This window comes from Zingiber officinale, chromosome 9A (genome assembly GCF_018446385.1).
Source record: "Zingiber officinale cultivar Zhangliang chromosome 9A, Zo_v1.1, whole genome shotgun sequence".
NCBI classification, from domain to species: domain Eukaryota; kingdom Viridiplantae; phylum Streptophyta; class Magnoliopsida; order Zingiberales; family Zingiberaceae; genus Zingiber; species Zingiber officinale.
Window position 1 is genome coordinate 48,843,434 of NC_056002.1, and position 72,089 is coordinate 48,915,522.

Consider the following 72,089-nt stretch of genomic DNA (forward strand, 5'->3'; position numbering starts at 1 on the left):
CAAAAGCATTTTAAAAATATTTTAAAAGCCAATATCTAACCATGTTCTTTGGGCTCAATGCACATGACTTGTACATTAGCTTTCCCAATGATTGGAAAACGCATAACTATGTGTTTTGATGAACCTAAAACTCAACAAGATGCACTAAATCAACATCTTGAGTTTTGTTCACCATCCTAACATCTCACTTGTATCTAATGTGTACTAAAACACACACAAGTCGCCTTATGATTCTTTGTGAGATGTATATTTGGTTTTGTCCTAAACTAAAGGATCGTGCATAACTATCTAGGTATTATGAAACTTATGATCATCCACCTAGGATGTCACTTGGTGTCATCCCACTTGTTGAGATATTTACCATTCATGATAAATGTCTTTTGTCCTTAATTATAAGGAATTAAACATGATGCATGATATGTTATGACATACATCAAAAAGAAATAATTTTCAAAAGAAAATTTCCTATAACTACATGATGTATGTATGACATGACATGATATTTTTTTATATTTTTCATAATAATCATGAATGCAAAAATAAATATGATGTCATGACATATGATGGACAATCAATCATGGCACTTTAGCATAGATAAAATATATCTAGATAGAATATCTAAGTATCCTTAATCCCTTAGCTAAGCCTTTAAATTCTAATCCTAGATTGCCTATTGAAGAAATGCCACAACTCAACTTGGCATGTCTTTTATCCTTTCCTATTTGTGCCAATTAAGATTAAGAATTAAATCCTCAAAATTTTGTTTGCCACATGTTACTCTTTCCAATGAGTAATCGATCCGATTAAGGCTTAGATTTCCCTTAACGCATTAAGAGAACACCAAAATCTCAACTTAGTATCTCTTATGGTTTTCCTTTAAATGTGCCAATTTAACCTAATTAAAATCCTCAAAACTTGGCACCTTTTTGCTCTTCAAGGCTTAATCACATTTGATTAAAGCATGAGTTTTCTCTTAATTCCTTAAGAAAGTATCAAAATTCTAACTTGATTTTTCTTATACTTTTCTTAAGTGTGTCAATTTAGACTAAGTTTAACTCTTCAAATTTTGACACATTTTACTCTTTCAAAGAGTAACGCTAATAATCCTTTTCATTTTCAAAGGTTAGTGGAACCTTGAAAATGCTCTCCAAGTGCCAACTTCATCAAGGTTGGGTTCACTACCCTTCTAAATAGAGTTGACACTCTCTAGACCCATCTAGGGTGTAGAGAATATGCTCCTAGGAATCCAAAACCTATTGGTGTTCCTTGGATGCTTTAGGTACTCACTAGGGATAACTTCCCTAGTCACCTTCCTAAGTACCTTTCTAAGTTTCTTAGAAGCCTTGGTCACTTCTACTAGGTCAACTCTAGGGATTGCTTCCCTTGTGACCTTCTTTGTAACTTTGTTTGACATCTTAGAAGTCTTAGTCACATTGGTCTTGACAAACGTACTCTTAGGGATGACTTCCCTAGTATTTTTGGCTTGACCTCTAAACTTAGGGTCGGTCTCATAGCTATATGGAACCCTATGGTATTGAGTCTCACTCTTCTCGGCTTTGGGTTTGTATCCCAAACCTTTATGACCATTGAATGACTCTTGCCTAGTTCTCCCTAGAGTTTGCTCATTTTGACCCTTAAGAATATTTTCCATTCTTGCTAGGATCCTTTCTAAGTTATCAAGTCTTGACCTCAAGACTTGGTTCTCCGTCATTAAATCCATATATTTGGATTTTTCTTGACCCCTATGAGCATTTCTATATTTTAGCATATATTTATAATCCTTAGAGTTATTGCCTAAGTTACTATCTACCTTCCTAAACTTAGGTGTGGTAGTTCTAGCATGAGGAGGAATGTATTTTCCCTTAACGCTATCATGCTTCCTACTTTCATGATAATTTGCATTAAGATGGTAAGAATTATTTCTAGCATGCTTTTTATCATGTGTCAAAGGAACAGATTCATTAAATGATACCTCGGTTTTTACCTTGGAAGCTCCCCCTAGACTTGTGCTTCCTCCTTTGACTTTGGTTGTTTTCTTCCCCTTTGGACAATGGCTTCGATAATGTCCATTTTGGTTGCACAAGAAACACACAATGTGTTCCTTGCTCTTCTTTGTTGTGGGGATTGTCTCTTTGGGCTTCTCCTTGCCCTTAGGTACTACTTGGCTCTTCTTCTTAGCCAACTTTGGGCACTTGCTCTTATAGTGTCCATGTTCCCTACACTCAAAGTAAATGATATGATTTTTATTATTTACAATCGAAATTTCTATACCTTTGCTTGTAGGGGTGACACTTGATCCTCCATTTAATTTATCTTGCATTGTGGAGGTTGCATCATCTTCTTCTTCTTCTCTTGAGGGTGTGGGTGCTTCCACCTCTTCAACTCTTGAGGATGTGGATACTTCCACCTCTTCCTCTCTTAAAGATGTAGAAGATCTCTCTTCTTCTTCTTTCTCCTCTTCTTCCTTCTTCTCCTCGAATGTTGACCTTATATCAACATCGGATTGGTCCTTCTCTTCTTGGACAAATGAGCCCTTCTCCTTAAACTCATCCACTCCTTGAAATTGAGTGGGGTTCTCATGATAAGCAATAACCTTTTTTCAAAGATCACTTGCACTCGTGCATTCACCTACACTCAAAATATGTTAGAGGGTAATAGATTTAACAAAATTTTTGTTACCTCCTTATCCATCTCCGCTTGCTCCCTTTGTTCCTCGGTCCAATGTCGAGGTCGGAGGCGCTTACCCTTCTTGTCCATTGGAGCTACAAATGGGTCCTCCAAAATAACCCATTGGTTCCAATCCATTTGGAACCATGTCTCCAACTGAGTTCTCCAAGAATTGAAGTCCTCTTTGTCATACGTAGGTGGAATCCGGATGTCCCATCGGAGCGGTTCTTCGGACTCCATCTTCTTCCTCTAGCTTCTTGCTCTCTTGGCGGTTAGTCCGTAGAAGAGTGGCCTCTCTCTGATACCAATTGTTGGGACTGATGTGCCCGCTAGAGGGGGTTGAATAGCGTTTCATCGTGCTTGCGTCGGTTTGCTTCGTCTTGTTGTTGTGCGGCGGAATACTCGAAGATAAACACTCATAATGCTAACACCTAGGATTTACTTGGTATCCACCTCAAGAAGAGGTGACTAATCCAAGGATCCACACACGACATGCTATCTCCATTAATGAAAACCTCCTTCTCGGTCGCAACCGGAGGTGGAGAAGCCTCGTACAAACTCAGACACAACACAAACACAAATACAAGAAGCAACTATGAGAATACAAGTAAATACACCTTTCTTCTTGCTACTTGTTGTTTCCTCTTGAACCTTGGAGATGCTCTCCAAGTGCCTTCAAGAACTGGCATGAATGCTGGAGAAATCGTTGTTGGTGTGGGAAGCATCCGACGATCGAACTCGTGTTTTGATAACGGCAAAGAATTCAAAGTTAAGATGTTTTGTAGTCTAACAAGTCTACTTGAGGATTTCAGGAAAGTCCTAGCTGCGGTTAGGCAAAAGGAAAACCCTAGGGGGCGGTAACCCTAGGTCATAGGGGGTGGTAACCCTATGCGGAAAGTCTTGGCAGGTCGATGGCTTCAGGCAAAAGTCCTAGGGGGTGGTAACCCTAGGTGGAAAGTCCTAGTGTCGCAAACCAGGTGAAAGACTGGACTAGCCGGGAAGCGGATGTCCAGCAGAAAGTCCGGAAGCATCGAGTGCTGAGCAAAATTCCAGTCGATCTGGAGGATCGACTAGCAACAGGTAAATCTCCAAAGTGGAGTAGGTGAGGACGCGTTCCCCGTAGAGGGAACAGTAGGCGAAACCCGAAGTCAGACTCGGACAGTCTGGAGATTGTCTATACTTCATTTAATATGTTTATTGTGCTAACTTTGTGTTGCAGGATATTGTTTGGGACTAACGTATCTTGCAGGTGCAAAGGAGCAACCTAAAGCCTCGGATGAACAGTGTCCGAGGCGCCTCCATGGAGCTTGGAGGCGCCTCGGGTGCAAAAGCTGAGCTGGCTGCGAAAGTTCATCGAAGGGAGTATAAGGCGCCTTGGAAGGGGCCTTGAGCAGGGTATAAGGCGCCTCCAAGGGATGAAGTTCGACCAGTTCAGATCTGATCCACGCGGAAGACTAGGCAGCATGGAGGCGCCTTGAACAGCCTTCAAGGCGCCTTGAACACCCTTTATAAGTAGGTTTCGACCAGCACTTCAAGAAATCAAGTTTGAGACTTTCCTTCTTCACCGTACTGCTGACAAAATCATTCCGAAGTGCTGCTACAACATTCCGACAACCTGGAGCTCCGCTTTCTTCTTCTTTAAGTTGTCGGTATAACTTTATTATAATACTTTCTTTGTAAGAAGTTTGTAATTCTTATCGAGATTATAGTTGTTGCCCACCGGAAGCGATCAAGGATCGCGGGCCTTCGAGTATGAGTCGCCTTAGGCTCCGAACGAAGTAATTCCCTGTGTCTCTGTGGTTGATTGTTTTATTCCGCTGCTTATTACTCCGATAATTCGATAGATTTCCGATAATCGTACAAAATAGCCACGAGCGCTATTCACCCCCCCCTCTAGCGCGATCTCGATCCAACAATCGCCGTGAGGATTGGAGAAGAATCGTAGGAAAAATCTCGTAAAGAACTAGTGAAGCAAACGCTCCGCCCAAGCTATATATTGTACCTCCAATCGATTGAAATCAACCCCAATCGATTGCCACGTCGGCACCGCTCCATCGCAGCCATCCATCACCTGCATCCTGTCCAACGGTCACTTCCCAATCGATCGACCGATCGATTGGGATTGCCTGAATCGATCGCCCGATCGATTCAGCACCTTTCTGTGCTCTCGCATCCGCGTGAGAGCTTCTGCTGCCCAATCGATCGACTGATCGATTGGCAACTCCCAATCGATTGTCCGATCAATTGGGAAAGCCTCTGTGCTCACGATTTCATATCCTAATCGATCGGACGATCAATTGGGCCTTCCCACAATCACAGCACAGTCCAAATCGATCGACCGATTGATTTGGACCCTGTTCAATCGATCGATTGAACACTCTGAACTTGACTCAAACTCAAGTTTAAAGTCTCAAACCCAACTTCTGGTCAACCGTGACCTGTTGGGTCTCCATGCCTAGCATTTGGCCACACCCGACCAACCTCGAACTAGCCTTCTAGCCTCCTCCATCAGCCTTGCGTCCCTCGGATATCTCCCCATCCTTCACACCTTGCCTTCAGGAGCTTCCTTCAGCCTCATCCTAGTTGTCGGGTCTTCCTTGCCAAGTCATACCAGGACTTACCTTGCCAAGACCACATGCTTGGACTTTCCAACTGTCATGCTCCTCACCAGGACTTTCTCCTGCCTAGCTCCTCACTAGGACTTTCCAAATGCCTAACATCCAGTTAGGGCTTTCCCAGTCAAGTCTCCTGTCAACCTTGACATACTTGACTTGTATTCTCATCAACCTGGTCAACCCTTTGACCATCTCCCTAACCGGACGATTGCTCCAACAATCTCCTTATATTGTCAAACATCAAAACTCAAATCCTGACTCAAGTTTGACTCAACTCAAGCTTAGTCAAACTGTTCAACCTTGACCTAGGGAAATTGCCCCAACACATACTAGATTTTTATAATTAATCATTGGATTTTGACCGAAATCCACTGATGAACCTATGATATTTGCATTTCTATAAACTCACAACTGATAGGAAGTGTTGAGCAATGAGAAGGTAAATATGGCGTCAAACCAAAATTGTGATCAATGATCAAAGTGTGTTGTCTAATATGATCCTATATCAGGTCCACGTTGGGCCTGATATGAACCCATATCATGCCCACATTCAAGCTGAAACTTATAGTAATGTTTTTGATATAAACTCATATCAGGCTCACATTCAAGCTGAAACTTATAGTAATGTTGGAGCATTTCTGAAGAGACCTAAATAAGCAATGGATGATACCATCGAAGTCCTTGCAACAATAGAAACTCACAAGATTTGAAATGGGTGCAATCAGACCTTCTAGATTTATGAATGGATTTTGACCAAAATTCAATGATAGACCTAGGGTGTAACGACCCGCCTCCTCAACTAACTAAGCTGTAAGGCCGGATCGTCACATTTTACTGTTGCTAACTATTCTTAATGTGCGGAAAAACTGATCTGATTTAAAATTTTGCTAACTACTACTATTTCTTCTGCTAATTGCTATTAGATCTGAAATTCATGTTTAAACTACATCTTGAATGTTGTTCCTATGCTAAAGGAAGTAATCTAGACTTCACATATGAACAAGGACTGAAATAAGGGGTTTCCAGCTGTTATCAGGCCTCCCAATCGATCGGTGGATCGATTGGAGTGGTCTGATCGATCCACTGATCGATTCAGCTTGCTACTATACCGGGGTAAATCGGATCGATCGGCTGATCGATCCAAACTTGTCAATCGATCCAAGGATCGATTCCAGAGCTCTCTGTTCGCGACAGAACGCGACCGGATCGATCAGCTGATCGATCCAGGAGCTTACTGTTCGCAAGGAAAACTCCCCAATCGATCAGCTGATCGATTGAGGGCCTCCAATCGATCTGTGGATCGATTGGGGTTTCTGATTTCGCAGCTAAGCTCTGATTTCAGCACTGTTTCATGCCAAGATCACATACATAAGTTCTAAAATAACTGGAAAACATTCTAATAGCAACAACTAGTGCTCTAAGCATATCCACTAACCATCTAAGCATATCTTGCATAATTCGGACACTTAAATATCTAGAAATGCAGAAAAGTAATACTATAAGAAAGTACAATGTTCTAAAGGTTGCTAGTTTCTCCAAGGATCTTTATTCCAAGTTCCTGTCCACACATATCTTCATCGCATTGTCCTCCAGCCTCCGCTAGTCCATCTTTCCTTTACCTTTATCTGCAGTATAAGGAAAAGAAGTTTCTGTAAGCTTACGCTTAGTAAGAAACCATCTACCTCACAAAACATGCATACAATGCAATTTATGCCTTGAAAACATGGTATTTGAAACGTGTGCTGAACATGCTAAAACATGGCATTCTAGCATATAAAACATAGGAACCAAAAACTGATCATGTCTATAACTGAAATGTCAATAAGCAAAGACTAAAGTGAAACATACTGAGCTAAACTAAAGTTGAGCTAGAACTGATTTTTAAAATGTAATCACCTAACTGATTGTGAATTTGAAAGCTATTATCATACTAGATGAAAATACATAATCATACTGCTGATGGGTCCGACGACTGTACTTGATATGCGCGCATCTCTAACTAGACCCGGGGTTGCAAGTCCCGAATTTAGTAGAGTTACTAGGTTATCTAAACCTAGGGACGACTATGGGAGCCCAACCCAATGGACATCTAGTCCAGTACAGTGCCACTGCTGAAAATAAAATACTGGTTATAACTGAATTTTTTTTCCCTTATCTTGCTATTTCTAGGTTATCTGAACCTAGAGCTAGGTTGTCTGAACATAGAGCTAGGTTGTCTGAACCTAGAGGCGACTGTGGGAGCCCACCCATTGGACCGTAGTCCCATATAAGCTGTAATAAACTGCATATACTAAATAAATGCCTCTATTGCATTTAGCTAAGCTGTTAAAGCATCTAAGTTGCCCTTTTTCCTGCGCTGAACATATTCTCGAACACTTGGTGTGCGCTATTGCGCAACCTATGTGTCACAAGTTCATATGCTACTAAACTAAAGCATGAAATCACACGAAAACTACTTATACTGCAGGTGAGGGGTTTCTTACTTCCTGCGCTAGTTTTTCTTACAATCTAATCGCTAGGTTTCCGGTGGAGAAGATCCCTTCGTCGATCTCCTCGCGTCTACGTGCTCTTCTCGCGGAGAGGAGCGTCCTCGTGCCGGAGTTGTCGCCGGAAGGTGCCCTTACGTCTCTAGGAGTGAAACCCTAGGTCTCTCGGGGCCTTGGTGTGCCGTGAGGTGAGGAAGAGGAGGGGACGGTGTGAGGGTTGAGGAGGAGTTGCCGAAACATGAAAAACCCAATCCCCACTTAAGTTTCCTATTTATATTAAGTGGTTAATTTGCCAACTCAAATATAAATATAATTGGTTCCCTCTTCTTTCAGCACGGCCCTGCTGGGTTCACTTGGTTACTAGAGTCCACCATAAGTCGTAGGACTCAATAGGTCTCGGGTTCAATACCCGCGTAGGCTATTTTACGTTCCTATTTGTTTTTGTTACTTCCGCTACTCTAAAAATTCTGTAAAAATATCCTAAAATTTCAGAAAAATACTAGGATATTTATAAAAGTATTTTGAGAATTTTCGGGCGTTATAATCCCCCATACCTTATAAAAAGTTCGTCCTTGAACTTAGAATAACTCTGGGTACTTCTGTCTCATACTAGCTTCTGTCTCCCAAGTTGCCTCTTCTGCTGTGTGATTTTGCCAAAGGACTTTTACTAATGGTACTTTCTTGTTCCGTAATTTCTTAACTGCTCGGTCCATTATCTGAATAGGCCGACTATCATAGCTGAGGTCTTCGCGGACTTGTACCGACTGGGGCTCAATCACCTGGGTGGCATCTGGGGTATGCTTCTTCAGCATAGAGACATGGAATACATTATGGATAGCTGACATCTCCTGAGGTAGCTCTAGCTCATATGCTACTTTGCTAACTCTTCTGATAATAAGGTATGGTCCCACATATCTGGGACTTAGCTTGCCCTTCTTCCCAAAACGCATTACTCCCTTCAAGGGAGCCACTCGGAGAAATATTGTATCCCCAACTGAAAACTCTAAGGGTCTACGTCGTGTATCAGCATAGCTTTTCTAGCGGCTCTAAGCTGTCTCTATCCTCTGGCGGATCTGCTGTATAGCTGCTGTGGTATCTGCTACTAGGTCTGTCTGAAGTTCTAGTTCCTTCTGTTCACCACTCTCATACCAGCAGATTGGAGATCTACACCTCCGCCCATAGAGAGCCTCGTAAGGTGTCATACCGATAGTGGCCTGATAGCTATTGTTGTATGCAAATTCTGCTAAACTCAGATATTTGCACCAACTTCCCTTGAAGTCTAGGGCACATGCTCGGAGCATATCTTCAAGTATCTGATTCACCCGCTCCGTCTGACCATCTGTCTGAGGATGGAAAGCGGTGCTAAATTTTAACTTAGTGCCCAACGCTGACTGTACACACTCCCAGAAGTGTGATGTGAATCTGCTGTCTCTGTCTGAAATGATGGTCCGTGGGACTCCATGTAATCTAACAATCTCCTTGAGATACAACTGAGCTAGTTGTTCCATGGAGTAGGATATCCTGATAGCTAGGAAGTGGGCCGATTTAGTCAATCTATCAACTATTACCCAGATGGCATCAAAACCATTCGTGGTTCTGGGTAATCCCACTATGAAATCCATAGAAATATCCTCCCACTTCCATTCTAAAATCTGAATAGGCTGCAAAACTCCTCCTGGTCTCTAATGTTCTGCCTTGACCCTCTAACAGGTCAGGCAGGTGCTAACATATCTAGCGATGTCTCTCTTCATCCCAGGCCACCAAAAATGTTTTCTTAAGTCTTGATACATTTTGGTAGAACCAGGATGCATCGCATAAGGAGTCCTGTGTGCCTCGTCTAGGATCTTTCTTCGTAGTTCCTCCTGATCTGGAACACAAAGTCTGTCACCAAAGTACAATACCCCAATATTGGACATTCTGAACTCTCCACTTTCTGATTCTGCTATCCCTTGCTTGATTTTCTGAATTTCAGGATCCTGCTCCTGAGCTGCCTGAATGTCACCAAGCAGGGTAGATGCTAATGTCATAGTAGAGAGTTGTCCCACTATAAGTTCGAGACCGAAATCTGTGATCTCCTTATGTAGGGGCGGTGACATGGCTGCTAGGGATAGTAAGGTAGCACTGGACTTTCTGCTAAGTGCGTCTGCTACCTTATTAGCTTTTCCTGGGTGGTAGAGGATGTCTATGTCGTAGTCTTTGACTAGCTCAAGCCATCTACGCTGTCGCATATTCAGATCCTTCTGAGTGAAGAAGTACTTCAAGCTCTGATGATCTGTATACACTCTGCACTGAGCTCCATACAAGTAATGTCTCCAAATTTTGAGGGCGAAGACAACTGCTGCAAGCTCGAGGTCATGAGTAGGGTAGTTCTTCTCATAATCCTTGAGTTGTCTAGAGGCATAGGCGATCACCTTACCTTCTTGCATCAGTACTGCTCCTAGTCCCAATTTAGAGGCATCACTATAGATGTCAAAGCTGTCTGTGTTTTCTGGTAGAGCTAGAATGGGCGCACTGGTCAATCTTCCTTTTAGCTCGCTGAAGTTGTTCTCACAGTCCTCTGTCCACTGGAATTTTCTATTCTTTCTGGTAAGAGCTGTCAGTGGGGAGGTTATCCTAGAGAAATCCTCTACGAATTTTCTGTAATAACCTGCTAGTCCCAAAAAGCTTCTGATTTCACTAGCGGTCTTGGGTCTTTTCCAGTTACTCACAGTTTCTATCTTACTGGGGTCTACCATGATACCATCTTTGGAGATGATGTGACCCAGAAAGGCTACCTGATCTAGCCAGAATTCACATTTCGTGAACTTGGCGTACAGCTGGTTCTGCTGAAGAGTCTGCAATACTATTTTCAGGTGCGCTGCATGTTCTTCCTGAGTTCTGGAATAGATAAGGATATCATCGATGAACACGATAACAAACTTATCTAAGTATTCTCTGAATACTCTGTTCATGAGATCCATGAAAGTAGCTGGAGCATTCGTCACACCAAAGGGCATGACTACGAACTCATAATGTCTGTATCTGGTCCTGAAAGTCGTCTTGGGTATATCACCTTCTTTAACTTTCACCTGGTGATATCCCGATCTGAGGTCTATTTTAGAGAACACTACTGCTCCCTTTAGCTGATCAAACAGGTCATCTATTCTGGGAAGAGGATACCTGTTCTTGATCGTGACTTGGTTTAGTGCTCTGTAATCTATACACAGGTGCATGCTCCCATCCTTCTTCTTCACGAACAATACAGGCGCTCCCCAGGGTGAGTGACTAGGACGTATGAAGCCCTTGTCAAGCAGCTCCTGCAATTGCTCATGAAGTTCTTTCAGTTCGGCCGGAGCCATGCGATAGGGTGCTTTGGAGATGGGATTTGTACCGGGAATGAGTTCTATCTCAAATTCTATCTCCCTGTCTGGTGTTAGGCCTGGTAATTCCTCAGGAAAGACTGCTGGGTAGTCACATACAACTCGGACCTCTTCTAGCTTTTGGTCCTTGTCCTGACTGGTATTGACTACATGCGCTAAAAATCTCGTACATCCTGAATCTAGCAATTTCTGTGCTTTCAGAACTGAGAGAAATTTCTTGGCTTTTCTCTTTGGTTCTCCGCTATACTCAACTTGTACTCCTGCTTCAGGTTGGAATATGACTTTCTGTTTATGGCACACGATAGAGGCACTGTATCTGATCAGGAAGTTCATCCCGAAGATGACATCATAATCAGTCATATCTAGCACTATCAGATCACAGAAGAGTTCTCTGTCTACTATAATGACTGGCACAGCTCGGAGCCAGTGTGTGGATGCCATAATTTCTCCTGAAGGTAGTGTTGTCAGAAACTGACCACTGAGTACTTCTGGAGGTATCGCTAACTTTTCGGCAGATGCCCTAGATATATAAGAATGGGTTGCCCCAGTATCGAATAAAACAGTTGCACTTTGCTGTAAAATACTAATCTGACCTGTAACAACTGTTGAGGCATTCGCTACGTCATCTCTGGTCAGTGAGTAGATCCTCGCATTCGTCGTGGCTGAGGGGGCTTCTAATCTGCCCTGGCTGATGTATGGACTGTCTAAAGCAGCCTGCATCTGATGCAACTGTGCTGGCTTGACTTCGTACTGAATCGGCTGTGGTGGAGGAAAGCTGGTCTTGTTTGGGCATTGTTTAGCCATATGCCCTTCCTGGCCACATTCGAAACATCCTCGAGTACCCTTGCGACAAACTCCTGGGTGAAATTTTCCACAAGTGGAACACTTGGGATAGCTGGGCTGTTTACTAGCTGGTCCTCCTTTTGGATAACTCCCTGGTTTGCGCTTGTTGCTGGAGTTCCCTTTCCAGTTAGAGCCGTGGGAGCTGTGGCCCTGGTGTTTCTGAGTACCTGAGCCTCCTTGGCCTTTCGACTCTGAGAGGACTTGCTTCTGCTGCTTGATACTGTTCTGGTAATGCTCGGTGGTTAAAGCACTGCTCACTAGTTCTTCTGTAGTTTGTGGCCTACGGACACCGCTAGCCACATTCATTGCTATTTCCGGCCTTAACATCTTGAGCATCAACCGGACTCGTTCCCTTTCAGTGCTGACTAGTTCTGGGCATAGACGAGCCAGTCTGTTGAATTTCCTCACAGCCTCCTCAACTGAAAGGTCGCCCTGACGAAACTCAGTGAACTCGTCGTAGTGGCGGTTTGTGACCCGCATGTGAAAGAACTCCTCAAAGAATTCCTTTTCGAAGACAGCCCATGTCATCTGATTCACTGGGCGTTTCGCTTTAACTTTCTCCCACCACATACGTGCGTCTCCTGTCAGAAAGAAAGAGGCGCACTTCACTTTCTCATGCTCTGGCCAGTCCAGAAGCTCCATCATACTCTCCAGTGTTTTGAACCAGGCTTGGGCTGTAACGACCCAATTTTCCTCAATAGGAGTTCTAAAAGTTCTTAAAGATATTTAGAAATATTTTAAAAATATTATAGAGATTTTTAGAAATTTTTAGAGTATTTTTATGTAATTTTTGGAGGTTGTTTGGTATTTTTACTAAACGAAGGAAGTTTCGACAAAAAAATATCCAAGCCGAGAATTGAACCCACGACCTTTGACTCGGTCAAAACCCAGCTGACCAGGTGGGCAAACGGATTTTTCTATTCAGAAAAGGTAGCGAATTTATTTAAGATAGTTAATAGAATATTGGATTATAAAAGGGATAAGTTTATCTTGGATTTGTTTGTTTAGAAAAGGTAGCGAATTTATTTAAGATAGTTAACAGAATATTATAAAAGGGATAAGTTGATGTTGGATTTGTTTGTTTAGAAAAAGTAGCAAATTTATTTAAGATAATTAACAGAATATTGGATTATAAAAGGGATAAGTTGATGTTGGATTTGTTTGTTTAGAAATAGTAGCAAATTTATTTAAGATAATTAACAGAATATTGGATTATAAAAGGGGATAAGTCGATGCTCTGTTTTCCCGTGACTTAAACCATTCTCTCCTTCTTTTCTGCGTACGATAGCGGAGCTCGGGCAGAAAACGAAAGGGAGTTAGGGCATCGTCTCTGACGACCGGCCAAGGTCCTAGAAGCCCTTTTTGTTCGGTTGTGAGTCCAAGAAGCAAGGTAAGTGCTTCTCACCTGCAGTGGGAGTAGTTTCGCACCTTTGTTCTTCTTGAATTCGAAGCATAAGAAGCGCTTATAGTGCAGATTTTTAATTAAGCCTATAGTGCAGATTTTAATTAAACTTATAATGTAGATTTTTATGTAGAGCTTATATTGTAGATTTTAATTAAGCGCTTATAGTACAGATTTTTAATTAAGCCTATAATACAGATTTTAATTAAGCTTATAGTGCAGATTTTTATGTAAGCTTATAGTGCAGATTTTAATTAAGCCTATAGTGCAGATTTTAATTAAGCTGATAGTGCAGATTTTTAATTAGGCTTATAGTACAGATTTTAATTAAGCCTATAGTGCAGATTTTAATTAACCTTATAGTGCAGATTTTTAATTAAGCTTATAGTGCAGATTTTAATTAAACATATAGTGCAGATTTTAATTAAGCTTATAGTGCAGATTTTTAATTAAGCCTATAGTGCAGATTTTAATTAAGTTTATAGTACAGATTTTAATTAAGCTTGTAGTGCAGATTTTTAATTAATCCTATAGTGCAGATTTTTAATTAAATTTATAGTACAGATTTTTATGTAAGCTTATAGTGCAGATTTTTAGAGCTTAAAATACATATTTCTTTAGAGCTTGTAGTGCAGATTTTTGGTGGAATTTATAGTGCAGATTTTTTGTGGAACTTGTAGTACAGATTTTTTGTGGAACTTATAGTGCAGTTTTTAAAGAAAAAGATTATAGTGCAGTTTGGTTAAGTATTATAGTGCAGAATTTATGTTTGCATAGTATGCAGGAATAGTGTAGCATAGAATGCAGAATCTTGATTAGTATAGAATGCAGAATTTTGATTAGCATAGTATGCAGATTTTTGTTTATGCATTTCAAAGTTAGAATTTGTTTAAACATTTCAGTTTCTTTTTAAAGAAGCATTCTTTTATTAGAGGTATTAACAAGTATAAGAAAGATAAAGAAAAGAAAGAAAAAGGCCAAAGCCTTAAGTAGATCCCAAAAATCAAGACTTTAGGGAATTTTGGCACACAAGGTGCTTGTTAAAATGTCGAGGCATTTAAAGAAGAAGTAATTAAGATAATAAGATATTTTACTTTGAAGAGGCTAGTACCCAACTTCCGATGTTGTCGTTAAACAAATCCAGGTATCCAATTCCGAGGTCTTGGCCATGGTAGACCGAGGTCTGCTCTTTTAGGATTGGTGGCTCGCTATCCCAACCTATTAGGGAACGCGCATAAGATGGTACTATGCCGGGCCCAAGAGAAGTTGATTACTATTTTGAAGTATTATAAGTATAAGTTTTTGAACAAGTAAAATAAGTTTTCACATAAGTATAAAAGTATTAAAGTATAAGTTTTTAAACAAGTGAAATAAGATTTAGAAAGCGTTTAAAATTAAACAAGATTATGCTAGCATGATTGTATAGATTTGGTTTACACGTTTAGCATTTCAGTATGTTTCTTTTGCTTGTAGATGAGCATGAGTAGTTTTCCTTTTGAGCATTCAGCTTTTAGATTTTAGTATATTCACATGCATATTCGAGTTTTGTGAGTTAGATAGCGCTTACTAAGCAATTTTGCTTATAGTTGCATTTCCTCTTACTGCAGATAAAGGAAAGGAAAAGTTATAGCAAAGGAAGGCGACAAAGATGTGCGGATGGATGTGTGATGCCTGGACTATAGAAGCCTTGGGACCTAGCATAAGAATTTATTAAGATTGTCATTTATTAAGAATGTATTAGATGAGGCATTTAGTCTTCCGCTGCTAGTTAATTGTAAGTTTTGAGTTCTCCGAGAGTTTTAGGAATTACTATCAACATGTGAAAAAGGATAGTTAAGTAAAGTTAGTAGTCCAGTAGCGCTCCACCCTCACAGTACAGTAGCGAGGAGGGTGGGGTGTTACAGTTGGTATCAGAGCAGTTCCTATTCTCCAACATCACACATCAGCACCAACCTTGCCGTCTTCAAGTAAGAAAGTATTTAATTTTTAGTATGCTTTTCTTTATTCTTTACAGTAAAGAGAAATCCTTAGAAGTATTAGATTATATGTACATAATAGGGAGATGTTTAGAAGTTCTTATAAAGTTAAGAATTCTGCTTAGTTTCTTTTACATAACAAGATGTGTTCTGGGATGGTGGTATGATCGGGGGACCTAAGCCCGGTGAGCGCGCCAGAATCAAACAAGATGTGTTCTGGGATGGTGGTATGATCCGGGGACCTAAGCCCGGTGAGCGCGCCAGAATCAAACAAGATATGTTCTGGGATGGTGGTATGATCTGGGGACCTAAGCCCAGTGAGCGCGCCAGAATCAAACAAGATATGTTCTGGGATGGTGGTATGATCCGGGGACCTAAGCCCGGTGAGCGCGCCAGAATAAAGGGGAACTCCGGTCCTAAGTTTGGACCCCTACCAACCTAGCGCTAGGGTAGTTGTCTGATCAACAACTTATGTTACGGTACTACTAAGTGCAACTAGGCCACCACAATAGTATGTTTATAAGTATGCATGCAAGTATGTTCAAGTCATGTTATATTTATATTTACGTTTATGTTTAGGTCCACGTTATGTTTATGTTATGTTATTGCCTATACATATGGACATGCTTGTGATCGAGTCTATCATTATGTTTAGTTCATCTACCATGCTTACGTTTATGTTGTCATGCTTATGTCACTGCTTATGCTTATGTTCATTGAAAGTAGGTTAGGAGGTCCTAAGATACCTTTGATGTGGTTTTCCTTAGTACATTAGATTATGGACGCTAACTAATGCATGTACAAGGTAGAGAACATGCTATAGAATTGTTCTAAGTTCGAGGACGAACTTTTTATAAGATATGGGGGATTATAACGACCCAATTTTCCTCAATAGGAGTTCTAAAAGTTCTTAAAAATATTTAGAAATATTCTAGAGATTTTTATAAATTTTTAGAGTATTTTTATGTAATTTTTGGAGGTTGTTTGGTATTTTTACTAAACGAAGGAAGTTTCGACAAAAAAATGTCCAAGCAGAGAATTGAACCCACGACCTTTGACTCGGTCAAAACCCAGCTTACCAGGTGGGCAAACGGATTTTTCTATTTAGAAAAGGTAGCGAATTTATTTAAGATAGTTAATAGAATATTGGATTATAAAAGGGATAAGTTGATCTTGGATTTGTTTGATTAGAAAAGGTAGCGAATTTATTTAAGATAGTTAACAGAATATTATAAAAGGGATAAGTTGATGTTGGATTTGTTTGTTTAGAAAAAGTAGCAATTTATTTAAGATAATTAACAGAATATTGGATTATAAAAGAGATAAGTTGATGTTGGATTTGTTTGTTTAGAAAAATTAACAAATTTATTTAAGATAATTAACAGAATATTGGATTATAAAAGGGGATAAGTTGATGCTCTGTTTTTCCGTGACTTAAACCATTCTCTCCTTCTCTTCTGCGTACGATAGCGAAGCTCGGGCAGAAAATGAATGGGAGTTAGGGCATCGTCTCCGACGACCGGCCAAGGTCCTAGAAGCCCTTTTTGTTCGGTTGTGAGTCCAAGAAGCAAGGTAAGTGCTTCTCACCTGCAGTAGGAGTAGTTTCGCATCTTTGTTCTTCTTGAATTCGGAGCATAAGAAGCGCTTATAGTGCAGATTTTTAATTAAGCCTATAGTGAAGATTTTAATTAAGCTTATAATGCAGATTTTTATGTAGAGCTTAAATTTTAGATTTTAATTAAGCGCTTATAGTGCAGATTTTTAATTAAGCCTATAGTACAGATTTTAATTAAGCTTATAGTGCAGATTTTATGTAAGCTTATAGTACAGATTTTAATTAAGTCTATAGTGCAGATTTTAATTAAGCTTATAGTGCAGATTTTTAATTAGGCTTATAGTGCAGATTTTAATTAAGCCTATAGTGCAGATTTTAATTAACCTTATAGTGCAGATTTTTAATTAAGCTTATAGTGCAGATTTTAATTAAACATATAGTGCAGATTTTAATTAAGCTTATAGTGCAGATTTTTAATTAAGCCTATAGTGCAGATTTTAATTAAGCTTATAGTGCAGATTTTTATGTAGGCTTATAGTGCAGATTTTAATTAAGCTTGTAGTGCAGATTTTTAATTAAGGCTATAGTGCAGATTTTTAATTAAGTTTATAGTACATATTTTTATGTAGGCTTATAGGGCAGATTTTTAGAACTTAAAATGCAGATTTCTTTAGATCTTGTAGTGCAAATTTTTGGTGGAATTTATAGTGCAGATTTTTTGTGGAACTTGTAGTACAGATTTTTTGTGGAACTTATAGTGCGGTTTTTAAAGAAAAAGATTATAGTGCAGTTTGGTTAAGTATTATAGTGCAGAATTTATGTTTGCATAGTATGCAGGAATAGTGTAGCATAGAATGCAGAATCTTGATTAGTATAGAATGCAGAATTTTGATTAGCATAGTATGCAGATTTTTGTTTATGCATTTCAAAGTTAGAATTTGTTTAAACATTTCAGTTTCTTTTTAAAGAAGCATTCTTTTATTAGAGGTATTAACAAGTATAAGAAAGATAAAGAAAAGAAAGAAAAAGGCCAAGGCCTTAAGTAGATCCCAAAATCAAGACTTTAGGGAATTTTGGCACACAAGGTGCTTGTTAAAATGTCGAGGCATTTAAAGAAGAAGTAATTAAGATAATAAGATATTTTACTTTGAAGAGGCTAGTACCCGACTTCCGAGGTTGTCGTTAAACAAATCCAGGTGTCCAATTCCGAGGTCTTGGCCCTGGTAGACCGAGGTCTGCTCTTTTAGGATTGGTGGCTCGCTACCCCAACCTATTAGGGAACGCGCATAAGATGGTACTATGCTTGGGCCCAAGAGAAGTTGATTACTATTTTGAAGTATTATAAGTATAAGTTTTTGAACAAGTAAAATAAGTTTTCACATAAGTATAAAAGTATTAAAGTATAAGTTTTTAAACAAGTAAAATAAGATTCAGAAAGCGTTTAAAATTAAACAAGATTATGCTAGCATGATTGTATAGTTTTGTTTTACACGTTTAGCATTTCAGTATGTTTCTTTTGCTTGTAGATGAGCATGAGTAGTTTTCCTTTTGAGCATTCAGCTTTTAGATTTCAGTATATTCACATGCATATTCGAGTTTTGTGAGTTAGATAGCGCTTACTAAGTAATTTTGCTTATAGTTGCATTTCCTCTTACTGCAGATAAAGGAAAGGAAAAGTTATAGCAAAGGAAGGCGACAAGGAGGTGCGGATGGATGTGTGATGCCTAGACTATAGAAGACTTGGGACCTAGCATAAGAATTTATTAAGATTGTCATTTATTAAGAATGTATTAGATGAGGCATTTAGTCTTCCGCTGCTAGTTAATTGTAAGTTTTGAGTTCTCCGAGAGTTTTAGGAATTACTATCAACATGTGAAAAAGGATAGTTAAGTAAAGTTAGTAGTCCAGTAGCGCTCCACCCTCACAGTACAGTAGCGAGGAGGGTGGGGTGTTACAGTTGGTATCAGAGAAGTTCCTATTCTCCAACATCACACATCAGCACCAACCTTGCCGTCTTCAAGTAAGAAAGTATTTAATTTTTAGTATGCTTTTCTTTATTCTTTACAGTAAAGAGAAATCCTTAGAAGTATTAGATTATATGTACATAATAGGGAGATGTTTAGAAGTGCTTATAAAGTTAAGAATTCTGCTTAGTTTCTTTTACATAACAAGATGTGTTCTGGGATGGTGGTATGATCCGGGGACCTAAGCCCGGTGAGCGCGCCAGAATCAAACAAGATGTGTTCTGGGATGGTGGTATGATCCGGGGACCTAAGCCCGGTGAGCGCGCCAGAATCAAACAAGATATGTTCTGGGATGGTGGTATGATCCGGGGACCTAAGCCCGGTGAGCGCGCCAGAATCAAACAAGATGTGTTCTGGGATGGTGGTATGATCCGGGGACCTAAGCCCGGTGAGCGCGCCAGAATAAAGGGGAACTCCGGTCCTAAGTTCGGACCCCTACCAACCTAGCGCTAGGGTAGTTGTCTGATCAACAACTTATGTTACGGTACTACTAAGTGCAACTAAGCCACCACAATAGTATGTTTATAAGTATGCATGCAAGTATGTTTAAGTCATGTTATATTTATATTTACGTTTATGTTTAGGTCCACGTTATGTTCATGTTATGTTATTGCCTATGCTTATGGACATGCTTGAGATCGAGTCTTTCATTATGTTTAGTTCATCTAACATGCTTACGTTTATGTTGTCATGCTTATGTCACTGCTTATGCTTATGTTCATTGAAAGTAGGTTAAGAGGTCCTAAGATACCTTTGATGTGGTTTTCCTTAGTACATTAGATTATGGACGCTAACTAATGCATGTACAAGGTAGAGAACATGCTATAGAATTATTCTAAGTTTGAGGACGAACTTTTTATAAGATATGGGGGATTGTAACGACCCAATTTTCCTCAATAGGAGTTCTAAAAGTTCTTAAAAATATTTAGAAATATTCTAGAGATTTTTAGAGTATTTTTATGAAATTTTTGGAGGCCGTTTGGTATTTTTACTAAACGAAGGAAGTTTCGACAAAAAAATATCCAAGCCGAGAATTGAACCCACGACCTTTGACTCGGTCAAAACCCAGCTGACCAGGTGGGCAAACGGATTTTTCTGTTTAGAAAAGGTAGCGAATTTATTTTAGATAGTTAATAGAATATTGGATTATAAAAGGGATAAGTTGATCTTGGATTTGTTTGTTTAGAAAAGGTAGCGAATTTATTTAAGATAGTTAACAGAATATCATAAAAGGGATAAGTTGATGTTGGATTTGTTTGTTTAGAAAAAGTAGCAAATTTATTTAAGATAATTAACAAAATATTGGAATATAAAAGGGGATAAGTTGATGCTCTATTTTCCCGTGACTTAAACCATTCTCTCCTTCTCTTCTGCGTACGATAGCGGAGCTCGGGCAGAAAACGAAAGGGAGTTAGGGCATCGTCTCCGACGACCGGCCAAGGTCCTAGTAGCCCTTTTTGTTTGGTTGTGAGTCCAAGAAGCAAGGTAAGTGCTTCTCACCTGCAGTAGGAGTAGTTTCGCACCTTTGTTCTTCTTGAATTCGAAGCATAAGAAGCGCTTATAGTGCAGATTTTTAATTAAGTCTATAGTGTAGATTTTAATTAAGCTTATAATGCAGATTTTTATGTAGAGCTTATATTGTAGATTTTAATTAAGCGCTTATAGTGCAGATTTTTAATTAAGCCTATAGTACAGATTTTAATTAAGCTTATAGTGCAGATTTTTATGTAAGCTTATAGTGCAGATTTTTATTAAGCCTATAGTGCATATTTTAATTAAGCCTATAGTGCAGATTTTAATTAAGCTTATAGTGCAGATTTTTAATTAGGCTTATAGTGCAGATTTTAATTAAGCCTATAGTGCAGATTTTAATTAACCTTATAGTGCAGATTTTTAATTAAGCTTATAGTGCAGATTTTAATTAAACATATAGTGCAGATTTTAATTAAGCTTATAGTGTAGATTTTTAATTAAGTCTATAGTGCAGATTTTAATTAAGCTTATAGTGCAAATTTTTATGTAGGCTTATAGTGCAGATTTTAATTAAGCTTGTAGTGCAGATTTTTAATTAAGCCTATAGTACAGATTTTTAATTAAGTTTATAGTACAGATTTTTATGTAGACTTATAGGGCAGATTTTTAGAGCTTGAAATGTAGATTTCTTTAGAGCTTGTAGTGCAGATTTTTGGTGGAATTTATAGTGCAGATTTTTAGTGGAACTTGTAGTACAGATTTTTTGTGGAACTTATAGTGCAGTTTTTAAAGAAAAAGATTATAGTGCAGTTTGGTTAAGTATTATAGTGGAGAATTTATGTTTGCATAGTATGCAGGAATAGTGTAGCATAGAATGCAGAATCTTGATTAGTATAGAATGCAGAATTTTGATTAGCATAGTATGCAGATTTTTGTTTATGCATTTCAAAGTTAGAATTTGTTTAAACATTTCAGTTTCTTTTTAAAGAAGCATTCTTTTATTAGAGGTATTAACAAGTATAAGAAAGATAAAGAAAAGAAAGAAAAAGGCCAAGGCCTTAAGTAGATCCCAAAGTCAAGACTTTAGGGAATTTTGGCACACAAGGTGCTTATTAAAATGTCGAGGCATTTAAAGAAGAAGTAATTAAGATAATAAGATATTTTACTTTGAAGAGGCTAGTACCCGACTTCCGAGGTTGTCGTTAAACAAATCCAGGTGTCCAATTCCGAGGTCTTGGCCCTGGTAGACCGAGGTCTGCTCTTTTAGGATTGGTGGCTCGCTACCCCAACCTATTAGGGAACGCGCATAAGATGGTACTATGCCTGGGCCCAAGAGAAGTTGATTACTATTTTGAAGTATTATAAGTATAAGTTTTTGAACAAGTAAAATAAGTTTTCACATAAGTATGAAAGTATTAAAGTATAAGTTTTTAAACAAGTAAAATAAGATTCAGAAAGCGTTTAAAATTAAACAAGATTATGCTAGCATGATTGTATAGTTTTGTTTTACACGTTTAGCATTTCAGTATGTTTCTTTTGCTTGTAGATGAGCATGAGTAGTTTTCCTTTTGAGCATTCAGCTTTTAGATTTCAGTATATTCACATACATATTCGAGTTTTGTGAGTTAGATAGCGCTTACTAAGCAATTTTGCTTATAGTTGCATTTCCTCTTACTGCAGATAAAGGAAAGGAAAAGTTATAGCAAAGGAAGGCGACAAGGAGGTGCGGATGGATGTGTGATGCCTGGACTATAGAAGCCTTGGGACCTAGCATAAGAATTTATTAAGATTGTCATTTATTAAGAATGTATTAGATGAGGCATTTAGTCTTCCGCTGCTAGTTAATTGTAAGTTTTGAGTTCTCCGAGAGTTTTAGGAATTACTATCAACATGTGAACAAGGATAGTTAAGTAAAGTTAGTAGTCCAGTAGCGCTCCACCCTCACAGTCCAGTAGCGAGGAGGGTGGGTATCAGAGCAGTTCCTATTCTCCAACATCACACATCAGCACCAACCTTGCCGTCTTCAAGTAAGAAAGTATTTAATTTTTAGTATGCTTTTCTTTATTCTTTACAGTAAAGAGAAATCCTTAGAAGTATTAGATTATATGTACATAATAGGGAGATGTTTAGAAGTGCTTATAAAGTTAAGAATTCTGCTTAGTTTCTTTTACATAACAAGATGTGTTCTGGGATGGTGGTATGATCGGGGGACCTAAGCCCGGTGAGCGCGCCAGAATCAAACAAGATGTGTTCTGGGATGGTGGTATGATCTGGGGGCCTAAGCCCGGTGAGCGCGCCAGAATCAAACAAGATATGTTCTGGGATGGTGGTATGATCTGGGGACCTAAGCCCAGTGAGCGCGCCAAAATCAAACAAAATATGTTCTGGGATGGTGGTATGATCCGGGGACCTAAGCCCGGTGAGCGCGCCAGAATAAAGGGGAACTCCGGTCCTAAGTTCGGACCCCTACCAACCTAGCGCTAGGGTAGTTGTCTGATCAACAACTTATGTTACGGTACTACTAAGTGCAACTAGGCCACCACAATAGTATGTTTATAAGTATGCATGCAAGTATGTTTAAGTCATGTTATATTTATATTTACGTTTATGTTTAGGTCCACGTTATGTTCATGTTATGTTATTGCCTATGCATATGGACATGCTTGTGATCGAGTCTATCATTATGTTTAGTTCATTTACCATGCTTACGTTTATGTTGTCATGCTTATGTCACTGCTTATGCTTATGTTCATTGAAAGTAGGTTAGGAGGTCCTAAGATACCTTTGATGTGGTTTTCCTTAGTACATTAGATTATGGACGCTAACTAATGCATGTACAAGGTAGAGAACATGCTATAGAATTATTCTAAGTTCGAGGACGAACTTTTTATAAGATTTGGGGGATTGTAACGACCCAATTTTCCTCAATAGAAGTTCTAAAAGTTCTTAAAAATATTAAGAAATATTCTAGAGATTTTTAGAGTATTTTTATGTAATTTTTGGAGGTCGTTTGGTATTTTTACTAAACGAAGGAAGTTTCGACAAAAAAATGTCCAAGCCGAGAATTGAACCCACGACCTTTGACTCGGTCAAAACCCAGCTGACCAAGTGGGCAAACGGATTTTTCTGTTTAGAAAAGGTAGCGAATTTATTTAAGATAGTTAATAGAATATTGGATTATAAAAGGGATAAGTTGATCTTGGATTTGTTTGTTTAGAAAAGGTAGCGAATTTATTTAAGATAGTTAACAGAATATTATAAAAGAGATAAGTTGATGTTGGATTTGTTTGTTTAGAAAAAGTAGCAAATTTATTTAAGATAATTAACAAAATATTGGATTATAAAAGGGAATAAGTTGATGCTCTGTTTTCCCGTGACTTAAACCATTCTCTCCTTCTCTTCTGCGTACGATAGCGGAGCTCGGGCAGAAAACGAAAGGGAGTTAGGGCATCGTCTCCGACGACCGGCCAAGGTCCTAGAAGCCCTTTTTGTTCGGTTGTGAGTCCAAGAAGCAAGGTAAGTGCTTCTCACCTGCAGTAGGAGTAGTTTCGCGCCTTTGTTCTTCTTGAATTCGAAGCATAAGAAGCGCTTATAGTGCAGATTTTTAATTAAGCCTATAGTGTAGATTTTAATTAAGCTTATAATGCAGATTTTTATGTAGAGCTTATATTGTAGATTTTAATTAAGCGCTTATAGTGCAGATTTTTAATTAAGCCTATAGTACAGATTTTAATTAAGCTTATAGTGCAGATTTTTATGTAAGCTTATAGTGCAGATTTTAATTAAGCCTATAGTGCAGATTTTAATTAAGCCTATAGTGCAGATTTTAATTAAGCTTATAGTGCAGATTTTTAATTAGGCTTATAGTGCAGATTTTAATTAAGCCTATAGTGCAGATTTTAATTAACCTTATAGTGCAGATTTTTAATTAAACTTATAGTGCAGATTTTAATTAAACATATAGTGCAGATTTTAATTAAGCTTATAGTGTAGATTTTTAATTAAATCTATAGTGCAGATTTTAATTAAGCTTATAGTGCAGATTTTTATGTAGGCTTATAGTGCAGATTTTAATTAAGCTTGTAGTGCAGATTTTTAATTAAGCCTATAGTGCAGATTTTTAATTAAGTTTGTAGTACAGATTTTTATGTAGGCTTATGGTGCAGATTTTTAGAGCTTAAAATGCAGATTTCTTTAGAGCTTGTAGTGCAGATTTTTGGTGGAATTTATAGTGCAGATTTTTGGTGGAACTTGTAGTACAGATTTTTTGTGGAACTTATAGTGCAGTTTTTAAAGAAAAAGATTATAGTGCAGTTTGGTTAAGTATTATAGTGCAGAATTTATGTTTGCATAGTATGCAGGAATAGTGTAGCATAGAATACAGAATCTTGATTAGTATAGAATGCAGAATTTTGATTAGCATAGTATGCAGATTTTTGTTTATGCATTTCAAAGTTAGAATTTGTTTAAACATTTCAGTTTCTTTTTAAAGAAGCATTCTTTTATTAGAGGTATTAACAAGTATAAGAAAGATAAAGAAAAGAAAGAAAAAGGCCAAGGCCTTAAGTAGATCCCCAAGTCAAGACTTTAGGGAATTTTGGCACACAAGGTGCTTGTTAAAATGTCGAGGCATTTAAAGAAGAAGTAATTAAGATAATAAGATATTTTACTTTGAAGAGGCTAGTACCCGACTTCCGAGGTTGTCGTTAAACAAATCCAGGTGTCCAATTCCGAGGTCTTGGCCCTGGTAGACCGAGGTCTGCTCTTTTAGGATTTGTGGCTCGCTACCCCAACCTATTAGGGAACGCGCATAAGATGGTACTATGCCTGGGCCCAAGAGAAGTTGATTACTATTTTGAAGTATTATAAGTATAAGTTTTTGAACAAGTAAAATAAGTTTTCACATAAGTATAAAAGTATTAAAGTATAAGTTTTTAAACAAGTGAAATAAGATTCAAAAAGCGTTTAAAATTAAACAAGATTATGCTAGCATGATTGTATAGATTTGTTTTACACTTTTAGCATTTCAGTATGTTTCTTTTGCTTGTAGATGAGCATGAGTAGTTTTCCTTTTGAGCATTCAGCTTTTAGATTTCAGTATATTCACATGCATATTCGTGTTTTGTGAGTTAGATAGCGCTTACTAAGTAATTTTGCTTATAGTTGCATTTTCTCTTACTGCAAATAAAGAAAAGGAAAAGTTATAGCAAAGGAAGGCGACAAGGAGGTGCGGATGGATGTGTGATGCCTGGACTATAGAAGCCTTGGGACCTAGCATAAGAATTTATTAAGATTGTCATTTATTAAGAATGTATTAGATGAGGCATTTAGTCTTCCGCTGCTAGTTAATTGTAAGTTTTGAGTTCTCCGAGAGTTTTAGGAATTACTATCAACATGTGAACAAGGATAGTTAAGTAAAGTTAGTAGTCTAGTAGCGCTCCACCCTCACAGTCCAGTAGCGAGGAGGGTGGGGTGTTACATGGGCTTCCCATGGTTCACTGGTGTCTGAGAAGTTCTCTGGCTTGATCTTCTGCCACTGGATCAGATAGGCTTCTCTCTTTGTCCCTGCTGCTGGGGCCACTGGTGCTACAGGTTGGACTGGTGGAACCTCTATCACTACTGGAGTTGCCAAGTTAAGCTCTGGAGTGACAGTGGGAGTGTTCTGCTGGTTAGCCCTTAAAGTGGCTATTTCCTGTTGCTGTTCAGCTAATTGCTGCTGTAACTGAACCACTACTGCTGTAAGGTCTGGAGGAGGCACTGAACTGCCTGCCTCGTGCTAGGGCTCAGTGACTGGTGCCCTTCTAGTTGGACGTCCTCGTGTTATTTCTAGAGACATAGAGGACATACATAACTAATACAATCATAATTGCGTAATTACTGTTATCATGTTAAATACTATCATAAACAGACATGCTTTAGTTATCTCTAAATATGAAACAAGAACATAAGTAAAGTGAGAGATGTTCTTATTTGGAAGCTGCAGATTCAATGCTGATGTGTGTGTAGGAAGAATGGAACTTTTGCTCTGATACCACTCTGTAACGACCCGCCTCCTCAACTAACTAAGCTGTAAGGCCGGATCGTCACATTTTACTGTTGCTAACTATTCTTAATGTGCGGAAAAACTGATCTGATTTAAAATTTTGCTAACTACTACTATTTCTTCTGCTAATTGTTATTAGATCTGAAATTCATGTTTAAACTACATCTTGAATGTTGTTCCTATGCTAAAGGAAGTAATCTAGACTTCACATATGAACAAGGACTGAAATAAGGGGTTTCCAACTGTTATCAGGCCTCCCAATCGATCGGTGGATCGATTGGAGTGGTCTGATCGATCCACTGATCGATTCAGCTTACTACTTTACACGGGGTAAATTCTGGATCGATCGGCTGATCGATCCAAACTTGTCAATCGATCCAAGGATCGATTCCAGAGCTCTATGTTCGCGACAGAAGTTTGTTGATCGATCCAGTGATCGATTCCAAGGCTCTCTGTTCGCGACAGAACGCGACCGGATCGATCAGCTGATCGATCCAAGAGCTTACTGTTCGCGAGAAAAACTCCCCAATCGATCAGCTGATCGATTGAGGGCCTCCAATTGATCGGTGGATCGATTGGGGTTTCTGATTTCGCAGCTAAGCTCTGATTTCAGCACTGTTTCATGTCAAGATCACATACATAAGTTCTAAAATAACTGGAAAACATTCTAATAGCAACAACTAGTGTTCTAAGCATGTCCACTAACCATCTAAGCATATCTTGCATAATTCGGACACTTAAATATCTAGAAATGCATAAAAGTAATACTATAAGAAAGTACTAAGTTCTAAAGGTTGCTAGTTTCTCCAAGGATCTTTATTCCAAGTTCCTGTCCACACACATCTTCATCGCATTGTCCTCCAGCCTCCGCTAGTCCATCTTTCCTTTACCTTTATCTGCAGTATAAGGAAAAGAAGTATCTGTAAGCTTACGCTTAGTAAGAAACCATCTACTTCACAAAACATGCATACGATGCAATTTATGCCTTGAAAACATGGTATTTGAAACGTGTGCTGAACATGCTAAAACATGGCATTCTAGCATACAAAACATAGGAACCAAAAACTGATCATGGCTATAACTGAAATGTCAATAAGCAAAGACTAAAGTGAAACATACTGAGCTAAACTAAAGTTGAGCTAGAACTGATTTTTAAAATGTAATCACCTAACTAATTGTGAATTTGAAAGCTATTATCATACTAGATGAAAATACATAATCATACTGCTGATGGGAACGGCGACTGTACTTGCTATGCGCGCATCTCTAACTAGACCCGGGGTTACAAGTCCCGAATTTAGTAGAGTTACTAGGTTATCTAAACCTAGGGACGACTATGGGAGCCCAACCCAATGGACATCTAGTCCAGTACAGTGTCACTGCTGAAAATAAAATACTGGTTATAACTGAATTTTTTTTCCTTATCTTACTATTTCTAGGTTATCTGAACCTAGAGCTAGGTTGTCTGAACCTAGAGGCGACTGTGGGAGCCCACCCATTGGACCGTAGTCCCATATAAGCTGTAATAAACTGCATATACTAAATAAATGCCTCTATTGCATTTAGCTAAGCTGTTAAAGCATCTAAGTTGCCCTTTTTCCTGCGCTGAACATATTCTCGAACACTTGGTGTGCGCTATTGCGCAACCTATGTGTCACAAGTTCATATGCTACTAAACTAAAGCATGAAATCACACGAGAACTACTTATACTGCAGGTGAGGGGTTTCTTACTTCCTGCGCTAGTTTTTCTTACAATCTAATCGCTAGGTTTCCGGTGGAGAAGATCCCTTCGTCGATCTTCTCGCGTCTACGTGCTCTTCTCGCGGAGAGGAGTGTCCTCGTGCCGGAGTTGCCGCCGGAAGGTGCCCTTACGTCACTAGGAGTGAAACCCTAGGTCTCTCGGGGCCTTGGTGTGCCGTGAGGTGAGGAAGAGGAGGGGGCGGCGTGAGGGTTGAGGAGGAGTTGCCGAAACATGAAAAACCCAATACCCACTTAAGTTTCCTATTTATATTAAGTGGTTAATTTGTCAACTCAAATATAAATATAATTGGTTCTCTCTTCTTTCAGCACGGCCCTGCTGGGTTCACTTGGTTACTAGAGTCCACCATAAGTCGTAGGACTCATTAGGTCTCGGGTTCAATATCCGCGTAGGCTATTTTACGTTCCTATTTGTTTTTGCTACTTCCGCTACTCTAAAAATTCTGTAAAAATATCCTAAAATTCCAGAAAAATACTAGGATATTTATAAAAGTATTTTGAGAATTTTCGGGCGTTAAGTATTTGGATTTCTACAAATTCGCAATCACTAATAAAGGTTGAGCGAGAAGAAGGTAAATATGGTGTCAAAACAAAGTTTAATCAAGGAACCTAGGGTATTTGGATTTCTGCAAACTCACAACTTGGGCATGATACATACTATATCAGCTAAACATGGGTCTGGTATCTTGGATACCATGACCAAGGTCTAGATGAAATTTAGCATCATAATGGAGTACCTCACAAACCGAATAAGTAATAGAGAACACCATATTATTAGTTTTTTCAAAAATCTTCCCCACACATCAATGGACAACATAAATATAATTTTTATAATCACCTTTTGTTACAAAAATGTACATTATTTTTTTTACAGTACAAACTAATTTTACAGTAGCAAATTGATATGTGCATCACTAAATCTTTATTTGTCTTCTTCTACCAAATTCAATCTTACTTGAAATTTGTCCTTCAACGTCGATGTTCTTCAACACCTCTTCAAGTTGCCTCTTGAACACCTTACAACAATACTCCCGCTTTCTACTTAGTCTTTTACAATTCCGTCAAACTATAAGAAAAGATTTGTGATAGGGTCGTGTTTATAAGAGACAAAGATAGAGGGTAAGACACATAATAAGATGACGTGCATCTGAAACACAAAAATCACTTTCGAATAAGAATTTCTTGAAAAGAGAGATTGGTGGGAGTGATAGAAGGGGAATATCACACATTTAACTACGTCGCTTGGTAAATGTTTAACTATAGTATATTTTTTTTTATAAATATCGAATTCAACAAGCGTGTTTTAATAAATTGTTGAATAGTAAGTCACTTATCATCAAACTAAATAGTGAATTCATATCCTCTAGTCCATAGTCATTGGTCCCTTCTATAATTTGCACATTGAATTATAGTTAGAATTCAATTAAAATTGATTACGATCTTTCCTATATTCATGTTCCCATCTAAGTTATAATTTTAAGTCGAGTCAGGAGACTGGAGGCCACCGACGGTGGATGGGCCGCCCTTGCTCGGTACCATATAATTCATTTATTGGTGGTCTTTGATAGTCTGATTCAATTGAAAAGATAAACTTAGAAAAAATCGTAATCAATATTAACAAGATTCTGACCATGATTTAACATATAAATTAATCTAACCGTGATTTAACATGTAAATCGTGAAAGAGACCCGAAGAGATTTGCTCTCCTAAGTAGTAGCAATGTCGCTGGTCATATTTTTTAATTTATAAATTTGATAATGCCTCCACGTGGTGCGGTTCCAAATTGCTGACCCTACCAGTAACCTCAACGTCCAACCAACACAGCCGTTGAGAGAAGACGACAACACACATCAATCGCGTTCCCCATCCACGCAAGACGCACCCCTTTACGGTTCCTCCGATCTCTCGCCGCCGGCTTCCTCCGTCCGTCCTCTGCTCTTCTCTCTTCCTCGCTTCTTGACCTCCGGCAGCCCGGCGCTCAGATCTCTTGGGTTCGTCGCCTCGAACCACGCCTCCTTTCCAGCTTCTGTCCTTTTCCTTCGCCAGATCCATCTGACTCTCGACTAGCAAAATTGAGACTTTTCATCTTCCCTTCCTGTTCGATTTCTTCTGTGGACTTTGGTGCTTTCTTATTGGCTGATTGGCTCGTCAAAGGAAAACTCAACTCAACCTTCTCTTTGGAGTTCAAACGAAAAACGGCAAAAAGAGGGAAAATCGTCTTTTTCCGGTATCGCATTTAAATTCACAACTTTTTGTGGTCCGGTAGGTGATCCGTCCTGACGGGAGAAGAGAATGAACGGGTTCAAGGGACCAGGGCTGCGGAAGGTAGGGTCCCATTCATCGCTGTCAGACGCCGACGACCATGACCTCTCCCGGCTGCACGACCGGCATATTCTTAGCCTTGATCGGCAGAGATCATGCGACGAGAGGTCGATGAACGAGCTCTCCATAAGTATCCGGGCGATCGATAGCCATGACAGTGTGTACTCGCCGGGAGGGATGAGGTCCGGATTCAGCACGCCGGCGTCGTCGTGCCGGAACCCTTTCGAGCCACATCCCATTATTGCGGAGGCTTGGGAGGCCCTCAGAAGGTCCATTGTCTACTTCAAAGGAGAGCCTGTTGGGACCATTGCAGCTTTCGATCACGCATCTGAAGAAGTCCTCAATTATGACCAGGTAATCTGTTGCTGCTTCATTCCCTCTAAAAAGAATGCCTTTTTTCTTTTCCCCGTTGTTTTCGAGCTTCATCCATTTGATGTTGCGGTTTTGTTCTCTCTGTGAATGATTATTCTCTTTTTGAGGTTGTTCAATTGCAGTGTTTTTCTAGATATTTATTTCGTTAATCTGAGCGATACCTCGAGTTCATTAGTGTACAAGAAAGGTGAGCATATACTTTGTGTGTAGGTGTTTGTTCGAGATTTTGTACCAAGTGCGTTGGCTTTTCTAATGAATGGAGAGCCCGACATTGTTAAGAATTTCCTTTTGAAGACTGTCTACCTTCAAGGGTGGGAGAAGAGGATAGATCGTTTCAAGCTTGGGGAAGGTGCGATGCCAGCAAGCTTCAAAGTGCTGCATGATCCTGTTAGGAGAATTGATAATTTAGTGGCAGATTTTGGAGAGAGTGCAATTGGAAGAGTTGCACCTGTTGACTCTGGATTCTGGTGGATTATTCTTCTGCGTGCTTATACAAAATCAACTGGGGATTTAACCCTTGCAGAGTCAGCTGAATGCCAAAAGGGTATAAGGCTTATATTAGCTTTATGTCTGTCGGAAGGTTTTGATACATTTCCAACCCTGCTCTGCGCTGATGGTTGTTCAATGATTGATCGAAGAATGGTAAGATAATATGTTTCTTAAACCTTATGGTTTTAGCTGCATTAAACAAGAACATATAAGCATTACTCGATAATTGAATGTACTAGTTCCTTACATAAATTCATTTGATTTTGTTTTAGGGATACGTCAACTGCTATCTAAAGTACCATTATGTTCCTTGAAAAAGTGGGCAACTCTTTGCTAAGATGAGAAACAGACTTGAGACTCATTTTACAAGTCCTCCATGTATTCTTCGCATGTCTAAAAGCTTTGAATTACATGCTCCTCAATTGTCATGTTGGCATTTATAAACATTTTTTTTTAACAAAATATTTTATTTAATTTTAACATTGTCATGGCACTAATGTAAGAGTTTCTTCCTGTTCAAACACAAGCAGTTCCTTGCGCTAACTCATGCTGATACAAAAGTCTAGTCAAGCTTTACTTTATAGAATTGCTTTGTGCTTAGGGTCAAGCTGTGTCAGATGAAAAATCATAATACTTCATCTAGTGTAATGACGTAAATACAAACATGAAATTGAGCTTGTGCATGAATCAGACTAAACTAGAGCTTGATGAAGATATACTTTATACGATTTATTCTGATTCCTTTATAGCAATCTAGGTCATCTGAAAAGGTTTCGTACTAACCAAACAGAAGAAAACATGTTTACATAAAGCTTAGTTGCAAACATTCTGTAACATCCTGGAAGTTTCAACATAATGATAGTTTCCCATATAAACTCACTTGTAAATTGAAATGTCAATATGCTCTTGCATCTCCAACATTGAGTATTAAAAGATGTGTGCCTTATACAGCTGTTTCTTCCAGCTCTGCCATAAAAGTGCCTTTCTGCCTGATATCATTTTTTTTGTTGTTAATTGTTGGATGGGTTCTAATGGAAGTATCAAGAATTTTAGTGGATTTTAGGTTGTATAAGTATCCCTTATACTAGTTAGAGATTATACTATCAACTAATAATAAAATGTTCATTCTATTTATGTGTGCAACATGTAGTCACTGGATTCTACGTTTCATGCATCCACATTTTTAGTATTGGAACATATTGAACTGGTACAAAATGAACCTTTTTAATGATTGGACTTCATTTGGTTTCAACTGAATGGAAAAATTATGGATCGATGAACCATAATGGGTGAAGCAGAAGGAACTTTTTATGTCTGTAGTTAGTCAATTTGGGGTTACATCTCCCATGTGCCCCTTGACCCAGCACTTACTTCCTCAAATCCAAACACAATGAATAAACTTTTTGGACATTTGCATAGCCTTCTTTTTATGCATGGTTGTTTTTTCTTTACCACTTTTCATGTTCATATTTCTGGTGTTTATGTTAAAGAACATAATTCTACAGAGCATCTTCTACTAACCTCTTTTTTATATTAGTGAAACCTTCTATTAACCTCTTTTTTATATTAGTGATGTTAGTGAAAACAGTTCATCCTTAACCTCATAAGCCATGTAGGATTTTTGGAGCTGTAGATTAGAACTTATAAGAACATTATAAATAAGCTTGTTTAATCTAATATATTGCCTAAAAGAATGCTTCTATGGTCTTAGAATATCACAAGAATTTTTCCTTTGCCTTATTGATGATTTTTCTTGTTCTTGTTTCCTTTTGAATACTTACCAAAGTTAGCAAGACCTCTCAACAGTACACATTCCAGTTAATAGTTCCGAAAATATTGTCTTTTGAATCTACAAATGTTAGGTGTTAATTTTCAGACTTCGCTCTGGTTATTTAAGTTACTTTTTCTCGTCTTTTTTTCTTTTACATGTTTGATGTCACAATTTTCAGGGCATTTATGGTTATCCTATCGAAATCCAAGCACTTTTCTTCATGGCATTGAGGTGTGCTCTGACAATGCTCAAACATGATACTGAGGGAAAGGAATTTGTTGAGCCGATAGTGAAACGTTTACATGCTTTGAGTTATCACATGAGAAGCTACTTTTGGCTTGATTTCCAGCAGCTAAATGACATTTACCGATACAAAACTGAAGAATATTCTCATACAGCAGTGAACAAGTTCAATGTAATACCAGATTCAATTCCAGATTGGGTGTTTGATTTTATGCCTACTCGTGGTGGTTACTTTATCGGAAATGTGAGTCCTGCGAGAATGGATTTTCGATGGTTTGCATTGGGTAACTGTGTGGCTATTTTGTCATCTCTTGCTACACCTGAGCAATCTATGGCAGTTATGGATCTCATTGAAGAACGCTGGGAAGAGTTAGTCGGAGAGATGCCACTTAAGGTTACTTATCCCGCCATTGAGAACCACGAGTGGAGGATAGTTACAGGTTGTGACCCCAAGAACACCAGATGGAGTTACCACAATGGAGGATCTTGGCCAGGTTGGTCAAGCTGCAAACTTAGCCCTACATGAAAACTAGTAGTAAATTAGAATAACATATGGTTGCTTTTATCATCCATTTCTTTTCATTTCTCAACTTAATTAACTTCTTCCTAGCTTTCATAAGGAGATCTAGCTAACAGTTGTTCAACTATTTGACCCTTGCCTTTTGGTAATTATACAAATTTTCTATTTATTCAAGGCATTTAGTAGCCTTTTAGTGTAAAACCTTTTTGAATTGTCTAATAAATGCATGAAAATATTTTTGTTTAAACCTAAAACCTTGTATCTTCTGTTGCTGCAGTGCTTCTATGGCTGCTCACTGCAGCCTGTATAAAGACTGGTCGACCACAGATTGCTCGAAGAGCAATAGAGCTCGCGGAAACCAGGCTGCTGAAAGATAGCTGGCCTGAATATTATGATGGTAAGATTGGAAGGTATGTAGGGAAACAAGCAAGGAAATTCCAGACATGGTCCATAGCTGGTTATTTGGTGGCCAAGATGATGCTGGAAGACCCATCCCATGCTGGGATGGTCTCTCTGGAAGAGGACAAGGCCATGAAACCTCTAATAAAGAGATCAGCTTCATGGACTTGCCCAGATCCTGCAAATTGAGTCAACCATGTAAACCACATTAGTTTCGCCAAATTTATCATGATCATGCCCGTCATGAGAGCAAACAATTTATGGAACACCAATAAGTCGGATTCTGATTGCAAGATGAGAATGCCTATCACATCACTGCAACTCTTTGCATTAATGAAGACGGTCTTGCAAATCCCAATATCTATCTGGACCAGGTGCTAATTAGAGGCTGGATTCATTCGGTTCTCTAGCATTCATACTTCAACAGAAGATCAAAGCGTTAATTTAATTTCTCTTTACTCGGATATCTTCATCTAAAAGTGCTGTTGCTCTTCATTTTTTATGTACATTGTTCGAAATTTTTCAGTTTGTGATTCTTGCTAATAAAATCACTTTAGTTTCCATGTCTGAATGAATAAAATATATTTGTTAGGGATGTTTTGGTATTGCTTAGAGTTTCTTGTCTACAAATTTACCACATTTCTATGCATCAAATAGAGACATCTTCATTTTATTCCACATAGCAAACTAAAAGGCATCTCGGTGCACAAAGCTCCTATCAATACGAAATTCTGAAGAAGGGTCTATTATACATAGTCTTACCTTACATACATTACAAGAGACTGTTTTCATGACTCAAATCCGTGATCACTAGGTCACACAACAACAACTTTACCATTACGCCAAAATTAATATTTCACGTACCAAACTAAAATGCATAAATTCTTCATTCTTTCGTTCCTTGAGAAAAACTATTATATATAACTATTCTATCTATTCTTTTGTCAATTATAACAATTAAATCACCATAAATGATAGCTAAAAAAATACAAAGGTGTCCTCTCGGGGCGGTTTGGTGGTTAAGACATGGGATGTTATCACATGAGGTCTTAGGGTCGAAACTCGGCGTGTCTGAGCATGCCTTGGCCGCCTACACTAATGCCTTTTGCCACATAAAAATAAACAAAAATCCTCAATGGTTAAGCTCTCTAATAGATAATCAAGAGATCTAAAGTTCGAATCTTAGTTATGACGTACTAAGATTGCATGACATAGGATGTGCTTGACACAACCTAGACAGAAATGGGTCATGCAAGGCTCGGCCTATGTCACAGGAGGTCCATGCTAGGCGAAGGGGACATGACCCATGTGCTTATGCTAGCAAAGTTTCTAATCGGAACAGACCCAACACGACATAAAAAATATAAAGAAATAGAATCATTCTATTGAATTGATTGATTAAATTGTATAAGAAAGGGTGACTCGTTCTTACTTTGTCAGTCTTCACATTGTTATTCAAATTTTATGTTATGTCAATTTTGATAGAAGAGTACTCTAGTTTACCTATGCCATGTGCATACCAATCAATCAACTATTGCAATTATATGATCATCAGAACAAGTATAATTCAATTTTTTTAATCAGCAAAATAACTTCAATAAGGTGAAATCTAATCACGAATATGTATTTATCTTGTACAATAAACAAAATTTCCAGAAATTCTACGAAGCAATTAAGCAAGGAATCGTTCAACTGATTCTCTTACAATGGTTTAGAAAACAATTTCTTGAGAAAGTATGTATCATGTTCAAGGAAATATATATCATAACCCATTTCTCTTTGTTTACATATATTTTTTCTATTTTTTGAGTAAACACTGCTTTGAAGGAGATGGGCAGGTTAATGAAATTAGACTCACCTCTCTCTCTCCATGAAGCAATCTTCTGAGTTGTTTTTTGCCGAAACCCAAGAACAATTTGTCAAGCAGAATTGCCCTTATGTCGACTGGACAATCAAGTCTGATCTAACACGTGCATGCTCTTCTGCATCACAGCACTGCTATGGAAGGGCCGTCCTCTTCCTGATGCAAATCCATAAGCTTCATCTGCTCTGTCGACACTGTTCTTATAATTTGAGTTCTTGATAGCTCCGAGGACAACAAATCAAGAATTGGCCATAAATCAATAAAAAGTGGGTTTGATTCATCTCCAGCAACAAACTCCTGAACCACATTGTTCACCTCAATCAGGCTGCAGCCTGGTGTCTTCTTCATATTCATGCTTCTCACTAATTTCCTCATCTTAGCGACAGCATCCCACCTTCCTGCAGCAGCATAAATGTTTGAAAGCAACACATAGTTGCCAGTGTCCTCTGGTTCAAGCTCAAGTAGCCTCTCTGTCACATTTACAGCTGTTTTGAGATCTCCATGGGTTTTACAAGAACTAAGCAAAGAACCCCAGATGCTAACATCAGGTGTAAATGGCATGCCATTTACGAGTTCCATAGCACGACTAATGCAGCCTGCTCGACCAAGGAGATCCACCATACAACCGTAATGCTCAATTTCAGGATCAATACCATAGACATTCTTCATTGAACTGAAGTACTGCATTCCCTCATCCACTAATCCAGCATGAGAACAGGCAGATAAAAGCCCAAGAAATGTAATGCAATTTGGCCTCACTCTCGTATCATTCTCCATTTCCATAAACAACTTGATTGCATCAAACGCCCTCCCATGCGTTGCAAGCCCACTGATCATTGTGCTCCATGAGATAACGTCTCTTATTCGCAAACTGTCGAATATCTGACGGGCTTGGTCAATGTTTCCACATTTAGCATACATCTCCATGAGGGCATTGCATATGAATGTCTTCTTCAGCAACCTGTGCTTACTACAGAAGGCATGTATCCACTTGCCCAACTCCAGAGCTCCCAAGTGAGCACATGCTGGTAATACTGACACGATGCTAATGTCATCCGGTTCCAGGCCTTCTGACTGCATCTCACTGAAGGCCTCTATAGCATCAGAGTAGCAACCGATGGAGGTGTAACCAGAGATCAATGCGGTCCATGAGACTACTGTTCTCTCGGGCATTCTGTTGAACATATTTCTAGCTTTCCTCATCTGCCCCAACCGAGCATGGGCCGTGATTAGCATATTCCAAGATATCACATCTCTCTCCGCCATTTCGTCGAACAGGCAATGTGCGCTGATTAAATCATCGCTCCTAGTGTACATTTCGATCAAAGAGTTCTGAATGATAGAATTGGACATCAAACATGACCTAGAAACACGGGCGTGAAGTTGCTTGCCGAGATGCAGAGCCGCCAGGCCGGCGCAAGCTTTGATAACAAAGGGATATGTGAATCGATCCGCAAAAAGGCCATCTTGCTTCAGCATCCGCCTGTAGAGATCGATTGCCTCCTCAAAAAGGTTCTTTTTGGCGTAGTTTTTTATCAATTCGTTGTACAAGAAGACGTTGGGTTGCTCCACCTGGTTGAATACTAGCGTCGCGTAGTCCAGCCTTCCGATGGCGCTGCAAATGCTTATGATTCTGGTCGAAAGGTAACAACTTTGGGAGAGGGAAGATACCACAATGCGAGCATGGACTTGCTTCAATTTCGCAAGCCCAGTGCAGTTCCTCAGAGTGGGCACGACCTGGTCCTCCATTTCCCTGATGGCCAAGGTTGGAATTCTCATTTCGTGAATTGCGAGAGTGGGGAATTCCGGTGACACTGGAACTAGGCAGCATAGCATCTGACTGAAGAGAGGAGGAGGAGGAGGGGGCGTTGCGATATGAGATGTGCAACCTCAAGCTTGACTTGAGCATCAAAGGAGGGTTTTGTTGAGCTCCAAAATCTCCATTTGAAATGGATTGAGCCCGGCCGAGTCGGTTGATGACTGCCTGACCTAAGTTTTCTTTATTCCTTCAAACGGGTGCACAACTATAGAATATTGAGTTTTTTTATTCTCCACCTGGAACATTTTTTAATTTCCTCTAAGTAACAAACTTCTTCGATATTATTTATTTATTTTTTATAAATTATATACTTTACTTATAAAATTACCAACACACATGTTTTTTAAAATATTTTTCCCCCTCCGTAGTCCAATTTCACTTTTGTCCAACAAAGACTACTCCAACCGATAATAACATAGATATTCATGAAAACATGATTAAATTTAGGGTTTAGGTAGGGGTGTAAATGAGTCAAGCCGCTCGTGAGCTATTCGAAACTCGATTCGATAAAAGCTCGTTTGAGCTCGTTTAATGAGGCTCGTTAAGATAAACAAACCAAGCTCAAGCTTCATAATATTCGGCTCGTTAGCTCGTGAACATGTTCGTTAAGCTCATAAATCAACTTTTAAATAAAAAAATAATAGTTTTGATATTGAATTTATAGATTTTACACTCTACTTATGAAAAACATAGATAAATATATTAAATTTATTTATTAGAATAAAATTATAAATTTTAACAAGAATATTATAATTTTTTTAAAATATATAATTTAATTTTTAATGAATATTTAAATTTATAATTTATATTTATTAAGCTCGTTTAGGTTCGATAAAAGCTCGAATAAGCTCGTGAGCCATGAATATATTCGTTAAATAAAGCTCGAGCTCGGCTCGATTATAAATGAGTCAAACTCAAACATCCAAGAGTTCGGCTCGGCTCGGCTCGATTACACCCCTAGGTTTAGGATTTAGGGTTTAGAGTTTAGGGATTGAGTTGACCTCGTGAGTCATCCGAGTTGGTATGTGGCGAGTGTTGCCACAATAAGGTCGCAGGGTCGATCCTCGGAGCAGCTGGGGAATAAATCCCCTATCCCAGTATTACACCCTGTTCATCATATGCTCGCTCGGATGCTGCTATTTACCTTCCTCGTGATGGCCTTGGATTGGGTACGGCGGGGGCGCTAGGGGCGAACGTTTGCCTTAAATTTGATTATACTCATCTCAAACGATTTAGTATCATCAATCTCATAATAAAATATAAATAGATAAATCATGATATATAGTAGTCTCCTAAGTGAGAAGACATAACCTAAGGTGATAAAATCTCCAAGAATCTATCGGTGCTCAATCCTACAAATCTATCATCCGAATACCAACTACACTACCCATGAGAACACAATTGAGTTGGTCAAGTGACAATCTAACTAAGATTTCATAAGTGCCTTCATTGTCTATTCCAGCAAGGAAAAAAGGATGAAGGCAAACACGAGAGAGAATGAGATGGTGATTTTCTTTTGTTTACTTTTTTTTTTTTTTTTTTGAACTCCAAGTTATGTTAATAAGTGTTTACTTTTAAGATTTAGGGGTTAGGTTATAGTATTAAATACAAAAAAAATCAAATGGAAAAAAAATTAAGTGTGCACGAAGTGTGCAAGGTATCAAAATTATATATATAGTCCTGATGTCCTACACATTGCATAGTGCACGATTCTGAGCGTGCAAGACATCAGCGACATTTTTTATTTTTTTATTATTTTGTTTATTTTGAATTTAAAAAATTAACATTTCCTTATATAAATTCTGAATACATTAATATATCTCATAAACTCATTACTATACATCGCAAATGCTTAAATTTTTTTCGTTTTTATTTTTTTCTTTTAACTAAACACTATAAATCAATTGGGAAGCTTGAACGCTAAAGGTAAAATCTTAAAAATTTTAGCTTGAATACTACAACGCAATTAGGAAGCCTAAAATTTAAGAATAGAGAATTAAAAATATATTTTAATTAATTTTTTAATCCAAAATTTAATTAAAAAAACACCGTTGATATCCTGCGCGCGCACAGTCGTGCACTGTGCAGGCGTGTAGGATATCAGCTGCATATATATCTATATATAGAGAGAGAAAGAGAGAGAGAGATCTTGTCCGTCGCACAGTGTGCAACTGTACAGTAGGATATCAACTACGTTTCATTTTTTTTTTTAAAACAAGTAAGGCTAAAAAAAGTATTTTTTTTAAAATAACTTTGGGTTTAGGGTTTAGGATTTAATATTTAGTACGAGTGTCAAAAAATGAACGACCTGACAACTTGACCCGAATCAATCGGAAAAAATCAGGTTCAAGTTGAGGATTTTCGGGTTAGTTTCGAGTTGGAGATTTTTGGGTTGGGTTTGAGTTATCTCGGGTTAACCCGAATTTAGATTTTAGTGGATTTTTTAGAGTTAAATTAAATTTTATTTTAAAAATTAAGATGTTTTATATATATATATCAATATTAATGTTAGTATGATAATGATAGAGTATTGAGATAAAAGTAAAGAATTATAAGAAAAATAATAAAAAAATCATTTTTAATCGGATTATTCGAGCCAAATTCGGATTAGTCGGATTCAAGTTCGGGTTTAGGGGTTTCAGATTATATTCGGGTCCGGGTCAAATTCAGGTTGGGATTTTTTATAATTTTTTTCAATCTGACCTGAACCCGACCTGACCCACCCAAATTGACACCCCTATTGTTTAGGATATAGTATTAATTATGTGTATTTTTTTAAGAGTTTAGTATTTAGGGTGCGTAATTTGTTTAGCTTTGAGTTTAGGGTTTAGGTATTTAGGTTTAGTATTTTGGGGTGTGTATTTTTTTAAAATTTTTTTTAGGGTTTAAGATTTAAACTTTAGGATATAATATTTATGATGTGTAATTTTTTTTTTTTAGTTTTTGTGACCCAAAGTTTAAAAAAAAAAAAGAAATGTTGCTGATATCCTACATTCGTGTGTGTGTATATATAACTACAATTGTAAATTTTTTAAATATCTAAATCACACACACTTCTTTTAAAATTACTTACCTAGTTTTCAAAATACTCATTCTCTCTAACATCTTCCTTCCTCCATCCTTAAATTACTTACCTAGTTTTCAAAATACTCATTCTCTCTAACATCTTCCTTCCTCCATCCTTTGTTCGTTGCTCGAATAGGCAATGAAGGCACCCATGGAATCCTAGTTAGATTGTCGCTTGACCAACTCAATCGTGTCCTCACGAATAACGTAGTTGGTACTCGGATAGTAAATTTGTCAGATTGGGTGTATATATATATATATATATATATATATACACTTTTCATCTAGGTGAGCTCACTGGGGCGATGCATAATGTGCCCCTGTGTGTGACTATGTCACCTCATTTTTTTATTTCTTTATTTTTTTTCCTTACAATTAAGTAATATAAAGTTTTGTCTTTATAGTTTATGAGTTGTGTTATAATATTAAGTACAAAACAAATCAAAATGAAAAAAATTTAGGTGCTCACGACGTGTGCGGCGTAAGGGGTGCAAGATAACAAAATCATATATATAATGAGTATAGAAGGACCCAAGGAACATAATAGAAAATTATAAAATTTAGGCTTATGTAGCAGTTTTAGTCAAAATTGCTATGCGAATCTAAATCGATATAAATTAGAAAAAAAAAAAGTAAAGGGTGATGACAATGCTTAAGGAACACGACAAGAGGGGTTATTAGTGAAATTTAGACAATTTAGGTTAATGAAGTAGTTTTAGCTAAAACAGAAACATATTTTCAAATGGGTGTGAATTGAAAACAAAGAGCAGAGGATAGATAATTAAGAGGACTAAAGTTTGAATTCCAATGAAGATGATTCTGAAGGTTAGCCTTTGAGTGTGCATAAGTCGTGTTCTGAATTTACCTGGTAGGTGAACTAGGAGGGAAGATTGTCTTCCTCTAGGATTAGTAGGGCAAAGCTCAGATACCTGGATTATATATAACAATAAACAAAGACATAGGACAAGTATAGAAGACTTGAGGAATATAATGTTTTTCAATTTTCTTAGTTCTTCAAGTCACTGAGCGTGTTATCTTGATCGCACCAAGCCATCATCAAACTCACTCGACTTGTTGAGTGACAAACTCTTGAAATTCCTTGTATATTTTGTCAACTCTTTGAACAACTCAAATACACATCAAATCATAATGTAAAACCTAACATAAACCTTTGCAAAACATTAAAATCAAACTCAATTACAGTAACATATCTTTTAATATATTCTTCCTAATTTAGTTATTACTTTTATAAATAAATGGATTCAACAAGCTCCTTTAATAATTAAAATTATGTATTAATGTTAAATAATTACTGATTAACAACTTCTATATTTTTTTTGATGGCAAAACCACTTGACCATTAAGAGGATCTTACTCATGTGTGATAATAATTATGAATAATGTTTAGTTATATCTCCAAGGAGGTAGAAGTTTAGTATCATAATAGCTATCAAAGTTTCTTTATAGTATTTATTCAACTTCAATCTTTATTCTAGTGTTCTTATGAACAACGCTAATTAAATATTAATTAGAACTATAAACATATTTTTTTATAACTTCTTTAAATGATGTTTGATATATTGATGCAAGATGATCCAAATATCGTTCATACTATTTTGAGTAATTTTTGAATTTGTTGGTATTTAATGTATTTTTTCTATTAGGATATTTTTAGTAATTTTTGTCTTTTGCATTTTTGGATTTTGAGTCCATTTAGGGATTTTAGGATTGTGAGTATATTAAGAATTTTTCCTTTCTGTTAGGATTTTTTTTTCCTTTTTTTTACAAGTTAGAATTTTGGATGCTGGATTAGTCCCCATATTAGGTGTTGGAATATTTATGTGAATGACAATCAAATTATTTCTTGAGTGAAAACTCTAATAAGTCTTTTAAGTTCAGATTTACTAAGTTCTTCAATATAGTAATCAAATGTAATACGATAATCCTATAACTTTTTCATGTCTAAGTAATCAATTCTCGCAGAGTATACAAAATCAAAACCAAACTCAACATCCAACAAGTTAGCATGTACAACAGAATGACAAAAAAGATTTATTTGCCAACCAATATAACGAATCTCAATAAATTATTTCTTGATCATCTTATGCCCAAGAGTTGTTTGATTAATCAAGTCAATGTAATGCATTGTGGCTTCATTATGCGTACACCAACCACCATCTATAAATTCTAACTGTCTAGAATCTGTGTAGGCCAGTTGAGAAGTATCCCCTGATTCGTCCTTAGAAATCAACAATCCCTTACAAAAGACTAAATCGCAGGGGTCATCATCATAAATTACCTCGTCATATATCAACTCACTAGTTGACTCGGTCTCATCTTCATCGTAAATTGAATCACTGAGTATTTAGATCTTATTGTCTATATCTTTCTCAAGAAATTTTTTATTCAAATTAAAATAAAAGAACTTACGATCTTTAACATCTCAAGCACTATGATCACATTATGAGACTTCCTCAGCCAGAACATGTATGTCACGACCTTGACCACATAACTCACAATCTTCAAGATCTTGCATAGCTAGACATTGAGATAACTCCATGACTTGTCTTTGTAGATCTTCAAGTATCTCGTCTTAGGTACTACGATCACAGTGCGAGTCTTGAGTGCAAGTATCCCCAATTGAGTACCCCGGATTCCAACACCTAATCTTGGATGCTGGATGAGTACTCAAAGTTTCAGCAATTGTTACTTAAAAACTTGTTAATTCCGGAGGAAAACTTGTTGATCCTAGAAGAGCTCTAGGTAGAAGCGCTACTCTAAACTCGAGGACGAGTTTTTTTTTAATCCGGGGTGACTAATACAGGAAGATCTAAATATCTTTCATACTATTTGAGTAATTTTTGAAATTTTTTGTTATTTAAGGCATTTTTAGTAATTTTTGTTTTTTGTATTTTTTATTTTTATTTTGAGTCCATTTAGAAATTTTAAAATTGTAAGTTTGTTAAGAATTTTTTGTTTATGTTAGAAATTCTTTACTTTTACAAGTTAGAATTTTGGGTCTATATAAATGTCTTGTTAGTTGATATTTAGGGAGAGGTTTTTTTTATTAATAATATTTTTTGACAATGCCATTATTTTCCTATTTCATGATAGCCCTCTTTGAATCAATAGTTGTATAAAATTGCTTTCAATATTTGTGCACGAATCAACGGATTCAATAGCTGATAATTGTTATCTCGCCTAACGTTAGATATTTCTATGCACGATGGACATTCAAACATATATCAGTAAGTTATCATATTTCAATAGTAAAATGCATTAGGTTATAATAATTTGATAGAAACTTTACTCTATTACACAATTTTGGGAGAAAACATTTTTATAACATAGTTCAAATTATAAATATATTATTTTCTAATGCACTGTTGTTCATCTCAAATAAATACAATAATGTTGATATAAATTCATGCTTAAACATTTAAATATTTTAATCATCACCTCATTATTGAGTGATGCATATCGGTACAAACTTTATCACATGAATTCATGTAAAAACAAATAGATATCATACCATACATATGCATATCAGAACCTTTTAGTCCATAAGTGAGAGGTGGTAAAGAAAATTGCAGATTGTAACTTCTGAAATTTTAAGATGTGTGATAAGTTCACTTAGTCAGACTTAATATATCAGAAATGGATGAACATTATTATCTTTCTTTCATTAGGTTAGCATCATTAATAAATTTGAAAAAAAAATGTTGATAAGATTTTCTAGCTTGTGAATAAAGTACTTGACAAAAAGGATTCGAACACACTAAATAGAAATTCACTTCCCATTAACTTCCTCAGTTTGATATTTAAGATCCACCCATACCACTATAAAACAGCTTCTTTGTTGCTTTAATATTCCATGTTGATGAGAGGCTCTGCCTACTATCATGATACCGAATCTGACACAAAGAATCTTGAACCAGGGAACCTTGTTTGCCTCTGGTAAAAATAACAAAAGAATACTGAATCCTGTAGCTCTGATAAATTGATGGTTATTGTTCTTAAATTATGTCTGTGCCAAATACTTCCACACTATAATCTACACTAAGCAGCATATTTGATCATCACTTCAGATCTTTCAGTATGTTGCTCCCATTCCATTTATCCAGTTCACATACCCTGATGTCTATATCTGACATCGCTGACCAAGCTGGAAAACTAACATGGGGTGTGTTGTCATTTATTCAACACTGTTACAGCAGCAAGGATGATATCATATAGAAATAATTTGCTGTGTGATCAAAGAATAATCATGATGGCGATCAAAAGATTATATCCCCTCAAAGATGAAATCTTGCAAGTTATTGAACTACAACAATTTATGCCTCCAGGTATCCACCAAACTTAGGCCAGAAGAAGCTTATAATTCACTCACCAATAGTCACTGCAGGAACAAGAACCCTGGTTGAAGTGGTGGAACCGGCTTGAGTCTCTAACAACAATCTCCCTCCCCTCAATTTCTGATATTAGCTTAATCACATTGTGGCAATCGCCACAAACTCTAAGGTTCTTCACAATCTGGAGGGGGGTCTCATGAGGTGTAGCTATCAGCCCAAAAGCAATGGCAAGTCTCTCACTGTGCTGAGCTAGCATCGTCTCTTTATGCTCCTCTTCCATGTCATGAAGCACAAAGTCTGTATTCGGTTGATAACCTTTTTCTTTCAACCGGATAGTGATTTCTTGAAGCTTTGCATATATCTGATATGATAAAGGATGGCTCATATCTGAAGCTAAGAAGGAATGCACTTTGTTCTTCACTTGAATCCAACTGTACCCAGCTTCTTTCTTCACTTTTCTAGAATCCATTAGCCTCCTAATGTTGGATCTTTCTTCCCATTTTCCAGCAGCTGCATATATGTTAGATAAGAGAACATAGGCTGCAGAATGTGATGGTTCGAGTGATATTAACTTCTCTGCAGCAAACTCTCCGAGTTCAATGTTTCGGTGAAGCCTGCAGGCACCCAAGAGTGTGCGCCACACGGTCGCTGTTGCTGGAAATGGCATCTCATTAATCAGAGTCATTGCTTCTTTGAGTTTACCTGAACGACTAAGAAGGTCAACTACACAGGCATAGTGCTCAACAGTTGGGCTGAGGCGATAATTTTCAACCATCGACTTGAAGTACATCTTGCCTTCCTCCACGAGCCCCGTGTGTGTGCATGCAGTGATGACACCAATGAAGCTGATTCTGTCTAGTTCAATGCCACTCTCTTCCATCTCTTTAAATAATTTTAGGGCTTTCTGGCCATAACCATGCTGAGCATAACCCATCAGCATTGCATTCCATGAAACCTGGTCCCTTACTTTTTGCCTCTCAAAGACTCCCTGAGCATTCTCTATGTTCCCTCTCCTTGCATACATGGTGACGAGTGCACTACTTACACAAAGTGTGCCATCATATCTTAGCTTCATCGATAAGGCATGGAACTGCTTCCCCTGATCTGCAGAGGCTGTGGAGCTTGCACATGAATCAACTGCACTAGACAAGGTGAACTCATTTGGCCTTATACCATTTCTAGCCATCTCAATGAACAGTTTGGCTGCCCCTTCAGAATCACCAGCTTGGGCATAACTTGCTAACATTGCAGACCAAGCCACAATGTCCTTATCTTTGATCGCCTTAAATGCAAGGAATGCATCGCCCGGGTTTCCTAATTTAGTATAGGCTGCCAGCAGGGCTGTGCCTACGGAAGGGACTTCTTGGTATCGGGTCTTGATCACTTGGGCATGAATCTGAATGGGAAATATCTGAGGTGAAGCTGCCAATAGAATGGAGTAGGTGAATTCATTTGGCTCAATATACTCTCTTCTCATTTGGCTGAAGAGAAGTGCAGCTCGATCAACGTGTCCATTTTTTAGAAATCCATTGATCATAGCAGTCCATGAAACCACTGTTCGAGTTCCCAATATGGAAAAAAGTTCAAATGCTTCATCCATCTTGCTGCATTTGTTGTAAACCACCATTAGTGCTGTAATTACGTTAGCATCCAGTTGAAGCCCTTCTTTCACCGCACAGCAATGGAGCTGTTGAGCAAGATCTATATGTCTAAGGTCAGCACACAACTTGATAATAGTAGCAAAGCTCGCTTCTGTTGCTTTCAGGCCAGTGGCTCTCATATGATGAAACTTCTCGACTGCTTCAGCACCATAGCCATTCAGCACAAGCCCTGCAAGCATTGCATTCCAAGAAACAGTGTCTCGGTTTGCCATGCGATCGAACACTGCTCTTGCCTCCTGGACAAGGCCACACTTGGAGTACATGTTGATCAGAGAATTGCACACAAAAACTGTATTTTGATGACCAAACTTAATCAAATAGGTATGTATCCGTCTTCCCTTCACGATTAGACCCTGTGCTGCTGCAGATGCAAGACTTGTTGCAAATGTCAAAGGGTTAGGCATAGTTCCCCCAACACCCAGTGGAACTTTCTGAGTGCATCCTGTGAATAACGGATTCCAACTGGCCTCATTCCTCTCAGGCATCGACTTGAAGACATCCATGCCCTCATTCACTACCGCACACTTGATGCAGTTGTCAAGCAGTGAGGTGCCGTGCAGTTGCCGGCTGAGAATTCCACCAGGCAGGCTGCCAACGCAAGAGCATGGTGAACAGTCGAGGGAAATTTCGGAACGCGGAGCTCTCAAGAGCAGGCTTAGGCCCTGCCCGTGGAAATTTCTACCTAAATAGAAGAAATGGAGGCGTCTTTGATCAGTGGAACTCCTAAGAGGACTTCCGTCGAACGGTTGGTGGGCAAACGAGAAACCAAAACAACTTGGGCTGTCGAAGTGTTTGAGGGAAGTTCCCAGTGTCCGATGGCGTCGTCCAGCGAGAATCCGTGGAATCATGAAGCTTGAGCTTCGGATCGACAGATAAGTGCAGTCGCGAACGAATTCGATCAACGTCGCGTGGAGTCGATGACGAAACAAATGGCAGCAGCTATTTCAAGAGAAAATACGACGAATAGCAATATCTCTTTTAATCTTATTTTATTTCTTATAAATATTTATAAAAAAGGTAATTTCAAAATATCTATTTTATACTTATTTTTATAGAATTCTTGTTCTATACTTATTTGCAGGGAATAGGTATTTTAAATAGGTTGTATGGAATAGTTATTTTGGATTTATAAAAAATAGTTATTCTTTAATATTTTATTTATTATAGAAATAATTTTCTTTATTTATTCTATCTTTCATATGATATATATTCAATTAGTTTAATTGAATTAAAAAAAAATCAAAAAAGATCAAGTGGATGAAATTAGTCAATTAAGTGGGACCGAATCCTCTGGACCTCTTATCCTGATCCATTCTTGGACTGGGACAAGGGGATTGATGGGGGACAATGAGCCCCCACCTGTTAATAGATGGGAGACATTACCTCCTACTAATGTAAAAGGTGGTCATGAATTGATCCCGTCTTTACGGACTAAAGGATCTGTCTCCCAATTAAGTGCACTAATCAAGTAGGGCGAGTTGAGGGGACCCAGCAAAGTTAGTTGAATCAGGCGGAACGATTGATTCGGGTAGGCCAAGGGAATTGAGTAGATCAAGCAGACCAATCTGGTTAGATAAATGGATCATGCATGTTGTGCGGTGTATTAACTAGTATGCTTTGATATATTTAACAAAGAATTTAAAATTAAGTTATCTTGTGTTACTAATGTGTGTATAATTTTTTTTTTCTGTAGAGATTTAATAGAATACACAAAACACTCAGTTTGGCTCGACAAAGTCAAGTTGTGTTGGTTAGCTTAACACAATCAAGTTGGAAGTTAGAGAACGATAGTATGAGATATGACATTTGAGGAATTGTAAGATGAGGAGCATGGAGCTGGTTTGATAGCTTTGATGAGAGTTTCTACCTTGTAAGTAATCTAATGAAGGATGACATTTAGGGTGAACAAAGGGCATGATGTACCACAAGGATTGATGGCATGAAGAGACATGTATAATTAACAAGCTAAGGCTTGACGCATTTGAGAAACTGATTATTTAATGAAAGGAGAACTTTCTTGGACAATGTCAAGTTATAATAATAATATTCAAACAATGAGTTGTGAGAGACTGTGACATGTAATATTTGAGCTCATATTTTCAAGTTAGATACATTAATTGAGAGCTTTGACACCATGAGTTCCTAGTCATACTTTAGGCGTGAGCTTGATCTTGAAGGTTTGAAAGGACTTATGAGGCGTAAGTCGAGCAAAATCAAAGTTTGAGTCGAATGATGTTTATTCCAATTGATTGGCATGCTTAATTGATTACTTGGTTGATTAGAATTCTATGCACAAGCACAAACTTATTCTTTATTTGAATTGAGTCAATAGGAACACCACTTGAGTCCTCTCATGAGACTTTGAAAAGATAAGCTTGTTGTATCAACTAACTGAGCCTACTAGAATAAGTCTCAATCAACTGACTATTTTGTTCAACTCGATTAGATCCTCATGAATTCAATAGATAAATTTATGATATTATCTAATGTGGTAGATTGAATATAGTTAAGTCAGAGATTTAAGTCAATTGAATATAAACTTAATTGACGGTTTGATAGTTGAGTCAACTAACTATCCAAATGAGTTATGAATCAAATTAGAAAAATATCACTTTGAAAATTGATACGGTGCATGAGAAGGGGGTCAGGCGGATGACGTGGTCAAAAGTTAAGCCCATGAGATGGTCAGAAGTCTAGTCCCTGTGGAGGTCAGAAGTCAAACTTGCGTGACCATGGTCAGAGTCTCAACTGACGGGACAGTCAAAAGATAAGATTACAAGTTGAACAAGATCCAGCCTCGATGGCAATCAAGGGCAGGGCCCATAAGCCAGGTGCAGCTAAGGACTGGGCCCACAGGCCAGGTAAAGGCACGGAAGGAAGGGCCTCTGGCGCAGAACAGACCTGGCTTAGCTTACAGGTCGGGAGGTACAAATCATAGATTATAGAGGACAGAAGCAGGTCGATATACAGACCTAGCGTACAGGTCGGGACGTATGAACCATGGATAACAGAGGATAGAAGTAGGTCACTATACAGATCTGGTGTACAAGTCAAGATGTACGAACCATAAATTACAGAGGACAGAAGCAGATTGGTATACAGACCTGGCTTACAGGTCGGGACGTACGAACCATAGATTATAGAGGATAGAAGCAGGTCGCTATACAGATCTGGCTTACAGGTCGGGAGGTACAAATCATAGATTATAAAGGACAGAAGCAAGTCGGTATACAGGCCTGACATATAGGTCGGGACGTACGAACCATGGATAACAAAGAATAGAAGCAGGTCGCTATACAGATCTGGTGTACAGGTCAAGACATATGAACCATAGATTACAGAGGACAGAAGCAGATCAGTATACAGACCTGGCTTACAGGTCGGGACATATGAACCATAGATTACAGAGGACAGAAGCAAATCGGTGTACAGACTTGGCTTACAGGTCGAGAGGTACAAACCATAGATTACAGAGGACAGAAGCAGGTCGCTACACAGATCTGACGTATAGGTTGGGAAATATAAACCATGGATAATAGAGGATGGAAACAGGTCTCTATACAGATCTGGCGTACAGGTCGGGACGTACGAACCATAGACTACAGAGGATAGAAGCAGCTCGGTATACAGACCTGGCGTACAGGCCGGGACATACAAACCATGAATTATAGAGGATAGAAGCAGGTTGGTAGGTGATGTCAACCAAGGATACGGGTCGAGACTTCTAGCCCTGCGGCGCAAGATACATCGACAAACGTACAGGTCGGGAGTGTGCTTACCAGGGATACAGGTCGAGACTTCTAGCCTTGCGGCACAAGATACACGAACAAGCGTACAGGTCGGAAGTGTGCTTACCGAGGATACAGGTTATGACTTATATCCTCACGACATTGGATAAAGGGATCAAAGAGTACAGGTCGGAACTCAAGATAATCGGAAGCAAACCGATGCATACAGGTCAGGATTTATAGCCGTATGACTCAGGATACGTGGATCGATGACACGTACAGGTCGGGATGTGTTAGCTAAGGACACAGGTCAGGATTTATAGCCTTATGGTTCAGGATACTTGGATCGATGAAACGTACAGGTCAGGATGTGTTAGCCAATGATACAGGTCGGGATTTATAGCCTTATGGCTCAAGGTACTTGGATCGATGACACGTACAGGTCGGGATGTGTTAGCCAAGGACACAGGTCAGGATTTATAGCCTTATGGCTCAGGATACTTGGATCGATGAAACGTACAGGTCGGGATGTGTTAGCCAATGATACAGGTCAGAATTTATAGTCTTATGGCTCAGGGTACTTGGATCGATGAAACGTATAAGTCGGGATGTGTTAGTCAAAGATACAGGTCAAGATTTATAGCCTCATGGTCCAAGATAAGCAGAGTTGGATGTAGGCATACAGGTCGGGTTAGATGAAGTCAGACGTATAGCTTTGGAGTCAGGATAAACAGAACCAAACTAAGGTATACAGGACGCGATACGTAATGCAAATAAGAGGCAAGACCGGTCGGGAGTCTGCAATATAAGATGCATAGGACAAGGTTAGATGTACAGGTCTGGAGGCGATATTAAATCGGGGTTAGCAAGTGCAAAGACCTAGCTTAGCAATCACGAGCGGAGGATACCAGACACTACATGACAAGCAAGCAAGGGAATCGTAATTGCCTGTCAGGGAATAATCATTGCCCATCCAAGAATATGCTAATGGTCGGGTGCTCACAACACTCTGATTCCTTCCTATACCTATAGGAAGAGGCCATGTGTCATCCACCGCCGGACAAAACCTGACATCCGACATTCTTGACACCTGTCAGATTCCAGAAGCAGCCATTGCAGTATAAAAAGGAATGTTTTGTCCCTTACGCAAGTACGCTCACTCGTCATTTCTTACTCGTCTTTACTTTTCGTCCTTTCTCTGTGCTTCTGGGGAAAAAGTACCTGACTTGAGTGTCGAAGGGCCTGACCCGGGGACCTTTTCCCTGGTTTTTGGTTTCTAACGACTCATGGGCTCGTCTGAGTGTGCGCAGGATCAGCAGTTTCGTCACCCCCGTCATCATCCGCTCGTGGGAGTCTTTCTGCAGGTGGCCAGGTCATTCAGGAGGCCCAACAACATTCCGTCAACACCGACGACATCGCGACCATCTTCATCTGACTCAACTTTTGGACGGGATCAAAAACTTTTTATGTAAATTGCAATATCCTCACTTATAGTATTTCGTGAGTTATAGAAAAGAAAATTAAAATTGATCTCTATTTTAGTTTGTGAAATTGACAATTTGATGGGAATTGTTTACTTTTTAAATAAATCAAAATAAAGAGGGCTGATTTTAAAATAAGAGGTGCACCCTTTTAACTTTTTTTTCCATGTTGATATAATTAAAACATGCATCATGCATTGCAATATTAAAAACTAATAATATTAAAAAGAATATTTCATGGGATTACATGTGTGCATCTAAAAATAAATAATTATTTTAATTTCATTTGTCTAAAATAAATAGATGAACATTGGAATTTAATTTATCACAACAATTACGTGATATCCTATAGTAGGTTAATCACATTTGAATAGCCCCCTCCTTACCCCCACAATTAAAACATGATTTTCTTCCATTGCTATTACTTGCCCCCATCTTTCTCTTGGCATTTCAAAACAATGTGGATTATAGCTACAATTCTAGTCCTTTCCAAGATAAACTCCAATGAGGGAGCTCAATTTCCGGCAATGTTCGTGTTCGGTGACTCGCTCCTAGATCCCGGAAACAACAATAATCTTTTAACTTTAGCAAAAGCTAATTACTTCCCGAATGGCATTGATTTCTCTATCGGAACCACGGGGAGATACTGCAATGGTGGCACTTTGGTCGACCATTTAGGTACTTTTCTTCGACCTAAAGATCCAAAATGGCTTGTCGATTATAATCTTCATATTCATGTTTAATGAACGCAGGTAAGCTTCTTGGGTTACCTTTTGTTCCTACGTTCAAAAACCCTAGCACCAATGGATCAAACATATTAAAAGGTGTAAACTATGCATCAGCTGGGGCTGGAATTCTTTGGGACACAGGACTAATATTTGTGAGCCTACCTAAACACCAAATCTCTCCCCTACAAAATTTCTTTCATTTTTTTTAAAAAAATACTAATAATTATAATAAATTCTTAGGGAGATGTCTTCACAATGGATGAACAGATACAAAACTTCAAGAAAACAATTGAAGACTTGAGCCTAATGCTAGGAAATAAGACTACAGACTTCCTTGGAAGATCTCTCTTCTTCATTAGCATGGGAGCTAATGACTACATCAACAACTACTTGCATCCTCTAGCATGGAGGTACAAAAAGTACCCTATTGTGGCATATGAGCAATTGCTGATTCAAGAATATTCAAGGCAAATTAAGGTAATTGTATGTATTTCAGATTTATAATTAGCTCTCATATATATATACAAGCATATATAAACCTTACGATTCGGTTGTTCATATCAGGATATCTATGATCTTGGGGCGAGAAAAATCTTCGTGTCCGGAGTTCCTCCACTCGGTTGCATACCTAACCAAATAGGTGGCAATAATGATAGCAGTGGAGAGTGCATCAGGTCAAGCAATCGAATGGCAGTGTCATACAACAACCAAGTCAGTATGTTGGCAGGCGAGCTAAATGCAACGCTCGCAGGGGCTTCTTTCCTCTTTTGGAACAACTACAAGCCAGTTTACGACATCATCCATAATTACTCATTATACGGTAATTACGTACATAGATATAACCTTAGCTTCTACTAATTAGTTTCCCAATTTATATATATATTGTGGTCAGTTAATTAAGGAGCTAGTACTTATACCTTGTTGGCCGTGTTGGTGATTGAAGGATTCAAATATCCCAACAAGGCTTGTTGCGGTGCAGGTCGATCCAAGGGACAGATGATGTGCCTGCCACTATTGTCATTGATGTGTCGTAATAGATCAGAGTACATATTTTGGGATCCCTATCATCCTACTGATGCACTAAATGCCATTATAGCTAAAAAGGCATACAAACTTCTTGTTAGATACAAGTGGATTTCTTAGTTAAAAAAGGATTGAGAATGTATCTTGCTTCATTGATTGAATAATATAATGATCTTGCTAATTAAATCACACATCATGAAAAGGAATTCACTTAAGTGTCATATATGGCAACAAAGTTCTTCATGATGGTCTATCAATATAATTGATTATTGTTGAGTTATTTGTCACTCGTTTAAAAATATATATATATATATATTATTTTATTTACTTCAATAGACTATTTATTAAAATGGTAGAATGGATCATACAAGTATCACGATAGGAATCCTGACTGATTTTGTATCAGAGGTCCACAACAAGTGTCCTTCTTCGTGCGTAGGAGGATGCGCGATTTTCTTGCTGAAGCTGATGTTGAACGATTTACTTTCGTTGATTTTGCCGGAGAAATCCAATGTCTCTGGCAAGACCTCCACCGCCACGCTTTCTAGGCCATCCACCTTCGATTTATATGTCGATTTCTCGCTACAGACATTTTTCACGGTGCGGATCACCGTGATTTTGTCAAAATCTGACGACGATGCCAGAATTATAGCCGGATAGTTCAAGTCGACCTCCCTGATTTTGCCCACCTCGGTGCACGTGACTTTTCGGTGGGTCACTACCTCGACTTGCTTGTCGGAGTAGCCTAACCCGCACAGGAAGCGGACGTAGTCGTTCGGCTCAATGTCGTAAACTAGCCCGGGATCCGTCGCCTTAGACGGGTTGACGTTGCCGGCTCCCATGCCGAGGAAGCTTGCCTTGTTGTGCTGCTCGTCCTTTATTGGATTCCCGTCCTCGTCGGTGATGTCTGAAGTCGTCATGATTGCTGATTTGACGGCGGCCGGCGACCAGTCCGGGTGCGCCGCCTTTATCAACGCAGCGACTCCACTGAGATGAGGCGTAGACATGGAAGTGCCGGAGATCATATTGAAGAAGGTGGTTTGAGTGTTCCCGGTGGTCTGGGAAGATTTTGGGCCGACTTGAATGGGCCAGGCCGCAAGGATGTTGACGCCCGGTCCCAAGATGTCGGGCTTCAACACTGCTCTGCTCTGGGAATTCGGCCCTCGTGAAGAGAAATAAGCGACGGTGGGCGCCGGAAAGACCTTGAAAACGGTGCCCTTGAAGATGATGGAGGCTACCGGCGTCTGCGTCGCGTTCACGTAGTGAGCGACGCTAGAGCCGTTGATGTAATTGAGGTAGGACATAGGCAGATTCGGCGCTTCGGCCATTGTGGTGTAGCCGTCGAGCTCGCCGTTGACCATCAGCATCGCCAGGCCTCCGAGGGACTTTATGTTGTCGCCTATGAGGATACTTGATCCGGACTCTATCGAGCAAATAACCATCTTCCCCTTCACCTCCGCCTCGACCAACCCCTGCCAGCAATTGGGACCGTCGAGGCTCCCATCTGGGATTGTCATCGGCAGGGAATCGGAAGGGTAGCTGTTCGGCTGGTAGGCCGACTCGCCGTCGAGCTCGACCCCATTCCCCAGCCTCACGGTCGCCCTTATGTTGCGGTCTATGGTGCTGGCAGCTACCGTGAGGACCCAAGGCGCCTCGTTGGAGAGGGAGGTCGCCATCGGGCCGGAATTACCTCCGGCGCAGCTCACAAAGATTCCTCTCTCCACGGCGCTGAAGGCGCCAATCGCGATCACGTCGTCGTAAAAAGCGATCGGGCCACCGCCGAGAGAGAGGGACATCACGTCGACGCCGTCTTTGATCGCTGCCTCCATGCCGGCGGTGATGCTGGAGACGGTACAGTCGAAGCGCCCGCAGACCTTGTAGATGGCCAGGTGCGCGCGCGGCGCGATGCCGGAGGCGGTGCCGTTGGCATTGCCGAGCACATTGGCGCCGGCCACGAAATTGCCGGCGGCTGTGCTGGCGGTATGGGTGCCGTGACCTATGGTGTCGACGGGGGACTCGTTTTTCACGAAGGATTGTGCTCCGATCAACTTGTTATTGCAGGAGATAGCGCCCTGCAGGCCAGGGGCGCATGAGCCTCTCCAATGCGCAGGAGGCGGATCCATTCCCTGGTCGGCGAACGACGCGTGGTCGACCAAGCCGGTGTCCAGGACGCCGATGACGATGCCCTTTCCCATGTTGGAGTGTGTCCAGAGGCCAAGCCCGGGGAGAAGTCCGAGTAGGCGCGGCGTGTAGGTGGTCAGGAGCGGCACTTGTCTGTCCCGGAAGCTCGCCAGGAAACCTGGCTTCCTCTCGACGGATCTGAGCTCTTCCTCGGTTAGCCGGGCGGCGAAGCCGGTCATGGCGGCGCTGTAGGTGTAGAGAATGCGGGGCTCGGTGGAGTTTGCGGCGGTGGGAGGGAGCAAGGATCTGTACCAGTCGTCCAGTGCCTGGGCGCTGACCAATGTGGCGTTCCGTGGGAGGCGCATTCGAATGATGTAGCTCTGCAACTGCGAGTACTGGGGAGAAGAGGCGGTGAGAAGAAAGGAGGAGACGGCGAGGAGGAGGAAGAGAGCTGATGGGGCACTGTGCGTCTCCATTGTGATGGAATGGAACGATGAACACGATGGAATGAATCAATGCAATTGGCATTTTATAGAGGGAGGGAATTGAATTGAAGCTGCCAAGGATTTGCAAGAGTAACACGACAGACGGTCTACGCGTTCCTTCCTTAAATTCTAGATAGAAAATAAATAAATAAATAAACAAATAAATAAACATTCGTTTTTTATCTAAAAAATTTATTAATTAAAATAACATTTATCCATAATTTAATATCTAAAATATTTCTTTCGATTTTACTTTAGAATTGTTTCCCATGAAATTTAATATCTCTAAAATGGAGTATGTATTTTAGAAATTTAAATTATGAATTAAGTATTATTTTAATTTATATATATATATTTAAAAATATTTATTTGTTTGTTTGATTGAAAATATAGATAAAAAGAACTTTCATCTTGATTTCTATCTAAATTCAAAATGCATACACAGTGTCATATATATTTTAAGTTTTAGATTATGAAAGCAACTAAAAATAAATATATATAGAACGTACCTAGCTCATTCAATAGCTTCACACATTGAAACACAAACACACCATGCATACGCATTCTGAAACTGGAGATGAGTTTGGCACATTGCAGAAGGTGGAGCGAAGTGGGTGGAGTGCTCCCTAAATTTGCCATTCTGAACTCCATGATTATCTCCCTGATGGAAACCCCATCCAAATAATTAGAAGCGAGTCTGTTATTTTTCTATTTAAATGAAGTCCAAATACAGTACGCCATCGAGCAAGAGCCAAGCTCCAACTCAGTCTGTTAGTTTTCTATTCAAATCCCATCCAAATTTGGTGCACTTCTTTAAACGCGACTACTGTGGAAGAAACCAAGGCATTACAGGAGCTCGGAAACTAGGTAATGCAAACTTAATTGGCTGCATGTTTATAACCTAACTAACTCTATGACGATCCAAGCGTAGTACATCTTCACTGGTGGAAGAAGGAACCTTAAATATATATGCATGTAAAAAATAAATATGAGCAGTCAATCCCTCAACAATTGTAGCAAGGTACCTGAAAACATGGATGTAGAAACAAAGATGGAAAAATCTAATCAAGGTTGATCAAATGTTTCATAAGGAAAAGTTCAAGTAAATCTTGGATGACTTGATGTTTGGTAAGTGACAAGTCGAGACAAATCAAAGGTGATCGGATGTTTGATAAAGAAAAATCTTAGGGAGTTAATCTTAGGTAGTGAGAAGTTTTAAATGAGTAAACTCTAAGTAAGAGGTAAGTTTAGTATGTTAAGTAGACTTATAGTATTAAAAAAAAGGTGGCACCTCAGCGACCTCTCCTAGAGCCGACTCATGGGTATGGAGGGAGCAGAAGACACATGGTGGGATGAATTTCAAATCGTGAGTTCCTACGAGATTTGACCCCTAACTTACTGTTTGTTTGTGTTTCTTATATTATTTTGTAGGAATATAGAGTTGGAAGTAAAACAGAGAACAGACAAATATAATTAGACAAAGCTAGAACAATTAAGTTTGGCATGAACCGAACTCATACTGATCCAATCAACTAAACATCTAGTTCGGTAGATGAAAAAGGTTCGACATAGTGAAAAATTGATTCGGTAGATCAAAAAATCGATTCAGTAGACCAAAAAGGATAACGACGAGATCGCGTGGCTCGATCCAAATCGCGATGAACTCAATCGTGGGGATCATGTTTGACCAAGTCCGGTTTACATTACAAGGATTATTGGTCTATTAAACCAGGCTTATAAAAGAACCTCACGATCAAAATTCATATCAGCAGTCTCCACATTCAACTCTTTATCTCTATGTTCAGAAAAGATCTCGAAGCTCTGCTCGTGCAACTGGGGAAGCGCCAGGAAGAATGTGTGGCACCATAGACGGATCGGCAGCAAGGCTATCCTGGGTTGTAGCCTAGCCCCCAAAAATTATTGATTACCCATTCAACGTGAACACGAGTACCTTCTTTGTTCAAAGCATATGACGGTATAAGCTAGCCTCTCTGTTCTGTTATGTTCTATTCTATTATATTTTGTTTTGTTCGACTGTAGTCCCTATCCTCGCCGCATACATTCTCCTCAACCTATCGACGACAAGACCAAATCCCGCGCGGAGAGGCACCACTATCTCGCGCGGAGAGGCACCACTGACACCACTCACAGGTGCTCCGCATTTCCCCTCCTCGATAGTCGGGGTTCAACATCTCCCTCGAAGAAGGCAGCCCACTCATCAGCGAAGCGGCCCAAGAGCACCCTCACAGTCTGGTTGAAGAACACAACCACTAAAACCCTATCCACCATGCCAACAAAGACGAGGATATAATACAGTGCTTGGAACCGAGATTAGTGTAGGATCATTACACGCATGAGAGGGGGGAGGGATGAATCACATGATTTTAAAAAACTTTTTTTTCTTAATTTGAAAATGAGTATGTAGCAGAAAATGGAGGATTAAGTAAACAATGGCGGAGCCAAGCATGGGCTTACCCGGGCTATAGCCCTGGGGTCCAGTTGGTGATTAGGCAGATTTTACTTTTTCACCCCTTGTATTTTGGATTTTCAAAGGGAGAAAAAGGACTTTTAGCCCGGATGACAATTTTAGCCCAGGTGGGCTATAATTCCTGGCTCCGCCAATGTAAGTAAAGGAAAATAAATAAAGACAGGTACACAATTGAATACTTGGTTTGGAGCTTCAGCGATTCCTACTCCAAGATCCACGACCCCTTGGACTGTATTGACGGATAATCCACTAAAACTTCTTTCGGAACTGTCGGAAGAGGGAATCGAATACAATAATTAAAACGTGGATAAGTTGTTGGACCGCGGGGCCGGCTAGATGGGGAGTTGAATAGCCTGCAAAAATTAAAAAAAACCTTCTCAACTTTTCAACTGAATAACACTTGAATAAAATAATTAAATAGAACAAAAAGAAAAGGTAAGAGGATTTTTACTTGGTTACAACTGGGGAGGTTGTTAATCCAAGGAAGATGTCGCACTAGTATCTCCTTCAGGCAGAGAAGCCTCTTATAGCAATGAAGCACACAAAGAAAGAAACTAAACTCTAAATCAAAGCGTACAAGTGTTGGAAATGAATTGCTTGTGTTCCTTGAAAGCTTCTGGACCAAGGCTATATTTATAGCTTTGGTCGGGGCACCCCGAAGGGTTCCAGGCGCCTTGGGGGAAAAACTTTATCCCCAACGCAACGGGTCGAGCTTGAAGCGATCTGGTCAAAAAGTCAACTCCCGGGCGCTCGGAATGGTTCCGGGCACCTCGGGCTGTTCCGGGCGCCCCGAGCAGTTCCGGACGCCTTGGATGGGGAAAGTCAACCTCGTTGACTTTTTCAGCCTGGGTCTTCTGCTCCGGTTTCATTCGCCTCAGTCCGGGTCTTTCTCTCTGGCTCCGCTCGCTTGGGTGGTCTCTGCCATCCGGAATAAGGCTCACCCGAACCCAACTTCCAGTCTTCTAGAGCAGGCTTCCGCTCTGGCTTCTCGTCCCTCGGAATCGTTGCGTGCTTCCTTTTTATCTGCCAGCATACTCATTCGCAGTCTTCGTCCCTCAGTCGCACCCCGTGCCGACCTTCTCGCTAGCTGCGTCTCTTGCTCCTCGAGCAATTTTCCACTTCGGCTTCTCATCCCTCGGAACCGCCGTACGCTTCCTTCTCGTCCGCCGGTGTACTCTTCCACAGTGCCTCGTCCCTCGGACGAACCGCGTGTCGTCCTTCTCGCTAGCTGCGTCTTCCGCCTGACTACCTGTGCTCTGACACGAGGTTAAAACACAACAGGATCTAACTTAACTTGTTGATCACACCAAAACAACCTTGGGGTTCCAACATAAGTGTAACAAGATGAACTTTCTTTTATGCAGTAATTAAGTATAAACAGAACTATCATTACCCAACACTTTTGAAGACAACCAGATCGATTTCGGTGTTGGACAACTTCTAACTAGTAGTCGAGTACAGCAATGTAGCACAACAAGAGGGTAAAGTCGGAGCAGCCGTATACTTGAAAGATTACTTGTAGAAGTTGTGAATGAGTTATATTGAAGCACTGGTTGAGCAACTCTTTTAAAGGGGGATGAAGATGCCTTCAATACCAAATTTTATCCCAAAAAAATCGACTCTCATCATCGACGAAGCCTTCTATGTTATCTGGTCGAAGGCGCCTTCCAAGCTCTCGAAGGTGCCTTCAGCGCCAAGCTTCAATAATGCGCCTTCCTTTGCATGGAAGGTGCTTTGAGCACTGTTCATCAAGGCTATTATTTCTTTCTAACTCCTACAAAAATATGTTAGTTCAAAAGTAAAGAGTAATCTACAAAACAGAGTTAGCACAATAATAAAATATATAATATTAATTAGTGTAGGATCGAAAAGAATCCTAGTGGGGGGTGAATAACGATTGCAAAAATCGATAATGAATTAATCGAAGTACGCAGCGGAAGAAAAAATAAATCAATGCTAACAAACCGAGTTTTACTTGGTTCGGAACCTTTGACGACTCCTACTCCAAGGCTCACACCGTCGAGTACTTTTGTTAGCCAATTCACTAACAGTTTACAAAAGATTATAGGAGTTAAATACAAGAACTAAAAAAGTTACCAACAATAACAATAGAATTGAAAAGTCCTGGTCGTCGGTTGTCGTTGGAGCGTAGTAGCGTTGTGGGAGCCTTTTCGGAGCACCGAGAAGAAGAAAACTTGTAGTGATTATTGTGTTTAAGCTCCAGGTTGAAGGCCTTTATATAGGTCCACTCCGGACGCCTGGACCACGTGACTCGGCCAACAGATGCGCTCCACGTCAGTTTGTGGATGCAGTTTCGAGTCCTGGTGCCTAGATCGACTCTGGGCCCCTGAGTGGGCCTGGTCAGGGTGCCTGGACCAGCTTCGGGCGCTTGGACTCCTTCGGGGCACCTAGACCAGCTCCGGCCGCCCGGACTCCTTTGGGGCGCCTGGACTCCTTCTGAGCGCCTGGACTCCTTTTCTTCAGCAACTTTCCCTTGCAGTAAAGGTTAGTCCTGGACAATCAAAAATTAGATTTTTCCCTACAAAATAGAGTTAGCATAATAAAATAAAATATGAGTAGTAATTAGACCCTATATCCTCGAGACCAGGATCTAGTCAAGATCTCAGCTTAGGTTTTCAAAAAGGGTCTAAACTGGACTGCCACCTATAGTTCTCTCAATGGGGAACACATCCTCACTGGATCTCTCCTCCAGTTGTTTACCTTCACTTACCACTTATAGTCACTTGACTTGCCTATGACCTATTAGGTCTTCTCACCAGTTGTCAGATCCGCAGACCCAACTGGACTTCGACCGGTTGTCAGGTCTCGCAGACCCAACAGGACTTCCCGCCAGATATTGGGCCTCGTAGACCTATATAGACTTCGTACCAGCTATCAGGCCCCGTAGATCTAGACTTCGGCTGGTTTTGGGCTTTCGTTCGAGGGTGTTCCGGGTGCTCGTCCCTAGTATTTGGATCCGGGCACACTTACGGGGGTCTGGGCATCCCGTACTGCGCCCGGAATACCCTATAAAAGAGGGGTAGGGGCGCCCCAACCCTTGCCCCTCATCGTTTTATCTTTTGCAAAAAGCCTCTTATCAGGTTTTACGAGCAAAAGCAAGAAAAGGAAAAATATTTTTCCTAAAACTTTCCTACTTCGATTATCAAGCTGTGCATTGCGAATCAATCGAGGTCGTCAGTTCTTTTATAAATATTCTCGATGCCTTGGTAAATTATTTTTAACCTTAAACATTAATTTTTTTTCTCTTGCTTAGAATTTCATTTTTAGGCTATTGTTTGTTAATTAAGAAATGATCTCGTTCTGGTGTTGGTCCCTCGACCACTAGTACAAACCATATGTTTCCCACTGATGAACTTAGGATTAGATTTTCCTCTACCATAAATGTTCCTATATCCTCTAGACTTTTAGATAGACAATTTTTCATGCCATCATGCATTCCTACTATAGATATTATTAATTATTACAGCTTGCAGCGATTAGTTTATTGCTCTTGTTCAGTTAATGTAGGTCTGTGTGTTGAGCTGTATAATAACTGTCACGCCCCGGAGGAGTCCCTGTCCGAAGAAATTTCGGCAGCATCTCCCCTGTACGGTGGACAATCTGAAACTTTCTAAATCGCCCACTAGGACACATATACCTCGGCCAACACGACCGGAACAATAACAATAATATAAACAATCACCCACGCAGTTAATAATTTAACAAACTGTAACAGTGATAATATGACTCAAAAACAACCCTACTCAACTACACCCATAAAGCTCAAAACATATTCCTACTCCACTACACTCATAAAGCTCAAATCCGACGATAAGATCAACTTACCTCTTCTGCCGTCCAGGCAGGCATGTAGTAAAACAAATCCAAATAAAAACTCATCAATAATGTCCATATAAGATCCAAGTGTATCAAAATAAAACAAGTCTCAACATAGTCTAGTAAAAGACACCAAAAGACAAATAAACATCCTCGTGGACTGCAGGGGACTAGCGACTAGAACTCTCTCCGAACAGCATCAACCTGAAAATAACAACGGAGGAGGGTGTGAGTCCAACACTCAGCGGGTATCAACTGATATGCATAATAAAGAAAATAACAACCAGCACTAATCATACGTACAGTCTCTTGATACAAGAAGGATAAATGCAACTGAATAAAGCAGGAGAAAACTGTACTAACTAGGACCAAGGTATAAGGACAATAGGGTCGTCAGACCGAAAGTGTCATAATCCTGTATAAATGTCAATCATATGCATCCATATAAATGCAGCAAGTAAATGCAGCAAACACAAGCAATAAATGCATCATGCATATGATGCAAATGTCATGGTCACCCTTGACGCCAGTCAGCCATGTCACACACAATGGTAAGACCGAGTGGGTAGGGCTGTGACAACCGTGCACTCTGCTATCACTGCTCCTGATGAGTGACCGAGTGGACGGGATGCTGTCGGAGTACACACATACTCCTACCCCAAATCATAAATGGGGGAGCGTAATGCTCTCATCTCCCGGAACACCATGACAATGAGGGATCCCTGACGTGCTACCACGCTGCGTCACACTACCCATGAGCGGACCAACGGAGTACCGAACAGAGCAAAACTGACGTGCTACCACGCTATGTCACGCTACCCATGAGCGGACCAACGAAGCACCGACAGTGATGAAACTGACGATGTGCTCAACAATAATGGAGCAGACTATCGCACAGCATGCAATCATGCAAATGATGCATGATACTAAGCATGGCAAAATACTGAGCAACATAGCAATAATCCATATACATGTAAAATGTGTACCATCGGGAAGTGAATCAAATCAAAGTACACAGACCAGATAAGGTATCAAAAATCCTAGATCCTGAACATGATAAATAACATGGTTGTGTCACTACCTCTATAAATAGGCATAATCAGGTAACACTAGCATGATGTGCAAACTAAATAAACAAATAAGCATGTAACAGGTCAGGTAGTGATCAACCGAAGCAAATGAGAAACATAATCATTGCTATATGTTAAAAACATTACTATGCATATCAAAAGACATAAAGTCAAAGTACCCGCCTCCAACAAAAATAGTCCAATATGATCCAAATTCTATGTTGAGATACACATCTCACGTCAAAGTCCTGTAGTACAGGGTATCCAGATTTAGCTAATTACATATAAATAAATTAGCTAAATCTAATCCTCGAGAAGCTAACACAAATCCAAGTCCAATCTACATAATCCTACTAACCATATAATCCAAATTCACTACAAAATGTATCACGATCCTACACTTTACCTCAAATCACAGCAGCTGATTGCTGCTGATCGTTTACTGCTGGAATGAGGGCTGCCGGAATAGGGGCAACTGCTGGAAACTGTGGACGGAGTTACTGCTATCACAGTTTTATTGCCGTCACTACCCAAGAACCACTGCTAGGCATCCTTTGTTAGGATCTCTTCGTACGGCTAGAGAGAGGGGGTGTGAATAGCCGACCCCAATTGCTCGCGTTTCTTTCTACAAACTAGGGTTAGCGCAGCGGAAACTAAATGCAGAAAGAAAACAGGAGAAGAAATCAAACCTCTACGCAAGGATGTAACGAGGTTCGGAGATGAAACTCCTACTCCTCGGCGTGTCCGTAAGGTGGACGAAGCCTATCAATCCGTCGGTGGATGAGTCCCCGGAAAATCGGCTAAATCAAACTCCTTGTGGGTGGAGAAACCTCGCCACAATCACTTGCAACAGCAAGCTAAGAGTACAAGAGAATAGTAAGAACAAAATACAACAGGAATGTAAACACAGTAGCTTGCCTTCTCGTCGACTGGGGTCCCGGATGAAGTAGCAACTTCACGGACAGAAGCAACTCAGCAGCGGCTGATGAAGCTCACGCGAAGCTTCGACAAGGAGGAGCTCAACAAAGCTCAAGCACAACAACACTTGCAATGAAGGAAGAAGAAGAAGTAAGTGTTTCCACCGTAGAAGCACTCACCCTTATACCGCATTCACTGCGAAGAGAAGACTAGCCGCCAGAGCCAACGGCTGCATCGATCGTGCATCACCGACGGTCTGGCTGATCCGATCGGTCATGGGGACCGATCAGTTGATCCGTCCCGAGCCTGTAGCCGCTTCAGATTTGCCAACTGATCAGATTCTCGATCGGTCCCGGACCGATCAGATTCCTTCGATCGGTCCCCCGATCAAGAAGCTTCAGAGGCATACCGATCGCTCGATCGGTCCCGCACCGTCGAAACCACAAGATATCGGATCGGTCACTGCACGATCTAGGTCTTGGCTTTGCCCAAACCAAATCAAACCAATATCCGGCACCTTGACCTATTGGTACATCATGCTTAGCATCCGGTCACTCCTTGACCCTAAACTTCCCACCAAGTGTCCGGTCAACCTTTGACCCACTTGGACTTTCCTCTTCGTGCCAAGTATCCGATCACTCCCTTGATCTACTTGGACTTCCCAACACCAGATGTCCGATCACCCTTGATCCATCTGGATTTTCCCTTGCCTGGCTTCACTCACCAGGACTTTCACCTAGCTTCACTCACCAGGATTTCCACACTGCCTAACATCCCAGTTAGGACTTTTTCATCGCCTGGCTTCACTCACCAGGACTTTCCAACTGCCTAATATCCCAGTTAGGACTTTCCCACTGCCTGGCTTCACTCACCAGGACTTTCCACACTGCCTAACATCCCAGTTAGGACTTTCCCACTGCCTGGCTTCACTCACCAGGACTTTCCACCTGCCTAACATCCCAGTTAGGACTTTCCCTCGTGCCAAGCTCCCTGCTTGGACTTCTCCAGTGCCAAGTCTCCATACTTGGACTTTTCGCGAATCAGGTCAACCAGGTCAACCTTGACCTAAGGTTGCACCTATAATCTCCCAAACACCTATTCTTGTCAAACATCAAGAATACAACTCTCTTCTCGTCAAACATCGACATGCAACTCAACTAGGTCAACCTTGACCTAAGGTTGCACCGACAATCTTCCCAAGTCAAACATCAAAATACAACTCGAGTCAAGTCACCTCGAGTCGGGTCAACCAGGTCAACCTTGACCTAAGGTTGCACCAACATCCTTCACAGTTAGACCATTCCCATAATGATATCAAAACGCAAACCTCTACAAATCTTGCACCCAAAAGTAAACAGACTTACCCAATCGACAGTTTACCTCTCTGGTGGAATCGCCACAGTGAAGAGAGGCGAGGCGTCGGCTGCGCCAGGAGGTACTGAGAGGTTCTGGGCAATGTCGGTCGATCAACGGCGACAGTTGCCAGTGGTGAGCGAAAGACGGCTAGGGCAAAGAGGGACGACAGCTGTGGCCCAAATCTAGGGCACAACAAAAGAGGAAGGATGGCTCAGGGAGACTCAAGTGAGTAGTGGCGACAAACTAGGGCAGTCGGCTGGAGGCGGCCGGCGCTATTCCATGCGGCGGCAACGCTCTGTAGAGGAAGAGGGAGTGGCGTCGGGACGGTGGGTGGCGCACGTGAGGAGCAAGGTGGCCGGCGCTCGTGTCTGCGCGCTGAGGAGAAGAGAAGGGAAGAGCAGAGGGAAAATGGTCGGCAGTGGCGAGACTAGGCCGAAGGTTTTTGATCGCGAGGGGAAGCGACGGTTTTTGCGGCACCGGTTGGAAGAGGGTGGTTAGGGCAAGCGTTGGGCGCGAGAGAAGGGGCTCGGGGAAGAGGGAAACGGCAAGGGAAAGAAATAAAAGAAAATAAAAATAAAAATAAAAGAAAAAGGAAATAAAGAAAATCAACATTTCCTCGTTAAAACGGGGTAGCCTAAAGAGGCTTTTCCCGGGCCCCGTTTTTATCCCCGTAAACTCGTCCATACGAGCTCCGAAAAATTCTCGAAAAATTCTGAAAAATTCCCTTATTATTATTCGTCTATTTTCGGTATTTTACATTCTCCTCCACTAATAAAATTTTGGTCCCCAAATTTTGTTATCTACCATCAGCAAATACTAACAACAGATAAAGAGTATAAATGTTGAACGGTAAATTAAAACACATACCTCAAGTGAAAAGATGGGGATATCGAGCTCGGATCGTATCCTCGAGCTCCCAAGTAGCCTCCTCGTCCGAATGATGCTGCCATCCGACTTTAACCAGCCGGATAGTCTTGTTCCGCAACTGACGCTCCTTCTGGTCCAGAATCCGTACTAGAACCTCCTCATAAGTGACGTCAGGATGATCTGGAACTGAGACATCTGTCAGCACATGCGTCGGGTCGGGTACGTATCTCCTCAACATAGATACGTGGAATACATCGTGGACGCCTGCTAGGGACGGTGGTAGTGCCAGCCGATAAGCTACTGCTCCAATCCTAGGGGTGTCAAAAATGAACCCGACCCGACGACCCAACCCGAGTCGACCTGAAAAAAATTAGGTTCGGGTTGGGCATTTTCGGGTTCGGGTCGGGTTCGGGTTGGAGGGTTGGAGAGTTAAAAATTTTCGGATTGGGTCGGGTCGGGTTCGGGTTGACCCGGGTTGACCCGAGTTGACTTAAATATAGGATTTTATGGGGTTAAATCAAATTTTATTTTAAAAATTTAGATGTTTTTATGTATATTAATATCATATTTGTATGATAATGATGGAGTATTGAGATAAAAGTGAAGAATTATAGGGAAAATAGCCCAAAAAAGTCGTTTTGAATCGGATTTTCGAGTTATATGGGTCGGGTTCGGGTTGATCGGGTTGGTCGGGTTCGGGTTTGGGTTTAGGTGTTTTGGGTTGAAGTCGGGTTCGGGTCGGGTTTAGTTGGGTTAAAAAAATAAAAAAAAATCCAACCCGACCCGACCCACCCGAATTGACACCCCTATCCAATCCTCTCCAGGATCTGGAAAGGGCTAATGTATCGCGGAGCTAGCTTACCTCTGAGGCCAAATCTCTTCACCCCTTTCGTGGGTGAAACTCTCAGAAAAACATGCTCACCAATAGAGAACTCCAAAGGTCTGCGTCTCCTATCACCATAACTCTTCTGGTGGTCCTGCGCCTCTGACATCCTCCGTCTAATAATACGGACCAACTCTGTCTCCTGCTGAGCTCTATGAGGTCCAACAACTGGGCCTCCCCAACCTCATCCCAGAGGGTGGGTGTACGAAGAGGCCTACCATACAACGCTTCAAACGGTGCCATCTGGATAGCCGAATGAAAAATGTTGTTGTAGGCGAACTCTACTAATGACAAATGGTCCTCCCAACTGCCTCCAAAATCTAGTACACAAGATCTCAACAAGTCCTCTAGAGTCTGAATGGTCCGCTCTGACTGTTCATCTGTCTGTGGATGGAAAACTGTACTAAATCGGAGCTGAGTGCCCAAGGCCTGCTGCAGACTCTGCCAGAAACGAGACGTGAACTGAGGGTCTCTATCCGAAATAATAGTCAAAGGGACACCATGTAATCTGATGATCTCCCGGTAATACAGATCTGTCAATCGATCCAGGGGATCAGTCCTCCAGATCACTAAGAAGTGCGCGGATTTGGTTAATCGATCAACGATTACCCAAATCGCGTCATGGCCTCGTCGTGTCCTCGGCAAACCCACCACAAAGTCCATAGTAATATGTTCCCATTTCCACTCAGGAATAGGAAACCGCTGAAGTAAGCCGGCAGGTCTCTGGTGCTCAGCCTTCACCTGCTGACAGACAAGACATCTAGCTACAAATTCCGTGATGTCTTTTTTCATACCGTTCCACCAGTAGGAATGCCTCAAATATCAATACATGTGGGTCCCGCCTGGGTGGATCGCAAATCGAGAGCGATGAGCCTCCTGAAGTAGCTCCTGTAAGACCGGATGAGACTGAGGTACGCATAATCTGCCTCGGAAGTATATAATACCCTCCTTGTCTCGTGTGAACTCGGTCTGCTGCCCGGAAGCTATCTGACTGCCAATAAACTGCAAATGCTAATCATTGGCCTGGGCCTCTCGGATCCTCGTCCTGATCGACGACTGAGCAACCATGGTAACCAGAATACCCTGCTCTGTCGGTCCCTGCTCCTCAAGGTCTAACCCGGAGAAACTCTGAATCAAGTCTGTGACTGAAGTCCGGTGGCAAGCCAAAGTCCCTCTGGACTTCCTGCTAAGTGCGTCGGCAACCACATTAGCTTTCCCAGGGTGATAGCTAATGGTACAATTGTAATCCTTCAGGAACTCCATCTATCTCCTCTATCGGAGATTTAGTTCCTTCTGGGTAAAAATATATTTGAGACTCTTATGATCTGTGATAATCTCAAATGCAATGCCGTATAAATGATGTCGCCAAAGCTTCAGAGAAAAAATGATGGCAGCTAACTCCAAATCATGAACTGGGTAGTTCTTCTCATGCTCCTTCAACTGTCGAGAAGCATAATGGACTACTCTGCCGTGCTGCATCAGAACAGCGCCCAAACCCTGAAGAGACGCGTCGGTATAGAGCACAAATCCATCCTCTCCAGAAGGTAAAACCAAAACTGGAGCCGACACTAATCTCCGCTTCAGCTCCTGAAAGCTGGTCTCGCAATCCTCGGACCACGTGAACTTCACGCCTTTCCTAGTAAGGCGTGTCAGCGGCATAGCAATACGCGAGAAACCCTCGACAAAACGTCGGTAATATCCTGCTAGTCCCAGAAAATTGTGGATCTCCTGAACTGATTTCGGCTGCTCCCAACTGGTGACAGCCTCGATCTTCTGAGGGTCTACTGAAACACCTCTGCTCGAGACCACATGTCCCAGAAAACCGACTGAGGATAACCAGAATGCACACTTGTTGAACTTCGCATACAGCTGATGTCGTCTAAGAGTCTCCAAGACTATGCGAAGATGCTATGCATGCTCCTCCTCGGAATGCGAGTAGACCAATATGTCATCAATGAAAACGATAACAAACTGATCCAGATACTCCAGAAAGATGTGGTTCATCAAGTCCATAAACACCGCTGGAGCATTGGTAAGCCCAAATGGCATTACCAAAAACTCATAATGACCATATCTGGTACGGAAAGCTGTCTTCTGAATATCAGATTCTCTGACTCTCAGCTGATGATACCCGGACCGCAGATCAATCTTAGAATACACTGATGTACCTCTAAGCTGATCAAACAAATCCTCGATCTGTGGTAAAGGATATTTATTTCTGACAGTCACTGCATTCAGCTGTTTGTAGTCAATACATAACCTCATAATGTCGTCCTTTTTCTTGACAAATAACACCGGAGAACCCCATGGAGAAACACTAGGATGAATAAATCCCCTATCTAAAAGCTCCTGGAGTTGAACTTTCAGCTCGTTCAACTCTTTTGGTGCCATACGATAAGGAGCTTTCGATGACGGCGTGGTTCCCGGAATCAACTCAATAGTAAACTTGACTTGCCTTCTGGAAGGCAAACCTGGTAGCTCCTCTGGAAATACATCTGGGTACTCTTGGACTACTGGCACATCGGAGAGTTGAGAACTACTGCTATCGTCAGTACTAATCAAAGATAGCAGAAAACCCTGACAACCATGCGACAGCAGCTTCTGAGCCTGAATCGCCGAAATGATCGATATGTTGTCATCTCTGATGCCAGTGAAATCCCACGAGGGTTGGTTCGGAGGCCGGAATGTGACCACCCTCGTCTGGCAATCAACAGTGGCATGATATGCTAACAAACAGTCCATGTCAAGAATAATATCAAAATCTACCATTTCCAATACTAAAAGATCTAACGTAAGTATTAGGTTGCCAAAATCCAACGGGCAATCTCTGACCTCCTGAGTGACATCCAATGTATCACCGGACGATAGGGAGACGGTCAGTCGCTGCGGTCTGAAAGTGGGTAATCTACTTATGCCCCTCATAAATGCACGAGAAGTCTCATCCCATGTTGGTCTTGATACCACTACCATATAAATCTAGACTCATGTAAAAGAAGTAAGGTGAATCCACGTTCTTCCTCACTCAGCTAAGTGAAGTTTCAAATACTATATTACCTCATACTTCCATCATGATCATTCCAATATTTTTCATTGTCTAACCTCATATTTATTAAATTATAACTCAGATATTACTACAAGTATCACAATTATAAAATAAACATCATACCTATTTGCTGTCTCGAGATGTTTTGTCGCTGTCAAGTCCCCAAATTGACCTCGGAATTCCGTACAAGAAAATCACCAGAAATCCATAAAAATCAAAAACGGAAGTCCAAAACATACACATAATGGAAATCCGTGCTAAACCGCAATAAATACTTGGTTTGACTCGCAAACCCGGGCTAACCCAAAAATCCAGAACACCAAAAGCAGGTATCATAACTCGCTCTGATACCAATACCAATAAATTGGTATCAGCTAAATCTCGAAATCCGTAAAATAATATACAAGCAAGTATCGCCAACCTTGGCACTCTGATACCAAATAAATTGGTATCAGGTTATCACAAATATCCAAAATACGAAAACAAAGGATCGTATACTTATGCTCTGATACCAAATAAATTGTCAAGCCCCGGAGGAGTCCCTGTCCGAAGAAATTTTGGCAGCATCTACCCTGTACGGCAGACAATCTGAAACTTTCTACATCGCCCACTGGGACACATATACCTCGGCCAACACGGCCAGAACAATAACAATAATATAAACAATCACCCACGCAGTTAATAATTTAACAAACTGTAACAGTGATAATATGACTCAAAAATAACCCTACTCAACTACACCTATAAAGCTCAAAACATATTCCTACTCCACTACACTCATAAAGCTCAAATCCGACGATAAGATCAACTTACCTCTTCTGCCGTCCAAGCAGGCATGTAGTAAAACAAATCCAAATAAAAACTCATCGACAATGTCCATATAAGATCCAAGTGTATCAAAATAAAACAAGTCTCAACATAGTCTAGTAAAAGACACCAAAAGACAAATAAACATCCTCGTAGACTGCAGGGGACTAGCG

At 40.1% G+C, this 72,089-nt stretch overlaps 5 protein-coding genes across 5 annotated transcripts; 2 read left to right on the plus strand and 3 right to left on the minus strand.

The window, feature by feature from the left end:
- Positions 1-30,035: 30,035 nt before the first annotated feature.
- On the plus strand, positions 30,036-34,924 carry LOC122020886 (probable alkaline/neutral invertase D). The gene is made up of 4 exons (XM_042578922.1): positions 30,036-30,879; positions 31,108-31,539; positions 33,336-33,894; positions 34,198-34,924. Exons 1-4 carry the CDS (start codon positions 30,496-30,498, stop codon positions 34,506-34,508), a joined length of 1,686 nt encoding a protein of 561 aa, XP_042434856.1. The 5' UTR covers positions 30,036-30,495; the 3' UTR covers positions 34,509-34,924.
- Positions 34,925-36,058: 1,134 nt separating this feature from the next.
- Positions 36,059-38,156, minus strand: LOC122018585 (pentatricopeptide repeat-containing protein At2g20540-like). Its single transcript, XM_042575940.1, has one exon. The coding sequence runs from the start codon at positions 38,017-38,019 to the stop codon at positions 36,307-36,309; it is 1,713 nt and encodes a 570-aa protein (XP_042431874.1). The 5' UTR covers positions 38,020-38,156; the 3' UTR covers positions 36,059-36,306.
- A 6,646-nt stretch (positions 38,157-44,802) lies between these two features.
- Positions 44,803-48,025, minus strand: LOC122018653 (pentatricopeptide repeat-containing protein At2g27610-like). The gene has a single exon (XM_042576038.1). It carries the CDS (start codon positions 47,927-47,929, stop codon positions 45,455-45,457), a length of 2,475 nt encoding a protein of 824 aa, XP_042431972.1. The 5' UTR covers positions 47,930-48,025; the 3' UTR covers positions 44,803-45,454.
- A 4,792-nt stretch (positions 48,026-52,817) lies between these two features.
- Positions 52,818-53,876, plus strand: LOC122019191 (GDSL esterase/lipase At1g71691-like). The gene is made up of 4 exons (XM_042576689.1): positions 52,818-52,968; positions 53,043-53,170; positions 53,259-53,495; positions 53,583-53,876. The coding sequence occupies exons 1-4, from the start codon at positions 52,818-52,820 to the stop codon at positions 53,874-53,876; spliced, it is 810 nt and encodes a 269-aa protein (XP_042432623.1).
- Positions 53,877-54,403: 527 nt separating this feature from the next.
- LOC122019193 (subtilisin-like protease) lies at positions 54,404-56,638 on the minus strand. The gene has a single exon (XM_042576690.1). The coding sequence runs from the start codon at positions 56,636-56,638 to the stop codon at positions 54,404-54,406; it is 2,235 nt and encodes a 744-aa protein (XP_042432624.1).
- Between the last annotated feature and the right edge of the window lie 15,451 nt (positions 56,639-72,089).

Coding starts and splice junctions, on each gene's coding strand:
- LOC122018653 (XM_042576038.1), bottom strand. CDS start 47,929: ATGATTCCACGGATTCTCGCTGGACGACGCCATCGGACACTGGGAACT.
- LOC122018585 (XM_042575940.1), bottom strand. CDS start 38,019: ATGCTATGCTGCCTAGTTCCAGTGTCACCGGAATTCCCCACTCTCGCA.
- LOC122019193 (XM_042576690.1), bottom strand. CDS start 56,638: ATGGAGACGCACAGTGCCCCATCAGCTCTCTTCCTCCTCCTCGCCGTC.
- LOC122019191 (XM_042576689.1), top strand. CDS start 52,818: ATGTTCGTGTTCGGTGACTCGCTCCTAGATCCCGGAAACAACAATAAT. Junction 53,171..53,258: donor GGGACACAGGACTAATATTT/GTGAGCCTACCT, acceptor ATAAATTCTTAG/GGAGATGTCTTCACAATGGA. Junction 53,496..53,582: donor AATATTCAAGGCAAATTAAG/GTAATTGTATGT, acceptor TGTTCATATCAG/GATATCTATGATCTTGGGGC.
- LOC122020886 (XM_042578922.1), top strand. CDS start 30,496: ATGAACGGGTTCAAGGGACCAGGGCTGCGGAAGGTAGGGTCCCATTCA. Junction 30,880..31,107: donor AAGTCCTCAATTATGACCAG/GTAATCTGTTGC, acceptor CTTTGTGTGTAG/GTGTTTGTTCGAGATTTTGT. Junction 31,540..33,335: donor CAATGATTGATCGAAGAATG/GTAAGATAATAT, acceptor CACAATTTTCAG/GGCATTTATGGTTATCCTAT.